Raw genomic sequence first — 72089 nt, 5'->3', positions numbered from 1 at the left:
CGCAATGCATCCTGGCCCAATAAGCAAAGCCTTCAGCAGCCAATCAACACCTTCCACTACGACTGGGAGCAATGCTTTTCTGTCCACTTCCTCTTTCCCTCTGAATAGTGAAATTATTTCTAGGTGTAGTTTGCCTTTGGCTCCAAAGCCTAGGTTTTCTGCAAAAAAAGCCACTTCTGGTGGAAAGCAGTGGAAACCGGTCGTAATGTTGCACTAAAAAAGGGTTTTACATTGAAAAAGCACCTACAGTGGGTTACTGAAACCGGCGAGGAACGGAGATTAGTTTGAGAGTATGAAAAGAGCTAGTTAGTTAGTTAGTTAGTTAGTTAGTTAGTTGGTTATATAATAGAATTACTTTGTGATTCTAGCTGTGGAATTTTCAGCTTTTGTGGTTGTCTAAATAACCTGCGATGGAATTGCTCTATATATTAACTGGATTGGTGATTTTTATTTGATCTGAAAGATAAGTGCTGGTGCAATATGTGAATACAATGAGAAAAAAGTTTTTTCTTTTCTAAATTATTTAAAGGAAGAAAATTCAGATTATGTACTCTTCAGATTTGTATTTATTTCATATTGATTAAGACAGAAAGAGATTTTTTTGTAATCTCAGGAGAACATTTATATATAGTTATATTATTGCCAGGTGATGAGAATTATATTATAGTACTTTATATTAGATTGTGTTGTTATTGTCTTTACCTCTTGGAGGATTGAACCAAGTGTGTCTAGCAAAGTCAGGAAAGGATGTAAAGGTGATACATGGCGGCCATTTCGCCCGGTTAAAAAAGGACTGGTGGCAAAATGTAAACGGAGCGTTTAGATTTGATAAGATTTAGAGTTTGATTTTGTGATAACAAACTAAAGGGGAAAAAAAGAATTACTGCAAACCAAAGCGAGAGCGCAAACTTCTGAAGTGTTGCTTCTTCAGTCAGTTAAACTGTTATGTTTTCTGTTTTTGTAGCTTTATAAGGTCTATGTTCGTTTTCTCTTCATTATGAACTCATTATGAGTGTCCCTGCTGAGCAGAATGTGATTTTTTTATATACACAAGCCAATTCATGAAGAACAGTTCTGTTTCTAATCTTGTGTAAAAGTGATAATAAGATCCTGGTTTACATCTTGTTCCATTTGGCCTGTTCTTCTTATATTTCTCTAAAATATTGCACTTCTTCTTGGACTTTTTCCTTACCTTATTAAAAATTTCTGCCAGCTCTGTCTGCCTTCCTTCTTTCAGCTCTGTGGCTTTTTCTCGTTTCTACGCCATTCTCTTGTCATCTTGGTGTTTACCAATTTAGCTAAGAAAGGTTCTATATTACTATTATACTGTTACTGTTATATTACTATTAATGTACTCATACATGTATGAAATTATTTTTAAAAACCCAGGCAAAGTCTTTCTGTCTCCAGCAACCCAATTAAATCCAGCTGGATCCTGAGCTCTGACTCTGAGATCATAGCAAAATTAATTCACTAATTTATTGTCATGAACAAGCAAATTGTCTTTAAAGTGAACTATTTCTCAATGTCGTACTTTCATACCACTCTCATGTGCTCCTTTCATAGTGTTAATTACATTTAACGACTAGCACTAATATTGATCACGTTATTATTATGATTATTATTATTATTATGATGATTATTGCCTCTCCTTATTGTGTTTTACATCCAGTCAATAAGAATACATTTTCCTGTCTTATCTCAGTGATAATAAAGAAATCCTGCTCGAGAACTCTTTAGCAGATGGCTTTTATAGACAGTTTGTTTTTATGGTCTCAGGCTTTTGGACACTTTTGTTATATATAATCTGAGCTGTATTCTAATATCTGCCTGCTTGTTGTTCGCTTTACACTGCAACAGAGTTCACTCCTTCCTAAATATAGCAGCACGCATGTCTATCTTTACCACACGCTCTCCTTATTAAACACTGCTTCTGCTCAGGAACTCGATAAGGCCCACACCTGCCAACACACCAAGTGCCTTTATAAAAGAGGTAAGTGATGAAAAGTTTCCCTGGTGAAAGAAATAACGAGTTATTATGACATCACTGGATTATTTTGGATGGTCAGAATTTGATGGCAGACTTGATTTATAATCTGAATGGACATCATAAATGCGGCGGCTGTAGATCTTGTGAGAGGAAGTTTGAGTGTGGAGCAGTGATCCAGGTTCTCCAGTGTTCCACAGTGTTCCCTGAACAAAACACACAAAAGATATTGCATTGTATTAGTAATAAAATATGTATTTTGTATTATTATATTATGTGAGTAATAACACCGTGTGTGTTACAGTAAAGTGCTGAGTGATGGGGTGGAGTAAATAAATAAATTTATTTATTTATTAAAGAACACACCATACTTTTTAAAAATGCACTACAAATGGATTAAAAAGTATGGTGTGCGAATCTGTGAAACAGGTTAGGTCTTGTTTTTATGTTTGTTATAGCATCTATAAACAGTTGGGGTACCGTTATTAAATACTGAATAAATTAAAAAAAAAAACAAAGTTTCCCAAAACACAGTAAAGTTAAAATCATCTTAGAGAGAGAGAGAGAGAGAGAGAGAGAGTTCATTATGATGCTTGTTTGACCATTTCTTTATGTTTTCAGGAAACTCTGCCGTAGCAGTAGTGTATTATCATCTCAACAGATTGTAGCCATGTCACATATCACATAGTCATATTCTATAGTTTACTGTTCTCTTTATCTGCAGTTTGCTATCTATCACTGTGTTCAGGGAAAATAAAAGAAGCAGCAGCCTTCCATACATAAAGAGTGTCATTTTCTCCAGCCATATTAAAGGCAGACACTAGGTGGCAGCAAAGACAACAACCACGAGACACTAAAAGCCAAAAGCATGTGGAAATCCTGACATACAAAACATCACTGAAGTCCATGTTTCTGATCCAATCTGTCCATTTTGTCTTCCACGTGTAGATCTACAGCCGGAGCCGCTCCATGTCTCTGCCCCGGAGACACTCCTCTGTGTCCACTCTGTCTCCGGTGTCCAGTCCAGGTTTCCATCCCAGCCGTGGACTTGTGGACAGGCAGATGTCCTGGGCTGAGCATCCTGCAGCTCCTCGGAGCCCCCTGTGCCAGGCCAGTGAAGTCTTCAGCCCGGACAATGTGCAGAATCCGATGAGAAGTGTTTTCCACTCTGGTGTTCACAGGAGGTCACTGTCGGAGGAGAAGCCGGTGGTTTACGGTCCACCGTTCAGACCAGCGCAGCCTCTTCCACTCGGCAACACACACACCATGACCTGTTCTCTTCCCAGGAATTTCTCCCCTCACTCCGAGTATTCCCAAACACACCAAGTCAGCTGGAGGATGTAGAGAAGTGTGATGCTGTGATCCTCCTCACGCTCTTCGCTTTCACAGAGCACATAGACAGAAACGTAGACGTGAATATACAGAGACAGGACATTAGAGATGCTGCTTGCAGGGTTGATGGATGAAGTGAGAGATGTAGAGTGTGATTACAGACGCTAGAGCTGGTGCTGTTTAAGAATTTTAACACAAAGCGGAAATGACGATGAAAGAATCGAAGGATGTTTGTAGGTTTTATTAACTTTGCATGTAAACTGAGCACAAGCTGAAAACACTCAAATCTACTAGGTTGTAATGTTTGGGTTTGAAATTAATCTTACAGTTGTGAGACATATTCAGTGTGAAGTTGGCTTCTGGAGCTACGAGGCTAATGTCGCTAACAATTACTGCAGTTACTCGCTATTTCACGCAAAATCGTTTATCTGTATCTCTGCATTAAACCACATCTGGGCTAGATATTTACACCCTTAAACCCCGCCCTCTACATTCTGCCCTCTAAACCCCGCCCACTGGGCCCTGACCTTTACATTCTGCCCTCTAAACCCCGCCCACTAGGCCCTGACCTTTACATTCCGCCCTCTAAACCCCGCCCACTAGGCCCTGACCTTTACATTCTGCCCTCGAAACCCCGCCCACTGGGCCCTGACCTTTACATTCCGCCCTCTAAACCCCGCCCACTAGGCCCTGACCTTTACATTCCGCCCTCTAAACCCCGCCCACTAGGCCCTGACCTTTACATTCTGCCCTCGAAACCCCGCCCACTGGGCCCTGACCTTTACATTCTGCCCTCTAAACCCCGCCCACTAGGCCCTGGCCTTTACATTCCGCCCTCTAAACCCCACCCACTAGGCCCTGGCCTTTACATTCCGCCCTCTAAACCCCACCCACTAGGCCCTGGCCTTTACATTCTGCCCTCGAAACCCCGCCCACTGGGCCCTGACCTTTACATTCTGCCCTCTAAACCCCGCCCACTAGGCCCCTCAACTTTAATTAATAAGGATGAATAATTGCTGTAACTTGAAAGAATGTTGAATGTAATGAATCTTAAATAGCTTTACAGGAAGTTAGAAATTTCTAGAATGCACATTTCATCGTGTGGAACTGATGTCACGTTTGATTTTCCGCTGGTTGTGGTTTTATTGTGTGATTCCTCATCGTCTCAGAATGAATTTTAATCTTTAGTGAAAAAAAGAAATACTGAAGTCACGTGACCTAAAGGTCTTCGCACATTTACTGATTTTTATTGATGTATAAAAGTTTTGCTTGATAAAGTGACGAAAAGTGGAAAAGTTCGTCACAGTGTGCAGATCGATTTCCTGTCACTGATGTGTGTTTAACAAATAATTACGTTACCATTAATTACAAATAAATAAATAAATAAATAAATAAATAAATAAATACTACCACTTCATCTTAACACTCCACTGTTTTCATTAAAGATAAATTATTTACAAGTTTTTCACACTCTTCAATGTTAATCATTAATAATAATAATAATAAGTGATAGTAGAATAAATGTGATTGAATGTGAATATAGCACACATTAATAATGTATAATAATAAAAAGTTATTTAGAATATTAAACTTATTATATTTTATGTTAAAATTGTAAAGTAGACATTATTCTGAAATAAAGATGGAAGATAAAGAAAGAAAGAAAGAAAGAACAATGAGAGACTTTTGACACACACACACACACACACACACTTCTGTCTGATGGCATTGTTGGGATGTTGAACCCTCGCTAAAATTAGTCTATTGATGCAAGCTGCCATTCCAACACACACACACACACACACACACACACACACACACACACCCCCAGCCCTGAGTGCTGAGTGTAGAAAGGAAGAGAAAGGAGTCTGTGTGTGAATCGGACTCTGAGGTGACCTCATAACGTCCAGGTGGAACTGCAGACACACACACAGGTAAGAAACAAGCCTTTATCACAAATCAACCTGTGTGTGTGTGTGTGTGTGTATGTGTGTTTTACACACATTTCAGTCGTAATGACCTCGTGACCTTCTGCTGGAATCATCTTAGCTTTCTGTCGAGATAAAAGTCCAGTTTATGTCGCTCACATCATTCTGAAATTCTCATGAGCCTTATTTATAAATTCCAAATCTCCCGTCAGTTATTTAGAGATTTTCTGAAAAAGGGACGAGCCGAGTGATGTGAAAAGATCAGAATGCTAAAGGTCAAGGTGTGATGTGTGGCTGTACTTTTCATTATGACTTTTACAACTCCACATTTAACATGGAACGAAAATAAATGTAGATTTCCTAAAGTTCTGAATGAAGCTGGTTTGACGCAGCGTCAGTGAAGAACCTGTGAAAGTTCTACACAGAAGCGTGATGTCCATCAGCAATAAACAATTCCGAACACTTCAACACTGTAAACACGTGACACTGCGATGCTCGAGTCCTCTAAGATCTCGGCTTATTTTAAGGTAACCTTTAACCTTTTAAACGTGCGCTAGTGAGAGACGTGACCATGAGAAAGCCTGAGTGAAAAATAAAGAAACTGAACCTGGAGGATTTTCAGAGCGAGTGAGTGTAGAAGGTTATTGGGTAAGAACTGGTGCAGCTTTAATCCTGACCTTCATTATATCATCTGAATCTTCTGACGCGTGAATGTCGATGTTTCAGAACATTGCTTAAACCTGCATTCAGCGTTTTCCTGAGTTTCAAACCACATTTCAAACATTAAGTTGTTTTTATCTGTCTAAAGTGAGAGACAGTGAAAAACACAGTGAGAACACAAACTCCACAATAATTATAAATAACTCCTCAGTAATTATTTTGGGTAAAAAAAGGTACATTTTACTAAATTACAATAAAATACAAAAGAACAAAGTGTACTAATTAAATAAGAAATATGATGCAGCTCTTAGAAACTAAAGTAAGTAATATTGACATAAATATCTTTGTATTTAATAACACACACACACACACACACACACACACACACACGTTATATTCTGTATTAATTGTGCATTAATGTAATCCTGTCAGATATTTCAGTGAAATTCAGTTATACGGCTTTAAGGAGAGACACTGCACATAGAAACTATTTCGTTGGATGTTTTTCAGATTTCTGGATAAATTACATTTATAATACATTTGTTTAAAAACTTTAGTAATAAAAATATTGATAATTGCTGGATTTGTGTTTTCTGAACTTTTACTAAAAATGGCTAAAACATTGATAAGAGCCCGTGGAGATTTCTTGGTTAAACAATACAAAAATATTTTTCAAACAAAAGAAAGAAAAGAAGGAAGAAATGAATGAATGAATGAATAAGGAAGGAAAGAAAGACAGACAGATTTTCACAGTGAAATAAACATTTTCATACAAACAGTTAAACAGTTATAACTAAGCCTCATTTGCATAAATAAAAGTACATTTTTGAAAAATTGCTGATGAATAGTTGTGCTAGCTGTTGTTTTAGGAAATTCCGCTGTCGTGATTTTAACACTTTCCCATCTGTTTAAAATCATCAAGCTGAGGAGTGAAGGGTTTCTCACTCTCTCCTGAAAGACACCTAAAGGAACCAGTTCTCTTTCATTCTCTTTAATCTTATTATTATTCATCTAAATCCTTCACCATGAAGCACGACCTCACTGCCTGGAGCTTTATAAACTGTGGGAACAGAAGAGACGTGTTATAAAGGTGTTATAAATGTTTCGTATCAGGCATTATGTCAATCATCAGTGAATGATGTCGTGTAGTTTTGTGTCTTTCTGCATCTCATGTGTTTTTTTCCATCCATCCAGTTCGTCTCGACTCACTGAACCTCATCATGTCACGATTCAGCACACTCTCAGCTCAGGAGAGAAAGAAACAAGCGGCGGCCATTTGCAGTGAAATCCACGGCACGACCAACGGTACAGATTCCACACCGACCATTCCACCATAACAATAACCATAACACTAACCATAACCACACAACTAACCATAACCTAACACTAACCATAACTATAACACTAACCATAACACTAACCATAACCATAACACTAACCATAACACTAACCATAACCATACAACTAACCATAACCACACAACTAACCATAACACTAACACTAACCATAACACTAACCATAACATACAACTAACCATAACCATAACACTAACCATAACCAGAACACTAACCATAACACTAACCATAACCACACAACTAACCATAACACTAACCATAACCATAACACTAACCATAACACTAACACTAACCATAACCATAACACTAACCATAACCATAACCATAACCATACAACTAACCATAACACTAACCATAACACTAACCATAACACTAACCATAACACTAACCATAATATTAACCATAACACTAACTATAACCGTAACACTAACAATAACCATAACCATAAAACTAACCATAACCATAATATTAACACTAACCATAACCATGAGCACTTGAGCCTGGGGTTCTCTGTTCTCTGATCCACTGTTGGATCTCCGGAGTCTGTCATTAAAAAAACTGAAACTTTATGAAGATGTGAAATTTCTTCACCTTCAAGTTTCAGCATTTTCCTGATGGTAAGTTAAAGGAAGAAAGAAAGAAAGAAAGAATTTTCTGGCAGCAGGCGAAGGTGAAAGGTAAATTTCTGACTTTAGGTTAGAAGGCCACAGTTCTCAGATCAGTCCTGAACAGCACTCTGCTCCACCTGGTCAGCGGCGTTCCCCGGGTTTGGAGCGTGCTTCATGGACACATTCTTCTCCACTAGCCAAAAATACGCTAGGCCAGTGTGCGAGCAGCAGATCCCTTTGTGGCCGGTGTTTGGAAAGGTTTATTTTAGAGCCGAGCGGTCATGTCCGGGGGAGGGGAGGGGGAGGGGGAGGGGGAGGGGAGGGGGGGGGAGGGGACAACTGCAGTGAGTTCAGTATGAAGATCATGGACAGCTGCAACGCTTTCCATCTCCACAGCCAAGCAGCCCACTGTTTAAATCCCTCCTGACCTCCTGCTGCACTCCACACTGTACACTGTACACCGCTCCACTACTACACCCACGATTATCCTCATAACATACACCCACCTCCATCTCCATCTCCACACTGTACACTGTACACCGCTCCACTACTACACCCACGATTATCCTCATAACATACACCCATCTCCATCTCCACACTGTACACTCCTCCACTACTACACCCACGATTATCCTCATAACATACACCCATCTCCATCTCCATCTCCACACTGTACACTCCTCCACTACTACACCCACGATTATCCTCATAACATACACCCATCTCCATCTCCACACTGTACACTCCTCCACTACTACACCCACGATTATCCTCATAACATACACCCATCTCCATCTCCATCTCCACACTGTACACTGTACACCGCTCCACTACTACACCCACGATTATCCTCATAACATACACCCATCTCCATCTCCACACTGTACACTCCTCCACTACTACACCCACGATTATCCTCATAACATACACCCATCTCCATCTCCATCTCCACACTGTACACTCCTCCACTACTACACCCACGATTATCCTCATAACATACACCCATCTCCACCTCCATCTCCACACTGTACACTGCTCCACTACTACACCCACGATTATCCTCATAACATACACCCACCTCCATCTCCATCTCCACACTGTACACTGCTCCACTACTACACCCACGATTATCCTCATAACATACACCCATCTCCATCTCCACACTGTACACTCCTCCACTACTACACCCACGATTATCCTCATAACATACACCCATCTCCATCTCCATCTCATGCTGTCTGAAGAGCAGTCTGATCTCCTCTGGTGTCCAGGTCTTACTCTACATTAAGTTACTCTTAGGGTTCTATTCCTTCTCAAGGAAATCCTCTATTATATGGATCTTTTTAACAGATTTCAAAGAGACAAAATAAAGAAAAGAGAAACAGTGACACAATTTAACCTCAGTGCTGTTGAGTTCTGCACTCTGATTGGTCAGAAGGTGTTGATAAGTTTTCTATAACAGCAGCTCTGACAGTAGTGCAGGTTTATATTAATGCGCTCCTTCTAATATGTTATCGTTTCTATAGCAACAGCTCATTCACAGGGACGTGTACAGCAAACACTCCACTGATAATAAACAGATTAAATAATCATTGATGTGGTGAAGTAAGGAGATGTTTATGTAACATGTAGGGAAGGAGTCTCCAGTGTCAGCGCTTTGTAACAGTCAGAGGTAAAGCTGGAACTTTAAGTTTTCCGACGTCTTCAGGACAGAGGAGTTTACGCTTCTTTGCAGTTTCTCAGTAACATGCGGAACAAGCTGCGATTTTTTTGTCTCGTTAACATCAAGAGAGAATAAAGAGAGGCTGGTGAGGGAACGAGTGTTTATAGCTGCTATAACGTAAGTGAGAACAGGAACTACCTCGTTTTGCAGACGTTCCGCAACATTAAATGTAACTATAAACAGATAGTAACTGCGCTGAAGTGTTTTATTCCTGACTGTTAAGTATTAAATCCTAACATGACTAAAGTGTCTTGCTGTAGCATCGCTAAATTAAGAAATACATTCAGCAAACTAGCATTGTTAGTTAGCATTACCCGTTGTATAGCTTATACACAGGATCGTATTGTGAGTGTTGTGATATTGTGTTGTTTTGATGGTCAGTAATATTATTCCTGTATGTTCAGGTGATACGATGGATCTGGGCAAGAAGCTCTCTGTTCCTAAAGACATCATGCTGGAGGAGCTCTCTCTCCTGTCCAACCGAGGATCACGCCTCTTCAAAATGCGGCAGCGTAGATCTGAGAAGTACACCTTTGAAAGTATTCAGAACGAAGCCAACACCATCTTAAATGTAAGTTCTGTAACACACACACACACACACACACACACACATAGGTCTGATGTTTTCAGTTTCGAGATGACCGCCTGCTGTTAGCAGAACTGCTTCATTATCAGTGCTGGTGTTAGCATTGCATATTGAGATGCTAACTGAGGTAGCGGATAAGGCTAGCAGTGACACGTGAGAGATACGCAGAACACACGGCCATCGCACACGTCCAGTGTTCCTCTGAGATATCACGAGAGCTCGCCGTCCACTTCACTTATCAGAGCCCGAGAATGTGTGTGAGATTAGCGAAAATATGTGTGTGTGTGTGTGTGTATGTGTGTGTGTGTGTGTGTGTGTATGTGTGTGTGTATTAGTGCTCATGTAGACCTGCTGTGTGTAAATTCATTTGGACGTCAATTACAATTTCAACGCAACACCATCTGCAAGTGTTTATTCATTACATCATCACATCATGTCATTAACACATAGCGTTAACACACACCATTAAAGCATGATATTAACACACATCATTAACACGCTTCATTAACACACACCATTAAAGCATGATATTAACACACATCATTAACACGCTTCATTAACACACATCATTAACACGCTTCATTAACACACATCATTAACACGCATCATTAACACACATCATTAAAGCATGATATTAACACACATCATTAACACGCTTCATTAACACACATCATTAACACGCTTCATTAACACACATCATTAACACGCTTCATTAACACACACCATTAAAGCATGATATTAACACACATCATTAACACGCTTCATTAACACACATCATTAACACGCTTCATTAACACACATCATTAACACGCTTCATTAACACGCTTCATTAACACACATCATTAACACACATCATTAAAGCATGATATTAACACACATCATTAACACGCTTCATTAACACACATCATTAACACGCTTCATTAACACACATCATTAACACGCTTCATTAACACACATCATTAACACGCTTCATTAACACGCTTCATTAACACACATCATTAACACACATCATTAAAGCATGATATTAACACACATCATTAACACGCTTCATTAACACACATCATTAACACGCTTCATTAACACACATCATTAACACACATCATTAACACACATCATTAACACACATCATTAAAGCATGATATTAACACACATCATTAACACGCTTCATTAACACACTTCATTAACATGCTTCATTAACTTGCTTCATTAACACGCTTCATTAACACACATCATTAACACGCTTCATTAACACGCTTCATTAACACACACCATTAAAGCATGATATTAACACACATCATTAACACGCATCATTAACACACATCATTAACACGCTTCATTAACATGCTTCATTAACACACGGCATTAACACACCAAATGAAATCGTTAAACTCATTAATCTAATCTAAAGTGTCTCAGTTTTAAGAGTTCTTCGTTTAAATAGTAAATTTCTCTTCCTCCCTGGTCACAGCTGTGTTCCTGCTGAATAAAGACGAGTGTGTCGTGTTTAGAGTTTCCTTTCCATCACAGAAATGAGCAAAGAGCTCGACGAGACGCACGATCACACTCTTTCAGGATAAACGATCAGTTCTGCATCTGATTCTTCTCCTTACACACTCCTCTCTGCTCTTTATTCTAGAGTGAAGATCAGACTGAAGCTGAAAACGCAGAAAACAAAACTCCAAACACTCCAGATGCCAGGAACCCGGCGAACCCTGAGGAGATCGCACCGGGTACACGCGAGCGCCTTCCCACAACACACACCGCTCTCACACACCAAACAGCAGCTGAAGTGGACTTTCAGCACTTAGAATAATAATAATAATAATAATAATAATAATAATACTAATAATAATAATCATAATAATAATAAAACATTATTTATAAAGTATTTTTCATACAAGTCGGAGCTCAAAGAGCTGCAGAATTAAATAACAAAAATGTTATTATAACTACAAATATATAATATATACTATAAATACACAGGATGAAGTAAAAAAAAAATGGAGTAAAAACATAAATACAAAAATCAGTGTAAGGAGATAAGAAGCACACGAATGTAGAAACAAACAAACAAACAAACAAACAAACACACAAACACACTATACAGAGCGAATGCTTTTTTAATTAAAAAAGATCTCCTCGGCTTTCTGGAGAAGTTCTGAAAGTGAAACCACACGTTGTAAAGTTCCTGGAAGGCTACATGCGTTATAACGTTTATACGGTACTCCACGTCTTCAGGAGCGTGAGATCAGCTGCTGTAGTCTCAGGTTCGTTAGTGTTCCTTCAGGTTCTGAAAAGATCTGTGATACAGAACCGCTCTGTTGTAGAACATTTAATGGTTCTGAAGAATCCTTAAGTTTTTAGATTGGAATTTTTCACTGTGGTCAGATTGTAGAACATACACACAAATATTCAGCAGAAGAAATCTGGAATAATGTTTTCTGTTGCTTGTGTGAAGAAAACTCGGTGTGTGTTGTGATGATCAGTGAGGATGAGAGCTGACAGTGAAATGAGGTTCATGAGGTTCTATTCGAGGTTGGTTCTGTGTTCCAGGTTACGGAGGTCCACTGAAGGACGTTCCGCCGGAGAGGTTCAACGCCACGGCTCTGCCCAAATCCTACCACTCGCCCTGGGAGGAGGCCATCATCAACGACCCGGCTCTGGCCGACACGCTGAAGCTCAACATGCCCGCTCCGGAACCCAGACCCGAGATGCCCGACTACAAGAGCTTTAACAGGTTCCACCTGCTGCTCTGGTTCTACGAGACAAACGCACAGTCTCACAAAGTACTGTTTAACACACAATACGATTCGAGCGAGTAAAAAGTCCCAGTCGATTCGGATCCAGAACATCTGAACGTCCTGCAGGTTCTAATCACGAGGTTTTAGCGCTAAAGGCTAAAGTTAGCAAACTGAATTCAAGATTACAGACGATTAAATTCACACAAACCCACACGTTCCTGTTTACTCTTTATATTAATTATTATTTTATACACGACTCCACTGTGATATAGAGCAGAAATTTAAATATAATTATAATAACTAAATGCATATAAAGAGCGTACGTTCTGTATCGAGTCAAAATAGAAAAAACCCCAAATATTTCTAAAAATAAAATAATTAGGTTATAAATATCTATTAAAACGTTTATTATTTTAAATTTTTTTGTAATTTGAAGTGACGAGTTTGAAAATTTAAAACTTTATAAGTCTATTATTATTATTATTATTATTATTATTATTATTATTCTCTAAATATCTCAATGAGATGTCAGAGAAATGAAATGATATACATACATATAATAAAATTTTAACACACACACACACACACACACACACACACACACTTGAAGTACAGTATGGATTGTTGTGTGGATTTGTGTGCACCAGCTCCCTCTCATGGACCGTCACTGTGTGTGTTTTATTCAGCACGAGTTCACGTCATAAATAAATAAATACATTTTAATTCAATTTATTTTCAATGAAATTAAAGTTAATTCAGATTAATATTAAATCATTTCATTTCTTCAAGTATTTCCACTAGATACTAAACAATATGCTACAAATTCAACATAAAGTCACTATAAAACTAAAAAATAATAAATACATAAATAAATAAAAATGTAAATGTATCTTCTAGACTAAAATATAAAAATGTGTCATCATTAATTTAATGAGAAATTTCTCAGTGAGAACTTTTCTGTTCTGTTCTCTGCATCTCTACACAATTCTACACAAATTCTACGATAAAATTTATTCCAAAATATCTTCATCTCCGCTCTTAACATTATAAACAATATTTATGGGAATGCAGTAAAGCGCTCGCTGTGAGGGAGTGAGGGGAAATTAAATGTCAGGAAAACAGAGAAATTAAAACTAAATCATGAAAGTGTTGAAGTTAAAGCTGAATGTTTTGTCGTCAGGGTGGCCACGCCGTATGGAGGTTTTGAAAAAGCTCCTCGAGGAATCACCTTCAAGGTTCCAGAGATAGACCTGAACCCGCCGAGGTACCCGGAGCTGCAGGACCCCGCGGCCAAGCGGCCCACCTTCAACCGCACGGCTCAGGGCTGGATCTCCGACGGAGTTCCCATCATCTTACCCACAATCCCCGTGGAGCCGCTGGAGATCCCCGAGTCCGACGACCTGTAAACGCTAAACACACCTCAGTGTGACGGAGAGAGTCAGCTGGAGTTCACGTCCACCAACACCGCTGAGGTGCAGCCGAGAGAATCAACACCTGGAGTTCAAATAAAATCTGATTAACTCAACATTTAAATTTGAAATTTCACCAAAATATTTTAGTGGATGATCTACGTGAAATCTGCAGCAGCTTTAACAAGGCAATAAAAAATAAATACGTATATTAAAAAAAGCTAAGATTTTAAAAAGTAGTATAAATAAAATTTAAAAAACAATTATTACAATAACAATTATAATAGATTTTAATATATTAAATAATTATAGAATTCATATTAATAATAACAACCTGGCAAGAATTTATAATGTAGTAAGTTATAACTCAGTAATAACACATTTATCAGGACGAGAAATTTGTAGATTTTGTTTTCTTCAAGTCTGAAATCCCAGATGTTTAATAAAAATAAATCATTCTCATTGCATCAGAACATTTCTGTGTTCAGTAGAAATCATTCACACTGAACTCTGAACGCTTTTATTTCTGATTAAATTACAGACCATTACATGTTTCAGAAACATCACACGACCTTCACATGACCTTCACATGACATTCACACGACATTCACATGACCTTCAGTTATGAGCTTTATTTTATTTTATGAAATACATTAATACATTGCACCTTTACACTGAGTCATATATTAAACATAAATCAGTAAAATAGAGAGAGAGAGAGAGAGAGAGAGAGAGAGAGAGACAGAGGGAAGGAGGAGTGTAAATACAATCTGCTGATTTTCTGAAGCTGGTTTTTATTGTAAAAAGTTCATGCTGTGAAATGTGTTGTGTTTTCTGACTGATTTGCTTTTGTTCATTATTTGGGAACCTGTTTGTGTGTGTGTTTGTGTGTGTGTTTGTGTGTGTGTGTGTGTTTGTGTGTGTGTTTGTGTGTGTGTTTGTGTGTGTGTGTGTGTTTGTGTGTGTGTTTGTGTGTGTGTGTGTGTGTGTGTGTTCTGGTTTGAATTTATTTTAATCCCGTGGTGTAAACTCCTAAATAAAGTGTATATTTACCCCAGTGACATCACAGCCATGTCATTTCCTGATGATTTTCTTTTTAAAAACAACTGCTTGCACATAAAAAAATACAAACTGCATTTTGTGAGCTCCTGATGATGAAATTCGCTCAGATCAGATGAGATCAGATGAGATCAGATCAGTATGAAATAGACATTCTTATTGAAATGGAATTTAATTTGCTAAAAACAAATCAATGCACTTCTTATATGAAACAAAAAATATAAAACAGTGAATTTATTTGGATGAAACTGTTGTTTAACCTGCAGATCTGAAGATAAATTACATTCTTTTAACATAAATCTATAAAAACAGAGGAACTCAGAAATCCGGACTCCACTCAGACTGTATATAAGGTGTATTTTTGTGCAGTTTTACAGACTGAAGTGTGTGAAGTGAATAATCGCTGGGAGTGAAGTGATGAGTGTGTCAGTGCTCTAGTAAAGGAACAGGAAGTGATGTCGTGTTACTGAGGATCAGTTTAGTGTTAATTCTGGTTTTGTATCAGCAGCTGGAGAGGTTTGTGTTTGAAGCTTAATAACTTACACATTAATGAGTGTAAAAATCTAATAATGATCCACACACACACACACACAGTGATGAGGACTCGGTGAGACTGACACACGCAGGATTGAATCATTTATTGATTTTATTCACTCAGTGATGACATGAAGAATAAAAATTCACCTCATCAGTGATTATTCTCTTACGGTACACAATAACAATAAACAAATTCATTTACAGTAAATTGCTGTTAGTGAAATCATTAACAATAATAATGTTTAATTTATAAAGTCATGATAATGTTCTCTGATTAGAAATGAAGATTTATAAATTTCACACTTTAATGTTTTTCTCTCTGATCAACTGATAAACTGAAATCTTCTGTATTTATATGTGAAAAAGAGAACCTGAAGAGCATTTCTGCATCACGAGACCCTGAAAATATCCTGAAAACATCCTGAAAATATCCTCAAAATATCCTGAAAACATCCTGATCATCGATCAAAATCCAACTGCAGTTCCAGTGGCACTGAACATTCACTAACACTTAACACCAGCCTGTAGGGGTGTAACGATACACTCCGGTCACGATTCGATTCAATTCTCAGAATATTTTGAACAAAATCTGAATGGAGAAAATTATGACGGAAAAGACTTTTTATGATGGATTTTTATTGCCATTCACACCGGAACGAAATGGTGCAACACAACAGTACACAAGACTACATAAAGCGCAAATACACAACAGTGTGTGACGAGTGCAGGACAGTAAATACACAGAACAGTGTATAGTGCAATAATAAATAAATGGCAGTGAAAAAGAGTCTCATAAAGAGAAAATGTCTAAACAATGTGCATTTTATGTCTGTATAAAATTAAATTAATCAAGAATTGCTATGAACAGAGGTTTAATATTTTAAACAAAATGTACCACAGGTTCACCATATCTTAAAATAAATGTATTTATAGATTTTCCTGAAAGTTTGAACAAACAAACAAAGTGTCTGATCAAAGGGAAAATGATCGACTGAAACATATTGAGCTCTGAACCAGAAATAGAGCTCCAAAGTCGGCTAAAATGGCTGGTATCCGGTGCCTCTGTTGTTTGAATGCTGCTGAAGAGCTCTTTTTAACCGTTGTAATGTGGTTGTGTGACAGTATAACATATTATGTGTGTTGGTCATTACATTCAGGAGCTATCAGTCTTCACGAGTGCAGATCTCACAGATTCTCCGTGAAAGAACATGATCATGTGACCAGCGTGTACTCGATATATTTCAACTCTGTGGGTTGTGCAGATTGAGACCTCTGGTGTTCAACAGTGCAACTGCATTACATGCATAACTAACAGAATGCTGATTTCATGTGAATCACTCATGTCCATGATGCACATCATCAAATCATTGCATCATGATGTATCGTTACACCTCTATAAGCCTGTCATGACATAAAGTAGCTGTCATAAAGACTGCTTTTGTTCATTTTTAGGTCAAATTGTTATAACACTTCCGTCAGGGGACACAGATGTTCAGTGATATAAGGCTGTGTTATAACACTTAAATGACAGCTTACTTCTGACACATCAGAGTGACACAATGGCACATAGAACCATTCTGGACTTCTGGAGTTCCCTGAACCTCACTTTAAGAACCATGGTTCTAGATCTTGATGCACCACGACGTTGAGTAAATTCCTCTCCAGTTCCAGATCCAGTTCCTGTTCCAGATCCAGTTCCAGTTCTTGCTCTTGTTCCAGTTAAAGTTCCTGTTGGATAACTGTGGGACGGTTAGAGGCCCAGACTGAAGGAGCAGGTTGCCAGATTGAACTGAAGCCTGAACACACCTAATCCACATTAACCCTTTAAAGACACAATGATCATGAGAATGCATGTTCTCTAAAGTACAGGAAATTTTATTCTTCTAAACTCAATATTATTTATTATTCTGGAGTCAGCAGCTTAATATCAACTTTAAAAAGAATAAAAATATTGATTTAATTTAACATTTTAAAGTCCTTCCTAAACTGTTTGTAATAATATTTGACATTTTTTTATTCTATTTATTTATTACACTCTGAGTTTACACTGATCTAAATCTGATCTAAAACACTTCTGCACTATTTTTTCTATTAATGTCTTTGTTTTATTCGTATTTATCATGTTTTATTTTATTCTACCTGATTGTAATGTTTGTCTTTTTACAGTTTAGGATCTTTTTATTTGATATCAAGCACTTTAAGCTGTTGTGTGTCTATAAATAACCTAAAGTTATAAAATCTATATCTCAGAAATAAAGGTACCAAACTGTACCTTTCCTTGTTGCTGATGTGGTACCATTGAGGGGACATGTTTTGTACCTTTATACCTTTAAAATTAATTTCAGGGATATAATTAGAGCTTATAAACCACTGATATATATATATATATATATTTAAAGCTTTAATCTGAAAGATGATTAAAGCTGCACTACACACACACCTTCTTAGGTAAGAGATACACACTAAAGGTACAAATCTCTTTACAGTACACACCAGTGTACAGTGAGAGTGTGTGTGTCTGTATGTGTACAGTGTAATAGTGCACTCTCAGCTGGAGGATTTTCCCCAATCTGGCATCCTGTTTGAAGAAGCGCGCGCCGGTGCCCAGTTTATTCTACAGGGACTGCAGTAAGCGGTCAGCTCGCGGTGGGCGGGGCTTACATGACGTCACACCGTTATCCGGTAGGGAGTCTCGTTCATCGCCGCTTCCGCAGAATCACAGCAACAGAACCGACAGAACAGAACCGGACCGAGCCGCGGACTCCATCAGTGTATCAGTCCATCAGTGTATCAGTCCATCAGTGTATCAGTCCATCAGTGTATCAGTCCATCAGCGCTGCTGTTGATGCTGCTGTTGTTGTTGTTGTTGTTGTTGTTTACTGCTGTGGTTTGGAGCGGAGGGATTTTGCGGGACTGATGCGGTGTGAGCGTGAGCCTGTCAGAGCTGCACTGTGATGAAGAATCGGGACTCCAGCTGTCCTTATTCACGCACGTGGGTGAGTAGATTATTATCCTTTATTAATCCTTTATTTCTGGTCATTTTCAGCGCATCAGTGTGCGATTAAAGAACCAGACTGAGGACTTAGAGAGGAAACAGCGTTTAAATAAACACCGCATGATTTATCACCTTAAAAACATGCGCAGCTTTAGCAGGCGGACAAAATCATCATTCAGGTGTTTATCCAGGGTTTTATTACATGTGTGTAAACACTGCTGTAACGCTCTACAGCCACACGTGCAGTGTGTAAGTGTTGAGCTGCAGTGTGTGAGTGTTGAGCTGCAGTGTGTAAGTGTTGAGCTGCAGTGTGTGAGTGTTGAGCTGCAGTGTAAGTGTTGAGCTGCAGTGTGTGAGTGTTGAGCTGCAGTGTGTAAGTGTTGAGCTGCAGTGTGTAAGTGTTGAGCTGCAGTGTAAGTGTTGAGCTGCAGTGTGTGAGTGTTGAGCTGCAGTGTGTAAGTGTTGAGCTGCAGTGTAAGTGTTGAGCAGCAGTGTGTAAGTGTTGAGCTGCAGTGTAAGTGTTGAGCTGCAGTGTGTAAGTGTTGAGCTGCAGTGTGTAAGTGTTGAGCTGCAGTGTAAGTGTTGAGCAGCAGTGTGTAAGTGTTGAGCTGCAGTGTGTAAGTGTTGAGCAGCAGTGTAAGTGTTGAGCTGCAGTGTGTAAGTGTTGAGCTGCAGTGTGTGAGTGTTGAGCTGCAGTGTGTAAGTGTTGAGCTGCAGTGTTGAGCTGCAGTGTGTAAGTGTTGAGCTGCAGTGTGTAAGTGTTGAGCTGCAGTGTTGAGCTGCAGTGTGTAAGTGTTGAGCTGCAGTGTGTAAGTGTTGAGCTGCAGTGTAAGTGTTGAGCTGCAGTGTGTGAGTGTTGAGCTGCAGTGTAATCGTTGAGCTGCAGTGTGTGAGTGTTGAGCTGCAGTGTTGAGCTGCAGTGTGTAAGTGTTGAGCTGCAGTGTTGAGCTGCAGTGTGTAAGTGTTGAGCTGCAGTGTGTGTGTGTTGAGCTGCAGTGTTGAGCTGCAGTGTGTTAGTGTTAAGCTGCAGTGTTGAGCTGCAGTGTGTAAGTGTTGAGCTGAATTGTGTAAGTGTTGAGCTGCAGTGTGTAAGTGTTGAGCTGCAGTGTGTGAGTGTTGAGCTGCAGTGTGTAAGTGTTGAGCTGCAGTGTGTAAGTGTTGAGCTGCAGTGTTGAGCTGCAGTGTGTAAGTGTTGAGCTGCAGTGTAAGTGTTGAGCTGCAGTGTGTAAGTGTTGAGCTGCAGTGTGTAAGTGTTGAGCTGCAGTGTGTGAGTGTTGAGCTGCAGTGTGTAAGTGTTGAGCTGCAGTGTTGAGCTGCAGTGTGTAAGTGTTGAGCTGCAGTGTGTAAGTGTTGAGCAGCAGTGTAAGTGTTGAGCTGCAGTGTTGAGCTGCAGTGTGTAAGTGTTGAGCTGCAGTGTTGAGCTGCAGTGTGTAAGTGTTGAGCTGCAGTGTTGAGCTGCAGTGTGTAAGTGTTGAGCTGCAGTGTGTGTGTGTTGAGCTGCAGTGTTGAGCTGCAGTGTGTTAGTGTTAAGCTGCAGTGTTGAGCTGCAGTGTGTAAGTGTTGAGCTGCAGTGTGTAAGTGTTGAGCTGCAGTGTGTAAGTGTTGAGCTGCAGTGTGTAAGTGTTGAGCAGCAGTATAAGTGTTGAGCTGCAGTGTGTAAGTGTTGAGCAGCAGTATAAGTGTTGAGCTGCAGTGTGTAAGTGTTGAGCAGCAGTATAAGTGTTGAGCTGCAGTGTGTTAGTGTTGAGCTGCAGTGTGTGAGTGTTGAGCTGCAGTGTTGAGCTGCAGTGTGTAAGTGTTGAGCTGCAGTGTGTTAGTGTTGAGCTGCAGTGTGTGAGTGTTGAGCTGCAGTGTTGAGCTGCAGTGTGTAAGTGTTGAGCTGCAGTGTGTGTGTTAAACTGCAGTGTTGAGCTGCAGTGTGTAAGTGTTGAGCTGCAGTGTGTAAGTGTTGAGCTGCAGTGTGTAAGTGTTGAGCTGCAGTGTGTGAGTGTTGAGCTGCAGTGTGTAAGTGTTGAGCTGCAGTGTTGAGCTGCAGTGTGTAAGTGTTGAGCTGCAGTGTGTAAGTGTTGAGCAGCAGTGTGTAAGTGTTGAGCTGCAGTGTTAAGCTGCAGTGTGTAAGTGTTGAGCAGCAGTGTGTAAGTGTTGAGCAGCAGTGTGTAAGTGTTGAGCTGCAGTGTAAGTGTTGAGCTGCAGTGTAAGTGTTGAGCTGCAGTGTGTAAGTGTTGAGCTGCAGTGTGTAAGTGTTGAGCAGCAGTGTGTAAGTGTTGAGCTGCAGTGTGTAAGTGTTGAGCAGCAGTGTGTAAGTGTTGAGCTGCAGTGTTAAGCTGCAGTGTGTAAGTGTTGAGCAGCAGTGTGTAAGTGTTGAGCTGCAGTGTGTAAGTGTTGAGCAGCAGTGTGTAAGTGTTGAGCTGCAGTGTTGAGCTGCAGTGTGTAAGTGTTGAGCAGCAGTGTGTAAGTGTTGAGCTGCAGTGTTGAGCTGCAGTGTGTAAGTGTTGAGCAGCAGTGTGTAAGTGTTGAGCTGCAGTGTGAGTGTTGAGCTGCAGTGTAAGTGTTGAGCTGCAGTGTGTGAGTGTTGAGCTGCAATGTGTGTGAGAGGATGTGCTGTAAACAGACCTGTCAGCACTGCTACCTCACTCTGGGTTGCCAGATTGGTTTATATAAAATCACCTCTACATTTGTAATCCACGTGCTGGCTCAGAGCTTCTAACAGAGCTTCCACAGAGCTTCCCTTCTTCCACAGAGCTTCCCTTCTTCCACAGATCTTCCACAGAGCTTCCCTTCTTCCACAGAGCTTCCACAGATCTTCCCTTCTTCCACAGATCTTCCACAGAGCTTCCCTTCTTCCACAGAGCTTCCCTTCTTCCACAGATCTTCCACAGAGCTTCCCTTCTTCCACAGATCTTCCACAGAGCTTCCCTTCTTCCACAGAGCTTCCCTTCTTCCACAGATCTTCTGCAGAGCTTCCCTTCTTCCACAGAGCTTCCCTTCTTCCACAGATCTTCCACAGAGCTTCCCTTCTTCCACAGATCTTCCACAGAGCTTCCCTTCTTCCACAGAGCTTCCACAGAGCTTCCACAGATCTTCCGCAGAGCTTCCACAGAGCTTCCCTTCTTTCACAGTTCTTTCACAGATCTTCCCTTCTTCCACAGAGCTTCCACAGAGCTTCCCTTCATCCACGTCCTCAGATCAAAATTACTCAGTAAATGTAAATATCTAGAGTTTAGAACCCGAGTGGAATATAAAATCCCCTTATGGGAAAAGGGGCTAATCGGATGAATCTGGCAACCCTGTACTCTGCAGTCTCTCTCTGCTTGGCCATGCGCAGAATCTGCACATGAGGCTGTTTGTGTGAAATCAACACTGCAAAATGTCAACTCTCCAAATACAAATCAAATTTTACAGCTTAAACAGCATATGTTTATCATTATTATTATTATTATTATTATTATTCTTATTAAGCACGTTTGTATTAATTGTTACGTTATTCTTTTGAATTAACTTTAATTCATATGAACACAGTAGGTGTTAATCATGATTAAGAATGTTAATTAACTTTATAGGATAAATATATAAATATTTCTTGTTGACCACAATTCGTAGATCCCGTGACAGCTGGAATCCACGTGTTGAGCACCTCTCTGAAACAGACATTTAGTCCAAGACACTTGGGAAAAAAAGGTTAAATCTAGAACCCTAGAACCCCTAACTATCCTCAGAACCCATGAGGAACCCATTTTTGAAGTGTGTATACTTGTCCAGTAGTCCTGTGCTGTAAGCGTTTCTTTAGGACAAACTGAAGAACTCTTTAGCTTTCCGTAGAAATGTACTGAAGCTTTTTTTTAATTTCTCATTCTTATTTTGTCAGATTTATTTTTGTGATTTTGTTTATTATCTGTAACATCTAAAACCGTAACATTTAAAAAATACAAAAATATTTTTTTTTGTTTACAAACTTCATAAGGTGTAGATAGTACAAGAAAAAGCCTGAATGTTTTATAAAATCTCCAAATTGTGCATGTTCGAGTTTTTATCTGAAATCGGTGTTCCTTACGTTAGACGTGAGATGTGATGAGCTCGTTGTGGTTCTGGACCAATCAGCTGTGATTACGATTCTAACCTGATTTTAACTCCTGCTTTCTGTGTAAAGAACTTCAGAATTAAGCCGTGTAGAGTTAATAGACTCCAGCAAGTCTTTACGGAAAGAACATTTTGAGATTAATTTGAAAGATTTGGGCTTCAAAGTGTGAATTCAGCGTCAGGTATTTGAGGGATAAAGGTTCCCCTATAGGGAAGAAACCTTTAGGGTGCTAGCTGGAACTTGTTTAAGAGTGTACCTGAGAGAGAAGAAGGTATGTGAGATTCTGTAATATCAGAAAAAAGATTCTCACTGGAAGGAATCTTGAAGGTTCTCTATTGAACCCTAACATCACTGGAAGAAAGCTACAGAAGATAGCTAGAACCATGAGGAACCGTTTCTTAAGTTGTTATGATAAACAGGAATTAAAAAGATCAGGAATCTCTTTTTTTACACTGAAAGTGAGCTGATAGTTGGAGGCGAGTCTGATGCAGGGGTTGGATCTGGCCCTGCCTCTCCACTAGCGCTGAAGCAGCAGAAATATCCAGCCACTCAGCAATTGTTTTATGGCGTATTGATCCCGAGAGCCTGAGAGCTGGAAAGGAAAAGTGCAGATAGCCTCTGGGATTCAGCACGAGTTCAGAAATGTGGAGTGTCCTGGAACTGTAGCTGGGTTTTGGTCACACCTCATTTTGCTGAACACTTGTTGTAGATTGAAGTGGTGCTCTGCTTAACAATCATTGATTTTCTTCTCATTTATTTCGCTATCTCTCTGTCATTCACAGCAGGTCATCCTTTGTTGGACGATGTTCTGGCCCAGTGCTTTGAGACCTTCGTGTTATGGATGGGGTACTGAGTGACCTGCTCTGATTGTCTCTGGAGTACCTTGGAGAGTAACTGATTTTGTCCCTTTGTCTGTATTTTCCTTTTGCATGCCAGTGCCATGGTTCTTTCACAAAAAGATCTTTCTGAGAACATCCATTGTCCAAGCTGCAGGATCTGCAAACACAACCTGTGGCTAGGCGAGATGTTTTTCCTCGCTTCAGCATGGGGCTAGAAGGTCTATAAACTGTGACACTTTCCCCATCCCAATGGTTTCGGCTCAAATTCTGGACCTAAACAAAAACTAGCTACTGATTCAGACCGTCTCCAGAGCACTGTGGGATTGCCTCGTCCACCAGGCAGCGTTAGCTACACGCGTTGCCTGAGATGGACACGGTGTCCTTGACATTTTTTATAAATAAGTGACTCGTTCTGAGCTCTGGAGCAAGGAGGACTCGTGTCCCATGGCATGGGTCAAGCTGTTCAGGAAGCCGGGGAGCGGAGGCTTTGGTGCTGGTACAGGAGGCGTCGCAGGTCCAGGCTTGGGGAAGTCGTATCAGCCAGGAAGCATGCTCTCACTGGCTCTCACCAAGGGTCTGCTCAACGAACCCGGCCAGAACAGCTGCTTCCTCAACAGCGCTGTGCAGGTGAGTGCTGAGAGAACGCTAAACATCACGGGTACACTCTCAGAAACTCTGGCTAACAATAAGAACAAACAATGACTGCTAACAATGCTGGTGAAAAATCACACTGTTTTTCTGTTCAGTGCTAACGATGACCACTGCCTGGTGATGTTTGTGTAGAAAGCTCGTTCTCCAGCTGACTCTCTTTGTTCCTGTAGGTTCTCTGGCAGCTGGACATCTTCAGGAGGAGTCTGAGACAACTCTCAGCTCATTTCTGCCTCGGCGACGCCTGCATCTTCTGCGCTTTAAAGGTCTATACACACAATCGACCTGCCACAGATCTGGATCGGGGTTTGAGTCTGTACACACATGCTGTATTTTGGTTTATTTGAACTAGTCTATGAAAAGACCTGGCTGTTATGGTTATTTAAAATAATATAAATGTTTCATTGCTCTTGATTTTCTTCTCGTCCCCGCAGAGCATCTTCAGTCAGTTCCAGCAGAGTCGGGAGCGAGTGTTGCCCTCAGACTCGCTGCGGCACGCGCTGGCCGAGACCTTTAAAGACGAGCAGCGTTTCCAGCTCGGCCTCATGGACGACGCTGCCGAATGTTTCGTACGTCACTTTTATCCCGCGCTAAATTCACTCCTTTCACTCACTGATCATATAAATCCACAAACAGTCAATATCTTTCTCCTCTTTTATTTTAAATCACATTTCTCTAACGTGGGTTTAATTCCAGATCTCCTGCACTAATATTCTGCCGCAGTTACAGACTAGTCCAAATAATCACAAACAATGAGTGTAAAGTTTGTTATAAAAGGATTTCCACGTTCCCGAGTGTAATGCTGTTTTTATTTCTATTGATAAGCCAGTATATGGTAAAGTTCAGGCAGTATACTTACTTCACACCCACTTTTTACTTTTTATAACTATACTGTAAATGATATAACTATACACCTTTATACAAAATTACAGGTCTTTGGCTGTCCGTTTCCACAGAGTGTTTCTCTAGCAGAAAGCTTTCCAAGTAGAATCATTTTTGGAAGCTAAGAACTCTTACTTATCCAAAAAAAACCTGCTTTATTTCTGATTATTGACGCAAGCACTCAGATTTTATCATGAACTCTTTCCACTCTGTGATTTTTCTCTAAGCGGAACATGGTTCTTTTCTTGACCCACTTATATAATGGTGTTGTCTTTTTTTTTTTCCTCTCCATGCTGTGTGAGACAGGAAAACATCCTGGAGAGGATTCATCTGCACCTGGTGTGTGATTCGGGTGAAACTTGTACCTCCAGGTCCTGCATCACGCACCAGAAGTTCGCCATGACTCTGTACGAACAGGTACAGCACTATACCTGTGCAGTGCACTAGCTGCAAACGCTGCACACAGGAACCTTTCCAGGAACATGTTCAGGAACTCAGGAACAGTTTCATGAACCTTTTTGGCTCCTGCTGCTGCTTCTGTACGTTTCTGCAGGCCAGGAACCGCAGGGGGCGGGGCTTCTTGTATTGAATGGAGCTGATTGGACAAACGTGAAGTTGACATAATAAGAAGAGTTGCACTTTTGTTTTTACTCAGTTGTGGTACAGTTCCTCATAAAGTTCAAAAACTGGATAAAATATATCAACCATTTTGGGTGTTAAAATCAGCCGTAGTCCCACATAAACAACTGAGCTGAAATTTAAACATATGAAAGATGCTATATAAAAATGAAAATAAAATTATTATTATTATTATTATTATTATTATTATTATTATTGTTGTTATTGTTGTTGCTGCAGTTGAACAGATTTTAGAGCAGACTTTAGAGACAGCTGAAGGGACGTGCAGTTGCACGAGCAGGACATTAGAGGATTGATGTTTCTTCAGTATAAATTAAAGCTAGCTGAGTGCTGACTGTAGCGTTCTCACTCTGCAGTTTGTGTGTCGGAGTTGTGGAGCGTCGTTGGATCCTCTGCCCTTCACCGAATTAGTGCACTACGTGTCCACTACGGCCCTCTGGTGAGCTCGTTATCCTCCGCAGCATCCTGCTCTCTGAGCTCCTGTACGCTTAATTTACAGCACAGAAACGTCACTACACCAGCACAGAGACCAGAGCCAGGCTTACTGTGGTGTAACTTACTGATTCCCATTTTAGCTGAGGATTGATAAAAATAACGTAACAGTTTACAGTTCTTTTTTTTCCACTGTGCGCAAAAAGCTTAGGAAGCTAAGAACCCTTAACCCTTAAAGAACCATTCTCCTAATATTGTAAGTTGAACAGGATGAAGGTTGAACTAGAAGGTTTGCTCTATTTTTACAAGTTTGCTCAGGAATTAAAAACTGAAAACTTTGTAGTTTGTGGAAGGGATTAAAACAATTAATGTTAAAAATTCTGTTAGGTTTTGGATAAGTAGTCTAAATAAGTCACTTGTTTTGTGTGTGTGTGTGTGTTAGTCAGCAGGTGGAGCGTGTGTTGGAGAGAACGGACAGATTGCGCTCTGATATGTTCAGTGAACTGCTGCAGGCAGCAAACACCATCGGAGATCTGCGCAACTGCCCTGTATGTCGAGTATTTCTTTAAAGTCAGTTACTACATGACATTTATACTTTGTTCGCATCGTTTGGCCTGAGTGAGGATGATCATTTTACAGTGCTAAAGTATCAAACTATTAAATTCTACAGTCTTCAAGAGATTTTAGGGCATGAGAAAAACACAAGTCCTAAACCTGAAGTCACAAATTCCCAGCATACGCTTCTTCACGTGACTAAAGACTTTCAGTCTAATCCAGCCTGTACACCAGCACTTCTTTTCCATGGAATAGTTTATGGTCAGCTTTGGAAGTTTGGAATAAATCTCAGGCCTGCACATGTCTAAAACTAACACTTCATCTCTTCTGGATTGGATAAGCTGCGATACGAAGCTCCGCCCCTTCAGAGGTCAATGCAGCAAAAGCAGCTGTGCTATTGCTAGAAGTTTATTACAGTAAACTCCGCTGCATTTAACAAACTGAACAGGGTTTAAAGATGAACGAGCTTTTCCTGTCACTGTCTTTACGCTTTTTTATAAAGACATCCCCCCATTTAAAGACTTATTCATTCTCCCAATTCTTTTATTGATTTATTTAATTGCTGTTTAGAATTACTCGATTTTATTGTACAGCACTTTGCTGAAGACGTGTTGTCTTTAAACGTGCTGTATAAACAAAGGTGACTTGACTTTAACGCGATTGTGCCAAATTTATCTTTTGTAAAGAGACAGAGATGTGAAAGTTCATGTACATGAGAGGATACCTCTATGAGCAGAAAGATAGTTTAGCCAGCATGTTTTTATTTTTGTAATACGTAATCTCTGCCCTGTAAACTAAAAATACATTAAATACTAAAGTGCATTTGCACTTGTCTCTTCCTGAGCGTTAATCCTGCTGTGTAACGTTAAGAATAGAAGGTAAATTAACAGTGCAGTAACACACTGTCATGTTCTTTAAGACTCAAACACACACACACACACACACACACACACACACACACAGTGTGTATCTGCTGATTCAGGCCTGAGCCTCGACTCTGCGCCAATGATGACATAACAGCGGGTCATGTGACAGTCTATATTTACTGTAGCTCTCCGGGGGACGACACGTGTTTCTGAGGATGTTTAAGCGTGTGTCTGTGTATTTCACTGCAGCTTCACCTCATACTACATTTTATATATAAATATATATATATATATATATATATATATATATATATATACACACACACACATATATAGTCATGAGTGTGTAGAGGCAGTGGATGCAAGTGCAGATTTTACTGTATCACCAAAACAGTGAAAACAAGAACAATAAACATAAACAACAGACACAAAACAAAAACAGGCCAAATATGAGCGAGGCTGTGACACACACAGCAACAAGCTTAACAATGAAACACACAGAAAGCAGAAGTTAAATAGGCTGCTTATTAGGGGTAACACAGAACAGGTGTGAGTGATCAGTGGGACATGTGACATGGTCATGTGATGTGCTAGGGCTGATGGGTAATGTAGTTCAGTGCCCCTTTGGCACTATCATGACACATATCCCTATACACACACAGTGAGGTGAATTAATGACTTTCTACAAATCACACTTCCTGTCAGGATTCAGATTTAATGTCATGAGACTTCTCCGAACAGAATAATGAATTATAATTAGGTATTTCCAGGGTCATAATTATAAGGTTAAATTTCTGTAAGTCACACTTTCATTTCTAATTTCTGTCCTAGACATGGAACAATCTGTAAAATTCACAATATAAGTGTAAAACCTATCATCAGGGGTTTTCTCTATAACTGATAATTAGTAGAAGATTTTATAATAATGAGTAATAATGAGAAGTAATGTTTCCACTGCTCGACCTATCGTTGTGTTAATTTTATTCAGCGTTCCTGCAGGGTGTAATCTCACCTTTCCTTCTGGTCCACAGAGTAACTGCGGGCAGAGCATCAAGATCCGCCGCGTGCTAATGAACTGTCCCGAGATCGTCACCATCGGCTTCGTGTGGGACGCCGAACAGTCGGATCTGACCGAGGACGTGATCCGCTCTCTCGGCCCTCACCTCAACCTGTCGGGGGTCAGGACACACACCACCCCGTCCACCAATCAGAATTCAGATTAATTTAGCCTCCTGGGTTCTGGTTCAATCCTGAACTCAGGGTACTCTCTGTATCACATGTTCTCCCCATGTCCATGTGGGTTTCCTCCGGGTTCTCCGGTTTCCTCCCATCTCCCACAAACATGCCAGTAGATGGACTGGCTACGCTAAATGACCTAGACCTCAGTTTATTGCCCCTGAAGTTCCAGACAAAACTTCTCTCTTACTACTAATCCATCATTCTGATAGTAAACTTTACTCAATCACACCTCCACATTTCTGCTCTGGTAAAAGCTACAGTTTGTTTTAGAGATATTATAATGTTGTGTCAGTCAGGTTTTCAGTGGACGTTTTCTGCAGTGTTTTTGTATAAAATGAGGATATTTTCAGGACATGATAAAGACCTGTGTGTAACTCATCACTCCGCTGATCGTATTCCTTCGCTCGTTCCAGCTTTTCTACAGAGTTACTGATGAAAATGCTAAGAAGCGAGAGCTTCACCTGGTGGGAATGATCTGCTACTCCAGCCGCCATTACCTCGCCTTCGCCTACCACAGCAAGTCTTCCAAATGGGTGTTCTTCGACGACGCCACAGTGAAAGAGGTCTTCTCATTTATTTATTCATGGTTAACTTTAGAAACTCCACTGCTGAGGTCTGGCTTTATTTACCAACACATTTTACTAAATTATTGTCAGATATTGTTTATTTGCTGTTAGAAGAATTCTCATATAAAATCTGAATTTTCTGTTTACATCCAATTTGCTAATTTTTTTCTTTTTCTAACTGTAAAGTTGAAACATATTCAACAATTCCAGCCTTTAGACTTTGTTGGTCATTTTGCAGTGTTTATTTGCTCAGATTTCAGAGAACATTGTGTTGTGTTCAGATTGGCTCTAAATGGAAGGACGTTGCGTCTAAGTGTATCCGAGGACATTTCCAGCCGCTTCTTCTGTTCTACGCTAACCCGGACGGCAGCGCCGTGTCCAATGAAGACGCCCCCCGACAGACCACCATGTGGTCCCAGTACAAATCTGCCCTCAATGGGGAGGGGCCAGGTAAGCAGCCAATCAGCCTTTAACCCAGAATTACGGCTTTACGATGATTTATCACTCGGGTAGTTTTGACTCGGGTTATCTCGTGCTAGTTAATGAATGAGAGCTTTGTTAAACTGTGTTCCATACAGCAGGTGTGTGTCCCGTCACCAGCGAGATAAACACGGGAGAGCTAAGGTTATTAGCCAGGGTTTCCAGATTTCAGCTAAAATTTCCAGCCTAACTACATCTCAATAACCACCAAAGACCTGAAACTAATGCAGAAAATTCAGCACAGGAAAAGAGGGACAAAGTTTCTTCTTTCTCTCAGCCTTTGAGTGAAACAAGGTCACGGTGGTGCACACGCATTTCTCACGTACGGCCATCATCCACTCCGTAATCCACTTCCCCTCTACACATCTGCATATCTTACAGTAGACATGGTTCTGTACACCACACACACACATACACACAGACAGACACACACACACACACACACACAGTCTGCAATTACACTTTGATTTAATTCTGATTATTTGCGATAAAACAATCTTGGTGGCTGTGGAGTATTTTAAACTAGCCCAATGTGGCACCTCTGTAATCAACTGCCCTGTCAGCTGCTCTTCCCCTGAGCATGGGGCAGCGTGGGGCATCGTGGGGCAGTGTGGGGCAGTGTGGAGCATCGTGGGGCAGGGCGGGGCATCGCGGGGCATCGTGGGGCAGTGTGGGGCAGGGCGGGGCAGGGCGGGGCAGTGCGGGGCATTGTGGGGCAGTGCGGGGCAGTGTGGGGCATCGTGGGGCAGTACACTTTTTAAAATCATTAGTGGGAATCAGTATTTTAATGGAATTTCAGATGTATTGAGTGAATGAGGATTTTATGAAGATAAATATTTGTTGAATGGCTGATATATAAATGCAGTGTTGAGTGTTTAGTATTGAGTGTTGAACACAGTGTTGAGTGTTGAATGTTGAATGTGGTGTTGAGTGTTTAGTGTTGAATGTGGTGTTGAGTGTTTGGTGTTGAACACGGTGTTGAGTGTTTGGTGTTGAGTGTTGAATGCAGTGTTGATTGCAGTGTTGAGTGTGTAGTGTTGAGTGCGATGTCGAGTGTTGAGTGTGGTGTTGAGTGTTTAGTGTTGAGTGTGGTGTTGAGTGTTTAGTGTCGAGTACTGAACGCAGTGTTGGAGTGCGACTGCACACAAAGATAAACACTAAACAATAAAACAGAGTTTATTGATTCAGCTGGAATTATTATTGATTCATCATGTGTTGAGTGTGGTGTTGAGTGTTTAGTGATGAGTACTGAACGCAGTGTTGTGTTGAGTTGCGACTGCACACACAGTTAAACACTTGCAGAGTTTATTGATTCAGCTGGAATTATTACTGATTGGAGGATGAGTGTGTTAACTGCTGTCCTTCTGCTCCACACTCCAGCGGTTCTGCGCTGTGTTCGGTCTCTAGTGTTTAACGTTAAGTTAAAGCGGTGTTCGGGCTCTAGTGTTTAACGTTAAGTTAAAGCGGCGTTCGGTCTCTAGTGTTTAACGTTAAAGTTAAAGCGGCGTTCGGTCTCTAGTGTTTAACGTTAAGTTAAAGCGGCGTTCGGTCTCTAGTGTTTAACGTTAAGTTAAAGCGGCGTTCGGTCTCTAGTGTTTAACGTTAAGTTAAAGCGGCGTTCGGTCTCTAGTGTTTAACGTTAAGTTAAAGCGGCGTTCGGTCTCTAGTGTTTAACGTTAAGTTAAAGCTGTGTTCGGTCTCTAGTGTTTAACGTTAAAGTTAAAGCGGCGTTCGGTCTCTAGTGTTTAACGTTAAGTTAAAGCGGCGTTCGGCCTCTAGTGTTTAACGTTAAGTTAAAGCGTTGTTCGGTCTCTAGTGTTTAACGTTAAAGTTAAAGCGGCGTTCGGTCTCTAGTGTTTAACGTTAAGTTAAAGCGGCGTTCGGTCTCTAGTGTTTAACGTTAAAGTTAAAGCGGCGTTCGGTCTCTAGTGTTTAACGTTAAGTTAAAGCGGCGTTCGGTCTCTAGTGTTTAACGTTAAAGTTAAAGCGGCGTTCGGTCTCTAGTGTTTAACGTTAAGTTAAAGCGGCGTTCGGTCTCTAGTGTTTAACGTTAAGTTAAAGCGGCGTTCGGTCTCTAGTGTTTAACGTTAAGTTAAAGCGGCGTTCGGTCTCTAGTGTTTAACGTTAAGTTAAAGCGGCGTTCGGTCTCTAGTGTTTAACGTTAAGTTAAAGCGGCGTTCGGTCTCTAGTGTTTAACGTTAAGTTAAAGCGGCGTTCGGTCTCTTGTGTTTAACGTTAAAGTTAAAGAGGCGTTCGGTCTCTAGTGTTTAACGTTAAGTTAAAGAGGCGTTCGGTCTCTAGTGTTTAACGTTAAGTTAAAGCGGCGTTCGGTCTCTAGTGTTTAACGTTAAGTTAAAGCGGCGTTCGGTCTCTAGTGTTTAACGTTAAAGTTAAAGCGGCGTTCGGTCTCTAGTGTTTAACGTTAAGTTAAAGCGGCGTTCGGTCTCTAGTGTTTAACGTTAAGTTAAAGCGGCGTTCGGTCTCTAGTGTTTAACGTTAAGTTAAAGCGGCGTTCGGTCTCTAGTGTTTAACGTTAAGTTAAAGCGGCGTTCGGTCTCTAGTGTTTAACGTTAAAGTTAAAGCGGCGTTCGGTCTCTAGTGTTTAACGTTAAAGTTAAAGCGGCGTTCGGTCTCTAGTGTTTAACGTTAAAGTTAAAGCTGTGTTCGGCCTCTAGTGTTTAACGTTAAGTTAAAGCGGCGTTCGGCCTCTAGTGTTTAACGTTAAGTTAAAGCGGCGTTCGGTCTCTAGTGTTTAACGTTAAGTTAAAGCGGCGTTCGGTCTCTAGTGTTTAACGTTAAGTTAAAGCGGCGTTCGGTCTCTAGTGTTTAACGTTAAGTTAAAGCGGCGTTCGGTCTCTAGTGTTTAACGTTAAGTTAAAGCGGCGTTCGGTCTCTAGTGTTTAACGTTAAGTTAAAGCGGCGTTCGGTCTCTAGTGTTTAACGTTAAGTTAAAGCTGTGTTCGGTCTCTAGTGTTTAACGTTAAGTTAAAGCTGTGTTCGGTCTCTAGTGTTTAACGTTAAAGTTAAAGCTGTGTTCGGTCTCTAGTGTTTAACGTTAAGTTAAAGCTGTGTTCGGTCTCTAGTGTTTAACGTTAAGTTAAAGCTGTGTTCGGTCTCTAGTGTTTAACGTTAAGTTAAAGCGGCGTTCGGGCTCTAGTGTTTAACGTTAAGTTAAAGCGGCGTTCGGGCTCTAGTGTTTAACGTTAAGTTAAAGCGGCGTTCGGTCTCTAGTGTTTAACGTTAAGTTAAAGCGGCGTTCGGTCTCTAGTGTTTAACGTTAAGTTAAAGCGGCGTTCGGTCTCTAGTGTTTAACGTTAAGTTAAAGCGGCGTTCGGTCTCTAGTGTTTAACGTTAAGTTAAAGCTGTGTTCGGCCTCTAGTGTTTAACGTTAAGTTAAAGCGGTGTTCGGTCTCTAGTGTTTAACGTTAAGTTAAAGCTGTGTTCGGCCTCTAGTGTTTAACGTTAAGTTAAAGCTGTGTTCGGTCTCTAGTGTTTAACGTTAAGTTAAAGCTGTGTTCGGTCTCTAGTGTTTAACGTTAAGTTAAAGCGGCGTTCGGTCTCTAGTGTTTAACGTTAAAGTTAAAGCTGTGTTCGGCCTCTAGTGTTTAACGTTAAGTTAAAGCGGTGTTCGGTCTCTAGTGTTTAACGTTAAGTTAAAGCTGTGTTCGGCCTCTAGTGTTTAACGTTAAGTTAAAGCTGTGTTCGGTCTCTAGTGTTTAACGTTAAGTTAAAGCTGTGTTCGGTCTCTAGTGTTTAACGTTAAAGTTAAAGCTGTGTTCGGTCTCTAGTGTTTAACGTTAAAGTTAAAGCTGTGTTCGGCCTCTAGTGTTTAACGTTAAGTTAAAGCTGTGTTCGGTCTCTAGTGTTTAACGTTAAGTTAAAGCGGCGTTCGGTCTCTAGTGTTTAACGTTAAGTTAAAGCTGTGTTCGGTCTCTAGTGTTTAACGTTAAGTTAAAGCGGCGTTCGGTCTCTAGTGTTTAACGTTAAGTTAAAGCGGCGTTCGGGCTCTAGTGTTTAACGTTAAGTTAAAGCGGCGTTCGGGCTCTAGTGTTTAACGTTAAGTTAAAGCGGCGTTCGGTCTCTAGTGTTTAACGTTAAGTTAAAGCGGCGTTCGGTCTCTAGTGTTTAACGTTAAGTTAAAGCGGCGTTCGGTCTCTAGTGTTTAACGTTAAGTTAAAGCGGCGTTCGGGCTCTAGTGTTTAACGTTAAGTTAAAGCGGCGTTCGGGCTCTAGTGTTTAACGTTAAGTTAAAGCGGCGTTCGGTCTCTAGTGTTTAACGTTAAGTTAAAGCGGCGTTCGGTCTCTAGTGTTTAACGTTAAGTTAAAGCGGCGTTCGGTCTCTAGTGTTTAACGTTAAGTTAAAGCGGTGTTCGGTCTCTAGTGTTTAACGTTAAGTTAAAGCTGTGTTCGGTCTCTAGTGTTTAACGTTAAGTTAAAGCTGTGTTCGGTCTCTAGTGTTTAACGTTAAGTTAAAGCTGTGTTCGGTCTCTAGTGTTTAACGTTAAAGTTAAAGCGGCGTTCGGTCTCTAGTGTTTAACGTTAAGTTAAAGCGTTGTTCGGTCTCTAGTGTTTAACGTTAAGTTAAAGCGGCGTTCGGTCTCTAGTGTTTAACGTTAAGTTAAAGCGGCGTTCGGTCTCTAGTGTTTAACGTTAAAGTTAAAGCGGCGTTCGGTCTCTAGTGTTTAACGTTAAGTTAAAGCGGCGTTCGGTCTCTAGTGTTTAACGTTAAGTTAAAGCGTTGTTCGGTCTCTAGTGTTTAACGTTAAGTTAAAGCGGTGTTCGGTCTCTAGTGTTTAACGTTAAGTTAAAGCGGTGTTCGGTCTCTAGTGTTTAACGTTAAGTTAAAGCGGTGTTCGGTCTCTAGTGTTTAACGTTAAGTTAAAGCGTTGTTCGGTCTCTAGTGTTTAACGTTAAGTTAAAGCGGCGTTCGGTCTCTAGTGTTTAACGTTAAGTTAAAGCGGTGTTCGGTCTCTAGTGTTTAACGTTAAGTTAAAGCGGCGTTCGGTCTCTAGTGTTTAACGTTAAGTTAAAGCGGCGTTCGGTCTCTAGTGTTTAACGTTAAGTTAAAGCGGCGTTCGGTCCCTAGTGTTTAACGTTAAGTTAAAGCGTTGTTCGGTCTCTAGTGTTTAACGTTAAGTTAAAGCGTTGTTCGGTCTCTAGTGTTTAACGTTAAGTTAAAGCGTTGTTCGGTCTCTAGTGTTTAACGTTAAGTTAAAGCGGTGTTCAGTCTGTGATGTTTTGAATCTTTCTGGTTTACTTCGTGATGAAATATTTACCTTCATTCCTTCGTCTCTTCCTTCCTCCTTTTCTTCACAGCCGAGTCTGTAACTCTGTAGTGTGATATGATGACACGCAGAACCGGGCTTTAGGGTTGTGTTATTGTGTTATTGTGTTATGTTTATTGTGTTATTGTGTTATGTGTTATGGTTATTGTGTTATGTGTTATTGTGTTATGTTTATTGTGTTATTGTGTTATGTGTTATGGTTATTGTGTTATGTGTTATTGTGTTATGTTTATTGTGTTATTGTGTTATGTTTATTGTGTTATTGTGTTATGTGTTATGTTTATTGTGTTATGTGTTATGTTTATTGTGTTATGTTTATTGTGTTATTGTGTTATGTGTTATGTGTTATGTTTATTGTGTTATGTGTCATCATTATTGTGTTACTGTATTCTGCACTCTCCTCACCAGAGCTTTATCTTCAGGCTGCTTTGGTTCTGGATGAGACGCTGAAAGTTCAGCACATCTGTTTGAATCTTTTCTACTCTACAGTAAAAGGTTGTCAGTTGTGTTGTGATGAGACTCGAGCTTTTCAGGTGGAAGTTTAACGGCGGTTCGTTACTGGACTTGTCGCTGCTGCACTTTCTGATCTCGCTGCAGTTTTTCTGCTGAGCTGAAAGCTGGCAGCCGGTTCTGATCCGTCTCCGTGTGCCAGTGCTTTGATCAACATTTTCAGTTGCTTCTGCTGCGGTGTCCTCGGATGCCCTCTGTGTTCCACGGTTTAACCCTCGCCTGCCTCGCCGGCTCCGAGCGCCTCTCTAACAGCAGCACAACATCGTTATCCTTTTATTATCAGACTACACACTCGAGCAGTAATTATTAGCAGAATATACAATGGGTATGAAAACACACACACACACACACACACCTTTTCACAAACCTGACATCATTTACACACACACAGTTTTAACACATTAAAAAAATCAACCACATGTAATCTAAAATAAAATAAAATAAAAACATAAAGCATATGAAATTAAATTGTTTAGAGCAGTTGAGACGAGCGTTTCGATTCCTAAACAAACCGACCAGAAGACAATGCGTGACTTAAATACCAGAGATCAGACAACGTGATTCAGGTGCTCGCGGTCATGTGACATGGTGCTCGTGGTCATGTGACATGGTGTGTGTGGTCATGTGACATGGTGCTTTCAATGGCTGATGGGTAATGTAGTCCATCGCTACCATGACAACCTGTTGTTAAGTGATTTTTATTTCTTGGTCCACATTTGGCCAGAATGTAAAAACACACTCATTTTGAGCTGAACCGAAGTCTGTGTGTGTGTGTGTGTGTGTGTGTGTGTGAGAGTGTGTGTGTGTGTGTGAGTGTGAGTGAATCATCTCTCCAGCTCAAACTGTGTTTTATTTTATTTTTATTTTTTTTTATTTTCCCACTTGTCCAGTTATTTCACATCAGACTGTCAGCACTTGCACACACACACACACACACACACACAGAGACACATTTAACAAAACACTGAGCCATGTGATTTATTATTATTATTATTAAATGTGTTGGATGTAAAATGGTAAAATGGTGTTTTTAATTGAATTCTCTGTGTGTGTTTGTAGGCGAGGTCACAATCTCAGGGCCAAAGAGACTTGACGGAGGAAGAGAAGCTGCAGCATCACTGCGCAATAATCACAAACACACACTGCAGTCAGCCAGCCGACGTAAGACACAACACACACACACAAACACACACACACACACAAACACACACACGATGAAATCACACACCAGAATAAATCACACACTGAAATCACACATCAGCTTCATTAACACGTGCTGCGTATGTTCTCTTTTTGTGCTTTAAACATTACAACATGGAATCTTCTTTAGGAAATCTAATCTAATCTACTCTATTCTACTCTACTCTACTCTACTCTAATCTAATCTAATATAATCTAATATATCTGGGTAGTGTGTTTCCTGATTGAGTGATAAAGGATTAAATGTGGAATGTTTCTGGAATCTTCTGCTTTCCAGTGAAAGTTTATCCCGACGCTCCGAGAGAGATGACACACGGAGCAGAGAGAGCGAGACGAGAGACTGAGCGAGTCCATCGCAGGGCAGATTCACTTCAACACAGAGGCGTGCACACACACACACACACACACACTCCAATACCGAGGTGCACAATTCCACAGTTCACAGGGATTTATTATTATTTATTTTATTCGCTCGTGTTGAGAGCTCTGTCCTCTGCAGAAGGTCGAGCTCAGAGGAAGTTACACTCAGGAACAGGTTCAGTGCTCTGGCTCACGGCCAACATCACAGAGCACCATCTGTGTCCTAAACAAGAGCCCAGCTCTCACACACACACACACACACACACACACTCACACACACTAACACACACTCATATGTTTATGAGTGTGTGTGTTTGACACATATGAGCGTGTGTGTGTGTGTGTGTGTATGAGTGTGTGTGTGTATGTTAGTGTGTGTGTGCGATGTCTTTATACTACAGTTCTATAGATAAGGAATTAATATGGAGTGTGTAGTAACGGTTCCAGTGTAATGAACTATTGCTGGAATTGGAATGTGACGTAGTGAAGGCAGACGAGTGGAGTGACGCACGCGGTGAGGAGCAGCATGCCGAGAGACTCGCAGTTTAAAGTACAGACAAATATCATGAAAATAACGCATTATTGTGAAAATCACTGTACATCACAGCACATCAGAGGCTGTAAAAGTCTGAGGTGAGATTGTCGCAGGAAAAACTGGGAAAGTTGCCGCTGTACTAACGATGACGGGATCTCAGTGGACAGACAGACTGCACATAACCTCTGCAGGGCTCGAGCGTTTGGCTAACATTTAAATATTAGCTATAGCTACCTTCTAAATCATTCTGTAATAAGTAGAACAATTTATGGAACGAGGAATGCTCTCTTTAATTTATCCATCGATGCAGCTGGTGTCACCGTGCTGACTCACGTCTCACGAGACAAGGACACAAAGTGACACCGCGTGACAGAATACTACATACACTACTACATTCGATTTTAGGTTTATGCTGGAATTAAAGTAGCATCAACCTTTAACAACTTTTTTTTATATTTAAATGATTAACTCCATGAAGGGACATTATTAAACATGGTGACTGGACAGAACTAAATGACTCTTACAACTGAAACACGTTTCCACGTTTCTGTTTAGACGTGACGTTTCCAGGATCATCGTCTCCTTCTGAGAACGGCCCTCGCTCCCACTCTGACCAGAGAACACCGAGAATGCCCCGCCCAGCTCGCTCAGATCACTCCGCCCCCCACACGAGCACGGTCGGAGGTTCAGGTGGAAAGCCCAAGCCGTCGTGGCGTCCTGTGCGTGAAGTCCTGAACGTGGACAGAGTTCTGAGTGAACTGGAGCACAGGAAGCAGCAGCAGCAAGTCCACGGAAGTCCACGCTGTAATCGCCGGCAGGAGAGGGCGCCGTCCGAGCACAGGCCCCGAGGACTCATGACCATCTACGAGGACGAGACGAGGCCGGAGACAGAGAGCCGCAGTTCTCAGGAGTCTCAGCATGACGCCGCGCTGAGGGGCGGAGCCACAGCAGTGCCCAGAGCAGACCACTGGACCATCCAGAGGACGGAGTCCGGTTACGAGAGCAGCGACAGGCTGAGCAGCGGTTCTGCCAACGCCGACTCTCCGGGAGTGGAGAACCTGCTGGGGAAGGAGATACGAGGAACCGAGGCTCAGCAGCTCAGGTAGTGAAAAAAGTCAAGTCAGTGACTCGTTAACCAATCAGCATCAAGATTCAACTCACGACAAACCCACGGTGGAGGTTCAGCGCTGCGCTCTGGTTTAATAATAGGGTTTATGGAAAGTGTTTCCCTGCTGTAGTGTAATAACTGATGTGATTTTCACCAAGTCACACATTTCTAACATAATTAACATTAAGCAACACTTTTAGTATAAATTTAAACCGGGTTAATGTTCCTAATATTTCAGGGCTCCAGCGCACACTCACAGCCGTGTGGAAGCTAAAACAGAGGCAGTGCGCTCACCGCTGATTCACAGTGAGTACACACACACACACACACACACACACACATATACACGTACACAGACACACACACACACATACACACAAATACATACACACACACACTCACACAAATACACACACACACACACACTTCAGTATATTTAAGAAACTCAGTATATCTGTTCTAACAGGGTTTATGGAAAGTGTTTCGCACTGAAAGACACATTTCTCTGCTCCTGTAGTTTAATAACTGATGTGATTTCTTGATCAGATTGTCTGAACAGCAAATGATAAATACACATATTCTTCCTGCTCGTGTTCTCTTACAGTGAATTCGCAAAGTCAGAATTAATTATTAGTCAGGAAGTATTTCAAAGAAAATAAAAATGCTGCTGCGTAAGTATTCGCCTTTCAGCAGGACGATGATCTACAGTTCTACAGTGACCAAGTCCCAGTCCAGATCTGAATCCCACTGACGGTCTGTAGCACTGTTTAAAACTGCAGCAAACAGACAACATCCATCCAACATGAAGAAGCTGGAGGAGCAAATCGGGCAGGAAGAACGAGTGAAAATCCCAAACAGTGCAGAGCTGGAAGGAACTTCACCGACCCCATCACACTTTTTTTCAATTAGTTTTTTTGAAGGTCTGCTGAAAAAAAATGATTTTTGACTTTAAATTTTTTACTTTAAGAGCAGATTTGTTTGCAGTAAAAATACTGAGTGGAATAATCTGTCGCTTGTAATCCCAGAGAATCTAAAGACTTAAGGGGGTTGAATACTTTTGCACAGACCTGTGACAGATGCTCCAACATGCTCAGTATAAACTTACCTCTAATTTCTTTATAAACTGCAGGAGAGAAAGTGTGTATTTACTGTTAGTTAGTTTAATTGGTTTGTGTTTACTGATGATATGGACACTCCTGCCCCCTCGTGTTCACACTGCAGTATTACAGCCTGGCGGTTCAGTCCATAAGGATTTCTAAATGAAACACTGCTCTCTGCTTTTCAGCTAAACATGTGCTGAAGCTTCAGGGACGGAACTCTGAGAACCTGCTGAAAGGAAGTCCGAATGCGAGGTATCAGAGGACACACACTTTTACTCACAGTTATATTATTCATTTAATATTAAAATGTATGGACAGAATAATTTTACGAACATTCACTGAAAACTTCCTTTCACACTTTTAGTGACATTTCATCAGTTTTATCGGGTTAATTTTGGTTTAAATTTACATTTTTACTAAAAGAGAACAAGACAAAAAGACAGATTTTGGAATTTTATTTAAAAGTCACATTACACTGATTAACTCCAGCATTTAACATCATTTTCCCTCAGAGTAACAAGCTGGAGTAAAAACAAATGCACATAAAATCTGAGTAAATATGAAACTAAAAGGTGATTTTAGTCATTGTTTATATTCCTAATGACAGATATGGAGATAATAACTAATAATTATTGTTAAAATAAAGCTGTACAGTTAATCAGATTGTAATCATGAATATGATGTTTTGTTTCCTCAGTTAACCCTTTAATAATAGCTGGGGTTTAAATCAGGAACTCTGTGGTTATGTCTGTTTAGTTACATGCTGTGATGATGAATATAAATTTAATTAATTATTTATCTAAAGTATAAGATTAAGTACACATTTTTTTATAACTATACTTTTTTTTTTTAACCGTTTTGTATAAATTATAAGATAAAAGTTTGTGTTCGTTCATTGGCTGAATAATCAGGATAAATAATAACTATGAGCATAAAATGAGCTGATTATTATAGTAGCTGTTATTACGTATATTAATTGTGTTACTTTACAGTCAGATGAACTGAAAGAAACGCGAGGTTTCTCTTCTTTCACAAGATAATGAAGAAATATCAACCTTTTTGGAGATATTAGTTCTGAACCCTGTTTTATATGTGACTGTGTGTTTGTTTAAAACTCTGTCTGTGTCCCAGACGGAAGCAGAGATACTCGTCCTCAGACTGTAACAGCTCAGATGAGACGAGTAACGCGGCGTCCGAGCAGGAGGACAGCGCTTACCGCTCCGGCACCAGCGAGACCGCGCCCGCGGAGTCGTCCCTGGCCCCGCCCACTCCGCCCTCACGCCCTAAACACACCCAGCGGGCAGCCGAGGCCCGGAGAGAGCCGCCTTTCCGCCCTCGACTCCTCCAGACACCAGCGTCTGATCTGAAGTGTGGAGCGGAGCCGGAGCGGAGAGACGAGGAGACGAGCGAGACGGAGCAGAGCCGGAGTAAAGCTGGAGTCGCACTCACCACCTATTTCTCCGTGGACAACTGCATGACAGACGCATACAGACTGAAGTATCATCACCAGAGACCGCTGGTGCTCAGCATGGCTCCGCCTCCCTCCGATCACGCCAAGACCCGAGTTGACACGGGTACAGAACATCTCATCTCTCTCATTCATCATTTCATTCTCCCCTGGACAGAACGCAGACACTCTTCACCCAAACCGATCACGAGAAATTAGCGATGGACGTTTTGAATAGTTTTCTACACTGTGCATTGCACAATATTTAAAATAAAGTCTGAATTGTATGATTTTTTTTTTACTTAATGACACCAATTTTATACCCTGATTTTTTGCTTTAAGGTTAAGTGGCTGCTGGACTGCTGACAGAATAAACTGTAGTATTTGTGTAGAAATGCGTAAAAACAGACACACTTTAACATTTAGCAGTTTAGGAAACTCATGTTTTAATAGATTTACACAACAAAAAGTAGAAACCTGACGGTTTTTACCTTTAAATATACAAATTAAGGCTGGCATTTTTGTCTTGATAGTTGATTAAAGATTTTTTTTGATTAGTTCATTAATTGGATTATTTTTAACGTCTACAGAATTCTCAGCGTGTGGAATGTAAATCATCACCACGCATCAGCTTCCTTTACGTGTGTCTGGTTTTTTACTTCTCCTCACTTCTCTCGTCACTCAGTGTCATTTTCTGTGCTTTTCTTCTGCAGGTTCAAGCAGCAATAAATCCATGGCGAAGTGGCACCCGGTGAGTCCGAAAGGCCTGGACGAGCGCGGGTATCTGTGAAGGTGTGTGGAAGAGAGAAACGTCCTGATCGATGCCAGTGCGTATAAACAGACCACAGAAAGCAGTGTATCTGAGCACGAAGTAACACACAGCCTTCATTTAGAATCGCTTGTTTTATATTAAATAACACTTTTTTTATTTTAAAGGGCCGTTGTTAAATATGCAGTTTAAAGCTGAAGGCCAAAGAGTCGTGGAAGAGAACAGATCATCGTGGATCGGTGAAGCCGCCATTTTCATGCTTTATTGATAAAATTCTGACCGGGTTAAAAAAAGGACATCAGGTTTATTCATGTCAAAAATCCAGAATTTCACACAGAACAGAGCTGGAAATGGTCCAAGGTCGTCTGTGGAGTGCCTTCTCTCTGTGTCGTCATGCGGAATACCGGCGTGACACTTCATACGAAACTACAGCGATTTCCTCTATATATTTTTCAATGATGTCTATGCATTCATTTTTAGTCTTTGTTTAATAAACTTGATTTAAAACACTCAAGTATGATTTTTGTGTTTTTTTATTTCTCTCAGACAGAAATTAGAAATCAGATTTATACACTGATGTATTTCAAAGTAGAAAAATGATGTGATGGATTTGGAACGAATCGATAAACCTGGGTTTAGTTTAAGAAAGAAAAGCTTTCAGAATCAGCAGGAGAGCTGAAGTACAGCGCGATCAGCGTGAGCGAGAAGCCTGAGACCCAGACGCTCACACTGAACATCCTGTACACACTCGTCTTCTACACCTCCACACACTCGTCTTCCTCTTCTACACCTCTACACACTCGTCTTCTACACCTCCACACACTCGTCTTCCTCTTCTACACCTCCACACACTCGTCTTCCTCTTCTACACCTCCACACACTCGTCTTCCTCTTCTACACCTCCACACACTCGTCTTCCTCTTCTACACCTCCACACACTCGTCTTCCTCTTCTACACCTCCACACACTCGTCTTCCTCTTCTACACCTCCACACACTCGTCTTCCTCTTCTACACCTCTACACACTCGTCTTTTACACCTCCACACACTCGTCTTTTACACCCTTACTCTGTAATGACTCATAACCGCACTATCTGGTGTCACTCAGGAGAAGAGCAGTTTCCTTCTGAGGCTGATTCAAGGTTTCTTCCTAGAGAAAATCTTTTGTTGTAAGATTCTCTCAAATGGTTAATGGGGAAAAAATCCTTCTACAGTTTTCCATCCATCATGATTTTTCTTTTTCTTTTTTTCTAAAAGCATACTCTGGAAACGTTTTCTGTCTGTATCATGTTACACTTACGTAATTTCTCATCAGAAAGCACACAGCCTGCCAACATTGTCATGAAGAAACACCTGTACACACCTGTACACACCTGTAGACACCTGCACACACCTGTACACATTTCTCAGGACATTGTGAATGACTTTCTGATTAATGAGTCTTAACAGGAGGAATTAGCATTGTGGAAAAACCCGAACTTTTCTCAAACACGTCACACGTCACCTCAGTTGTTTGTCTTTTACGCAATCAGAATAACTGGCTAATACACACATTCCTAATATACCTGTTCCTTTTCTTCTTATTATTTTTATTATTATTATTATAGTAGTGTACTTTATTAGTCTCATATTATGCAGAAAATACAGTATTATTGTCAGTTAATTCTATGTTACATAATATTATTATTATAATGCAATCTATTTATTAGGAAACTTGCTCAGTTTGCTAATTAAAAAGGTAATTTGCCCCCTTTTTTTTTTTTTTTTTTTTTACAAAGTATTTATAAATGTTGTTTTGGGTTTTTTGTGTGTGTGAGTAGAAAGTTGTGTTTTTTGCATTAAAATGAACCGTAACTGTAAAATGTAAAATCAAGCCGAGAGCTGAAACACATCTCAAAAGTGACTTTATTTCTTTAAATATCAAAATAAGAAGTGCAGATAAAGACCGAGGTGCTGAACGTGGATCAGCCAGGATGCAGGAGGATGGTGGAAGAAAGCTGCCCAGGTTCTGGTTGAGGCGACGAGGTGAAAGGTGAGATTTTCTCTCGCTGATTCAGACGCGCTGCATTTACTCCTTCTTGAAAATCCTCTTAGCTTCCACACCTTCATAACTGTAGCTCTGCACAAGACACAAAACATTTCACATGCAAAGACTCACACAGGCCTGATTTCTACAAATGTACGTTGTGAAAGTATTATTATTATTATTATTATTATTGTAGTAATGTTTAAATTAAGAACATGTAATAATACAATAATAATACATGTGGTAAGAAGCAGCAGCTTGTAGAGATCGCAGAACATCAGGACTCATTTACAAAACTAACAGCTACAAAAAACTGCAGAGAAACTGCAGAGAAGCGTAAACTCCTCTGTCCTGAAGATTACAGGAAAACTTACAGCTTCACCTCTGACTGATACAAAGCGCTGACACTGGAGACTCCTTCCATACATGTTACAGAAACACGTTTCTCCTTACAGAAAACTTCACCACATCAACGATTACACACAGTTTTTAATCCGTTTATTATCAGAGGAGCGTGCGCTGTACACGTCCCTGTGAATGAGCCGTTACTATAGAAACGATAATGTATTAGAACGAGCGCATTAATATAAACCTGCACTACTGTCAGAGCTGCTGTTATAGAAAACTAATCAACACCTTCTGACCAATCAGAGTGCAGAACTCAACAGCACTGTGGTGTGAAATAAACTGTATTTGTACATTGTTTTAAAGGTAAAGCTGCCACTGGGCCATTTTTGCACCATAATAATGCTGTAGTGTTATAGCACAATAATAATAATAATAATAATAATAATAATAATAATAATAATAATAATAATAATAATAAACACTGAGCTGTGAGGCCATGTGGAGAATTTAATTAATTCTCACCTGCACGAGTTCATCGCCTACAATGTGCCTGACGGTGGTCAGAGTTTTTCCGTTGTCTTTACGGACGAAGGATCCTTTCAGCACATCACCCTCCATCACCCAGGTGCCCTGTGGGGTCAAAAGTCAGAAGGTCAGAGGTCAAACTGGAGGATCAATATTGTTCAAAAATATACCCCTTCTTCCTGAGTTTTTACTTACAGAAGGTTTAAGTCTTCCTGAAACTGTTTTACTCGAACCCTCTCTGACAGAGAAAAGGGTTCTGTATAGAAGAACATCCTGAGAATGTATGGACTTATAGATTTACATACATACAGGGTTTAATCACCACGTCACACCTGTAATAACACCTGCCCTGCCTCCATCACACCTGCCCCATCACACCTGTTATAACACCTGCCCTGCCTCCATCACACCTGCCCCATCACACCTGTTATAACACCTGCCCCCATCACTCCTGCAGCTCCATCACTCCTGCAGCTCCATCACACCTGCCCCATCACACCTGCTCCTATAGCACCATGCTCGCGTTTGAAAGTCACTGCTATAATAAGTGTTTTCTGAGGAACTTACGGAGAGCTCGGTTCCATCGGCGAGCGAGTACTCGAACGTGACTCCCAGCGTGAAGTTGAGCTCCAGTGTGCGGAACGTGCTGACCTCCTTCACGTGGAACGTATCTCCATTCTGCTCCAGCGTGATCTTCAGGTTGTCATGTGCTGCGAGTTTTCTCTTCACCAGGTTAATGCCTGAACACACACACACACACACACATGCACACACACACACACACACTTATTACTCACTGTTTTATTTTAATAAACAATGTTCTATTTGCATACAGTGTAATACACACTACTGGGACACTAAGAGCTTCTCCTCTCTGTTGCAGGGTTTTGCACAGAACTTCAGGCAATGCTGAAGGCTTCTAGAGTTAACCTTTAAAGTCTAAAATGTACTGCATCAGTGCTGAATACACTTTATTTTTTCTTTTGCCACAAATAACCCACTTTGTTCTGTGATGATCTGTATTCTATCCACAGTGTATTCCCGCTGACTGTCCAGGAAATTTATGTGTTTAAGGAAAAAGCTGGAATATTTTTGAAACCTCAGGTTTTCTTTCACTTTAAAACATGTTGCTCGTTAGTGATGTGCTGTACATGTTTTATTTTACCATCATCAATGCACTCATTCCCACTTTTCTCATCATGTCTACGGTTATAATTAACATCCTGAAATATTAGATTAATTTAATTAGACACTGAACTTCACATATTAATAAAAGAGTGTGTGTTTCTCACCCATCTGCTCCATGAACTTGTCATAGTCCTCACTGCGGTCCACTTTCCATGTTCCATTAAATGCCATGATAACAGAATGTCCTCGACTGGAGTGTATGTGTGTGTGAGTGTGTGTGTGTGTGTGTGAGAGAGAGAGAGAGGGTGTGTACACTGGAGTGCTCCGGTCTTTTCCTCACACACCTCCTTATATACACACGGTGATGAGAACACACACCCTTTTCTGAGGCGTTATCTTCATGCTGATGTGGCCGAGTAAAGCTCACACACAGCGTTCAGGATGTGAGCAGACGCAGACGCACTTTTTCCCTCAGGAACTGTGGGTAAAAAAACAGACAAGTGCACGCTTGTTTTACGGTAAACTCACAGACCAGTGTATTTAACTAATGAAGGTGTTGCAGTACCTGTTTGATCGTTGAGGGTGTGGTGAGACGAGTGTGTTGTGTAAGTGCAGTGAGTGTGGGTTGTGCACAGTAACAAAGTACAATGCAATGAGGTCAGGAGTTAACCAAGCATAAATATTATTACACTCTATATGGCCAAAAGTATGTGCACCCCTGACCCTCACACCCATATGTACGTGTTGAACGTCTCCAGGGGAATAAATTCCAGATTTATTCCCGTGTGTTTGCTGTTATAATAAGCTCCACTCTTCTGCGAAGTCTTTCCACTAGATGTTGGAGCGAGGCTGTGGGGATTTGTGTTCATTCAGCTACAAGAGCATTAGTGAGGTCAGGCGCTGATGTTGGGATGTCGAGGAGGTCTGGGGTTCAGTCGGTGTTCCAGTTCATCCCAAAGGTGTTCAGTGGGGTTGAGGTCAGGGCTCTGTGCAGGACACTCGAGTTCTTCCACTCCAACCTTCACACACCATGTCTTCATGGAGCTCGCTTTGTGCACAGGGGCATTGTCATGCTGGAGCAGGTTTCAGCCTCTTAGTTCCAGTGAAGGGAAACTGTAAAGCTGCAGCACACAGAGACGTTCTGTACAACTGCGTGCTTCAGACTTTGTGGCAACAGTTTGGGGAAGAAACACGTACGAGTGTGATGGTCAGGGGTGCACATACTTTTGGCCATATAGCGTATATAGTATAAATGCGCAATTGGGTCTGAAAGTCACAACCAAGAGTCCACGACCAAAAACTGTCTTTATTTATTTTAATATATAATTAAAGAGCAAACGTGTTAACATTTCAGAGAAATAAAAACAAATTCAATAAAGAAGGGAATAATGCATTAGATATGGAGATTATTACAGAAATTACAAACTCTTTTCAAGAAATAAATTATATAGTTTTTGTTCAGGTTTTTTCAGTCATGGGTTTCAGGAACATAAACAACATGCAGAAGTGCTAATGATGTATAAATGAGCTGAACAGGAACGGGAACAGACGCACAGCAGCGTGTATGTGAACTACGCCGAGTACTGATGTGTGAACTGCGTCCGGTTTCAGCGAGTTTACTGCATCAGCAGTGTTAGTGCTCGTGCTCGGATACACACATCACCAGGTTCCTTAAGGGTTCTTTGTTTCTACGAGAAGCTCTCTCAGACTGTTGTAGGGTTCTGCTGTACTTAGAACCTTTATTGGTAGAACCCATTATGGTGCTGGATGAAACCTGCATTGTGTGTCATTACCCTGTTTTGTTTGCGTTCACACACTGACACTAATAATGAAGTCTTCATGCCTCATGTCCTCTGCTGTAACTACATTTCATAATTATAAAGAATGTACTCATTAGAGATTAGCAAATTGCTCAGCTGTTATCAAGACTTTCTTCCCATTTGGATTAGATTCAAAACATTTACTGTCATCATTTATTCTCTCACATGGAGGGTGTGTCTGTGTTTCATGGTAAGATATTGCGTAATGGAATCATTACCAGTTTGTTGAACAGTATAAATGTTCTGCTAACTTTACTAAATGAGCACAAACACAGAAACACAATTATGCCTTAACATGAGCTGCAGTCTTTTATTAACTATTCAAAAATTGCACTAAATATTAATTTTTTTTAATTTAATAATGTTCATTATGTGTATTAATCATTATATCCATCTGTCACTCTCAGTTTATCAGAGTTTGACTGTAAATTATTAACAAGCTAAAGGGATTATTTTGAAGGAATGTTATATACAGTACTCTCTACATTACAATATTAATACACATTGATACGCATTCCTGTCTGCAGTATCAGTACTTTAGGTCGATTAAGATTTAAGTGATTCTTAAAGAAAACTATGGAAATAATAAAGTTGTGTTTGTCACACCGCAACTCAGCCTTCTGAAAGCACCTGGGTCGGTTTCCCGATAGCGATTAATCTTAGTGACTTAAGAACAGCTTAAAGAAGGAGGCACGTTACGTACGGTTTCGCAAATGTTTCCCAAAAGACTTCGTTATCTCCAAAGTTCTGAACGAGTTTTTAGTAGTTAGTAGTTTAGACTCTGACAGTCAAGAACTGAACCACTGATCACAAGCATTTTCCCTTTATTATACCACACAAGTATTAAAGCCAAACTTTTAAACTTTTAATTATTTATAAAAACTTTCCTGCATGAATCCAGAAGCATGGCAAACCGGCAGCACAAAAGAAACTAAGAGATTATTAGCCAAGTAAAAATAGCGTGTAGATAGACTTAGATTTCTGTCTGAAGGATCTATAAACATTTTGTGGCCGTGTCATTAACTTTAGCATTTTCTTTCCAGCATCACACACAGTGTAAGAGACGCGTGGGCAAGACATTGTGTTTTCTTCTTCAATGTTTTTTTTTTTAGTTTACTTTGAAAAAATAACAAAGTTTGGTTCAAGTCAAACTATTACACCCCAAGAAATGGCACAAAAAAAAAAACAAGTTAAAATTTAAAATATATAACATGCATGCTCCACAGCTAACACCTTTAACGAAGGTTTTAAAAATCCTTTATGGCCTTGGATAACTCAGAATGTTGTCTGATACGCAACACAGAAATCACATACAAAACGCATTCGTAAATACATGTTAAAATCTGATCAGAATCCGATCCAGACACAAGACGCAGGTGGAAATGGGGTCATTGTCTGATTGACTGTCTGATTGACTGCCTTGTTCTCTTCCATCCTCATTAAACACTTTGCAGCTGTTTTTCCTCTCACTGCTACAGTGAAACATTTCCTTTGCTCTGGATTAAATTTAGCTGATATTTATAGTCGTCATCATGGAGATAGAAGTTGACCTCTCTCTTTCACTAAAGGTCAAAGTAAAGCAGGCAGATGAGGTGATAATCAGCTCTCAGGTCTAATCAGTCCCCATGCGTGCACCTTTATGGCCTTGGATTTAGTGACCATTCAGAGCTGATTATCTCTGAAATTGGTTTATTGACAACCGCAGTCACTTGCCAATAAAAAGAAAATAAACCTTTGTACCTCAAGAACATTATTTATCTCTCTAGGTTTGCTGTGTATGGACACAAGTAAAGATTCACTGATTAACTGCAGAGTCGAGTGTGTGATAAAGCCACAACTTATATCATGATATTTCAACATGCAGTGGAAACTGGCTTTGAAACTCAGAGTGCTGAGATGGAAAGATCTGGAATAAATATGCCTGTAGTCGGTCTTACACCCACACACACCACCAAACTTCTCCATCAGTGGCGTCTGAAAATATGAAGCAGAAAACCAGGGTTCTTGTCTGGGGCTGTGTGTTGGAAGGTCTTGAGAAGTGTTCTCTGTGGAAGGAGAGAGCTCAGCCCTGATACCGAAGCGCTTTACACTTCATTCTGAAATGCTGTATTGGGAATTGATTCATTCTGCCACAACAGTCACGTGACCAGTGACATCTGAAGCGTTGAAACGAACCCTGCTGTGCATACACACTCATTCAGGAAAGTAGCAGTTGGAGTAAATAAGTGATAGAGAAATTTTGTAGTTTTGGAACCAGCAAAGAAATTATGTTTATGTATAAGAAACTTGTAATAATCAACGTCACAGTTAAGCCTGCATGAGTGATGGGTGATGGACGAGGACTGAGTTAAATGCAATGAGAGAGTGTGTAAAACAGTTTGAATTATCTACTGCAGTATGAGTGCTGTAATCTGGGTTTTTTGTGTGCATTGTGTGTCCTGTAATTTGCTGCTGGACTGCTGCAGTAAACCTCCCCTCAGGGATCAGTTATGTAATGTGCTATCTGCACTTCCGATGTTTGGCCACCAGAGGCCGCCAGCGCGCACAGCAACACGGCTTGTGTAATGAGCTGAATTCCACACATTGGGGAAAAAGTTTCATTGCTTCAGAAGCTTCATTGTGCCACCGCGAGCTCTGAACTTACACCATGAGCACAGATGAGAGAACTTCACCCAGAAAAATGCCACTAAATATAAATATAAATCTGAATATGAGCCTAAAGAAGATAACAGATAAGGAGCTGTGAGTAAGAGATGGCGCGCGCGTGAGGCAGGAAGAAGGACCGCGTGTGGCTGCATTATATAGAGGCTGTAATTATCCGAGCACGAGCTGCAGGTGAGACGGAGCGCCGTGTGCGCGCGCTGCAGGTGAGACGGAGCGCCGTGTGCGCGCGCTGCAGGTGAGGGGGCGGGGCTATTGGCCAGTGATATGATCTCTGTGCTATAATCTGTTTATAGCGGTTTATAATCTCACAATCGCGTCCTCCATCAGCTGATCTAAAGGTCAGCACTGATATTACTGATGTTATTCAGAGCCTCGGTCAGATAGTAAAGATTATATCTGTGAACAATCATTAACACTTCTGATAAACAGATAAACAAGTTTTAAATATCTTTTAGGACATTTAGGAAATATTATCTAACACTTCTGTTTTAAATAAATATGTCTTCAGTTTGAATTCAAAACAAAATTTGAATTGTTTGTTGAGTATTACAGGTAAAGTGACCAAATGCTATTTTTTATTTGTACATCCATCCATGATTATTTTTCTGCTCACACACTGGATCCAGTGCATTAAAACTCACAAAATCCCAAGTGAAAACAGGAGAAAATATTTTATTCCGGGACAAACGGTGTGTATTTGCATTAATACACCCGGACAGGTGAGTGTAAAGCACAGCCACTGTTTATTAAAGAATAAATACAGACTGGTGACAAATTACAGAGAAACTCTGTCTGTATTAAGCTGTAGGGCGTGTTTATTTATGCACTCTCATGGTTTGTCTCCACTCGTTCTTCTCTCCTGCAGTGGACGAAGACGAGGATGAGGATGAGGAGTGACAGCAGATGAGCGGTGGCAGTAGAACAGCGAGCTGTGACTGTAATAATACAGATTATTAGTGACAGAAGTCCCGTGAAGGTCTTAAAGAACAGGAGAGAAATGAGCAGAATTCCTGAAATGTGTGAGCAGATGTACGGCTGAATACTGATACACTGATACACTGATACACCGATATACTGATATACTGATACACTGATATACCGATATACTGATATACTGATACACTGATATACCGATATACCGATATACCGATATACCGATACACTGATATACCGATATACCGATATACTGATACACTGATATACTGATATACTGATATACTGATACACCGATACACCGATATACCGATACACCGATATACTAATATACTGATACACTGATATACTGATACACTGATACACTGATACACCGATATACCGATATACTGATACACCGATATACCGATACACCGATATACCGATATACTGATACACTGATATACCGATATACCGATATACCGATATACCGATACACTGATATACCGATATACCGATATACTGATACACTGATATACTGATATACTGATATACTGATACACCGATACACCGATATACCGATACACCGATATACTAATATACTGATACACTGATATACTGATACACTGATATACCGATATACCGATATACTGATACACCGATATACCGATACACCGATACACCGATATACTGATACACTGATACACTGATATACTGATACACTGATATACGGATACACTGATACACTGATACACTGATACACTGATATACGGATACACTGATACACTGATATACTGATACACTGATATACTGATACACTGATACACTGATACACTGATATACGGATACACTGATACACTGATACACTGATATACGGATACACTGATACACTGATACACTGATATACTGATATACGGATACACTGATACACTGATACACTGATATACGGATACACTGATACACTGATACACTGATATACGGATACACTGATATACGGATACACTGATATACGGATACACTGATACACTGATACACTGATATACTGATATACTGATACACTGATATACTGATACACTGATATACGGATACACTGATATACGGATACACTGATACACTGATACACTGATATACTGATATACTGATATACGGATACACTGATACACTGATACACTGATATACTGATATACTGATACACTGATACACTGATACACTGATATACTGATATACTGATATACGGATACACTGATACACTGATACACTGATATACTGATACACTGATACACTGATATACTGATATACTGATATACGGATACACTGATATACTGATATACTGATATACTGATACACTGATACACTGATACACTGATACACTGATACACTGATATACTGATATACTGATACACTGATACACTGATATACTGATACACTGATATACTGATATACTGATATACTGATACACTGATACACTGATACACTGATATACTGATACACTGATACACTGATACACTGATATACTGATATACTGATACACTGATACACTGATACACTGATATACTGATATACGGATACACTGATACACTGATACACTGATATACTGATATACGGATACACTGATACACTGATACACTGATACACTGATATACGGATACACTGATACACTGATACACTGATATACTGATATACTGATATACGGATACACTGATACACTGATACACTGATATACTGATATACTGATATACTGATACACTGATATACTGATATACGGATACACTGATACACTGATATACTGATATACTGATATACTGATACACTGATATACTGATATACTGATACACTGATACACTGATATACTGATATACTGATATACTGATACACTGATACACTGATACACTGATATACTGATACACTGATATACTGATACACTGATATACTGATATACTGATACACTGATACACTGATATACTGATATACTGATATACTGATACACTGATACACTGATACACTGATATACTGATACACTGATACACTGATACACTGATATACTGATATACTGATACACTGATACACTGATACACTGATATACTGATATACGGATACACTGATACACTGATACACTGATATACTGATATACGGATACACTGATACACTGATACACTGATACACTGATATACGGATACACTGATACACTGATACACTGATACACTGATATACTGATATACGGATACACTGATACACTGATACACTGATACACTGATATACTGATATACGGATACACTGATACACTGATACACTGATATACTGATATACTGATACACTGATACACTGATACACTGATATACTGATATACGGATACACTGATACACTGATACACTGATATACTGATACACTGATATACTGATACACTGATACACTGATATACTGATACACTGATATACGGATACACTGATACACTGATACACTGATATACTGATACACTGATACACTGATATACTGATATACTGATACACTGATACACTGATACAATGATATACTGATATACGGATACACTGATACACTGATACACTGATATACTGATATACGGATACACTGATATAGGGATACACTGATATACGGATACACTGATACACTGATATACTGATACACTGATACATTGATACACTGATATACGGATACACTGATACACTGATACACTGATACACTGATACACTGATATACTGATACACTGATATACTGATATACTGATACACTGATACACTGATATACTGATACACTGATATACGGATACACTGATACACTGATACACTGATATACTGATATACTGATATACTGATACACTGATACACTGATACACTGATACACTGATATACTGATACACTGATACACTGATATACTGATACACTGATATACTGATACACTGATATACGGATACACTGATATACGGATACACTGATACACTGATATACTGATACACTGATACATTGATACACTGATATACGGATACACTGATACACTGATACACTGATACACTGATACACTGATATACTGATACACTGATACACTGATATACTGATACACTGATACACTGATATACTGATACACTGATATACGGATACACTGATACACTGATACACTGATATACTGATATACTGATATACTGATACACTGATACACTGATATACTGATACACTGATATACTGATACACTGATATACTGATACACTGATATACTGATACACTGATATACTGATACACTGATACACTGATATACTGATACACTGATACACTGATATACTGATACACTGATACACTGATATACTGATACACTGATATACTGATACACTGATACACTGATATACTGTAGATGATAACCTGTAGATGATAATATGATAATATTAGATAAACAACTACAACGCTTTAGTCCCCTTGAAGAGACTGAACTAATTTCACTAATTTCATCATCAAAATCATCAACCTGTATGCTAGATCCTTTACCTACTTGTTTCCTCAAACAGATAATTCCTGAAACAATCAAACCTCTTTTAAAGATAATCAATTCTTCCCTTAGCATTGGCTATGTACCTAAATCTTTTAAATTAGCAGTTATCAAGCCCCTGATTAAAAAACCTGACCTCAATCCCTGTCAACTGTCCAACTACAGGCCAATATCAAACCTCCCCTTTATTTCCAAGGTCCTTGAAAAGGTTGTAGCACAGCAGCTATGCTCATACTTACATAGGAATAACATTCATGAAATGTATCAGTCAGGATTTAGGCCTCATCATAGCACAGAGACAGCACTGGTAAAAGTTGTAAATGACTTACTACTGGCCTCTGATCAGGGTTGTGTCTCCTTGCTGGTGCTGCTTGACCTTAGTGCAGCTTTTGATACCATTGATCATGCTATTCTCCTCAATAGACTGGAAAATGTAGTAGGCATTAAGGGAACAGCCCTTTCCTGGCTCAGGTCTTATTTGACTGATCGTTATCAGTTTGTAAACGTAAATGGTGACTTCTCTTCTCATGCTAAGGTAAAGTTTGGTGTTCCGCAAGGCTCTGTTTTAGGCCCACTGCTCTTTTCTTTATATATGCTACCTCTGGGCAAAATTATTCGTAAGCATGGTATTAGCTTCCACTGTTACGCTGATGACACACAGTTGTATGTTTCAGCAAAGCCAGATGACAGACACCAGCTTAATAAAGTTGAGGAATGTGTAAAAGACATTAGAAACTGGATGCTTATTAACTTTCTCTTACTTAATTCTGACAAGACAGAAGTACTTGTACTAGGACCACATGCAGCTAGAAGTAAGCTTTCTGATTACATAATAACTCTGGATGACCTTTCTGTTTCATCATGTGCAGCAGTAAAAGACCTTGGTGTGATTATCGACTCTAGTCTTTCTTTTGAAGCTCATGTAGATAATATAACTAGGATTGCTTTCTTTCATCTCAGAAATATTGCTAAAATAAGAAATATATTGTCACTACACGATGCAGAAAAATTAGTTCATGCTTTTGTTACCTCTAGGTTGGATTATTGTAATGCCTTACTGTCTGGATGTTCCAGTAGATGCATAAACAAGCTCCAGTTAGTCCAGAATGCAGCAGCGAGAGTCCTTACTAGAACCAGAAGATATGACCACATCACCCCTATCTTATCCACACTGCATTGGCTCCCAATCACATTTCGTATTGATTATAAAATACTACTATTGACCTATAAAGCACTAAATGGTCTCGCGCCACAGTACCTGAGCGAACTTTTGGTCTTTTATGATCCGTCACGCCTACTCAGATCAAAAGATGCAGGCTATTTGTTGGTACCTCGAATAATGCGGGCTACAGCTGGGGGTAGAGCTTTCTCATACAAAGCCCCACAGTTATGGAACAGCCTTCCACTTAGTGTTCGGGGCTCAGACACAGTCTCAGTGTTTAAGTCTAGGCTGAAAACATATTTGTTTAGTCAAGCCTTTTGTGAATAGTTTTCTTAGGTACAGGGGCAGGTCTGGAGGGTTTCACAGGCATAGAGTGTTGTGGTGAAATGGGATGTTTGGATGCTGTCGCCCCCCCACTCTCACACGTTCACTCAGGTTTGTCGACGGTGGAGTGGCTGGCTGCCTTATGTCCCAGGGTGCCCTCATGTTTGTGTTAGCTTCTGGCTCTCCCTTTCAGTTATGCTGTCATAGCTAGTCTTGCCGGAGTCCCTGCTTGCACTCTGCATGCAAAGTACATCGTGCTTAACCATTAGAGGACAAAAGCTCACCTAACAATCTCTTCCTTTCTCTCCATCTCTCTCTCTCCCTCACTCTCTGTCGAGCTACACATGCTACTTCTGAGATGCCAGTGATGCCAGTGATCCTGACCCCTTCTGCTCCTCCTCGCTGCCTGACCCATCCTGATGCCCTACTTCTGGTTGGAGTTCTCATCGGTTGAGTTCGCTCGCTGCTGCTGGGGGTGGCCCCATATGGACTGCCTGAAGAACTGTTTGGATTGCTGGGGATGGTGCCACCTGGGGGCTGTGGAGATGGCTTGGGGATCACATATGGGGAGCTGTACTGTAATGGCTTGGGACTGCGATTGCTGTAGTGGCTTTGGGGCTGCAGTTGCCACGAGCAGCTTCGTACTCAGGACTCCATCAGTGGACAGTGGATAGATTTTAACCAGCCGGACCTCTTGCAAATACTGTGATGAATTTATTGGTTGCACAATTGCACTATTTGTCCATATAGTACACAATAGAAGGGATTTATTTATAATTGCACTATCCGTTGCACCCAGATGAGGATGGTTCCCTTTTGAGCCTGGTTCCTCTCAAGGTTTCTTCCTCATATCATCTCGGGGAGTTTTTCCTTGCCACCGTCGCCACTGGCTTGCTCATTAGGGATAAATTCACAGTGATAAATTTAAATATTTACAATATATTTTTGTGAATCCATTTATTTCTGTAAAGCTGCTTTGTGACAATGTCCATTGTTAAAAGTGCTATACAAATAAAATTGAATTGAATTGAATTGAATTGAATATACTGATACACTGATACACTGATATACTGATACACTGATACACTGATATACTGATATACTGATACACTGATACACTGATACACTGATATACGGATACACTGATACACTGATACACTGATACACCGATATACCGATACACCGATACACCGATACACCGATACACCGATATACCGATACACCGATATACCGATACACCGATACACCGATACACCGATATACCGATACACCGATATACCGATATACCGATATACTGATACACTGATATACTGATATACTGATGTACTGATACACCGATACACCGATATACCGATACACTGATATACTGATATACTGATACACCGATACACCGATACACCGATATACCGATATACCGATACACTGATATACTGATACACTGATATACTGATACACCGATATACCGATATACCGATATACCGATACACTGATATACTGATACACCGATATACCGATACACCGATATACCGATATACCGATACACTGATACACTGATACACTGATATACTGATACACTGATATACGGATACACTGATACACTGATACACTGATATACTGATACACTGATACACTGATATACGGATACACTGATACACTGATACACTGATATACTGATATACGGATACACTGATACACTGATACACTGATATACTGATATACTGATACACTGATACACTGATATACGGATACACTGATACACTGATACACTGATATACTGATACACTGATATACTGATACACTGATACACTGATATACTGATATACGGATACACTGATACACTGATACACTGATATACTGATACACTGATATACTGATACACTGATACACTGATATACTGATACACTGATATACTGATACACTGATACACTGATATACTGATATACTGATATACGGATACACTGATACACTGATACACTGATACACTGATATACTGATACACTGATACACTGATACACTGATATACGGATACACTGATACACTGATACACTGATATACTGATATACGGATACACTGATACACTGATATACTGATACACTGATACACTGATATACTGATATACGGATACACTGATACACTGATACACTGATATACTGATACACTGATACACTGATACACTGATATACTGATATACGGATACACTGATACACTGATACACTGATATACTGATATACTGATACACTGATACACTGATACACTGATATACTGATATACTGATACACTGATACACTGATACACTGATACACTGATATACTGATACACTGATATACGGATACACTGATATACTGATACACTGATACACTGATACACTGATATACCGATACACCGATACACCGATACACCGATATACCGATACACCGATACACCGATACACTGATATACTGATATACGGATACACTGATATACTGATACACTGATACACTGATATACTGATATACCGATACACCGATACACCGATACACCGATATACCGATACACTGATACACTGATATACCGATATACGGATACACTGATACACTGATACACTGATATACTGATACACTGATATACGGATACACTGATACACTGATACACTGATACACTGATATACTGATACACTGATATACTGATACACTGATATACGGATACACTGATACACTGATACACTGATACACTGATATACTGATACACTGATATACTGATACACTGATATACTGATACACTGATATACGGATACACTGATACACTGATACACTGATATACTGATACACTGATATACTGATACACTGATATACGGATACACTGATATACGGATACACTGATACACTGATACACTGATATACTGATACACTGATACACTGATACACTGATACACTGATATACTGATACACTGATATACTGATACACTGATATACTGATACACTGATATACGGATACACTGATACACTGATACACTGATATACTGATACACTGATATACTGATACACTGATATACGGATACACTGATATACGGATACACTGATACACTGATACACTGATATACGGATACACTGATATACTGATACACTGATATACGGATACACTGATACACTGATACACTGATATACTGATACACTGATATACTGATACACTGATATACGGATACACTGATATACGGATACACTGATACACCGATACACCGATACACCGATATACTGATATACGGATACACTGATACACTGATACACTGATATACTGATACACTGATATACGGATACACTGATACACTGATACACTGATATACTGATACACTGATATACTGATACACTGATACACTGATACACTGATACACTGATATACGGATACACTGATACACTGATACACTGATATACTGATACACTGATACACTGATACACTGATATACTGATACACTGATACACTGATACACTGATATACGGATACACTGATACACTGATACACTGATACACTGATATACGGATACACTGATACACTGATACACTGATACACTGATATACTGATACACTGATACACTGATATACTGATATACTGATACACTGATATACTGATATACGGATACACTGATACACTGATACACTGATACACTGATATACTGATACACTGATACACTGATACACTGATATACTGATACACTGATACACTGATACACTGATATACTGATACACTGATATACTGATACACTGATACACTGATACACTGATACACGGATACACTGATACACTGATACACTGATATACTGATACACTGATATACGGATACACTGATATACTGATACACTGATACACTGATATACTGATATACTGATACACTGATATACGGATACACCGATATACTGATACACTGATACACTGATACACTGATATACTGATATACGGATACACTGATACACTGATATACGGATACACTGATATACTGATACACTGATACACTGATATACTGATATACTGATACACTGATATACGGATACACCGATATACTGATACACTGATACACTGATACACTGATATACGGATACACTGATACACTGATACACTGATATACTGATACACTGATACACTGATACACTGATACACTGATATACTGATACACTGATACACTGATACACTGATATACTGATACACCGATATACTGATACACTGATATACTGATACACTGATACACTGATATACTGATACACTGATACACTGATACACTGATATACTGATACACCGATACACCGATATACCGATACACCGATACACCGATATACCGATACACCGATACACCGATATACCGATACACCGATACACCGATACACCGATATACTGATACACGGATACACTGATACACTGATACACTGATATACTGATACACTGATACACTGATACACTGATATACTGATACACTGATACACTGATATACTGATACACTGATATACGGATACACTGATATAGGGATACACTGATACACTGATACACTGAGATACTGATATACTGATACACTGATACACTGATACACTGATACACCGATACACCGATACACCGATACACAGATACACCGATACACCGATACACCGATACACCGATACACCGATATACCGATACACCGATACACCGATACACCGAGATACTGATATACTGATACACTGATACACTGATACACTGATACACTGATATACTGATACACTGATACACTGATACACTGATATACTGATATACTGATACACTGATACACTGATACACTGATACACCGATACACCGATACACCGATACACCGATATACCGATATACCGATACACCGATATACTGATACACTGATACACTGATACACTGATATACTGATACACTGATATACGGATACACTGATACACTGATACACTGATACACTGATATACGGATACACTGATACACTGATACACTGATATACGGATACACTGATACACTGATACACTGATACACTGATACACTGATACACGGATACACTGATACACTGATACACTGATATACGGATACACTGATACACTGATACACTGATACACTGATATACTGATACACTGATATACTGATACACTGATACACGGATACACTGATACACTGATACACTGATATACTGATACACTGATATACTGATACACTGATATACGGATACACTGATATACTAATATAATAATAATAATAATAATAAGTTTATTTTATATAGCGCCTTTCTGCAAACTCAAGGTCGCTTTACAATATGAAAATAGAGAACATGCCAGCAGACAAAGAACAAAGGAAATAAACAGGCAATCCATGGCATGAGTCAGATCATACAGTCAGAGATCAGTGGCGTGGAGTTAACAGTAGACCAGCGTCTGAAGAGCGTAATGTGCGAACTGGGGAGTGAGTATGAATGAGATCAGAAATGTATGGGGGGGCGAGACCATGAAGTGCTTTGAAGGTGATGAGGAGAATCATGTATTGAATACAGAAGCGAACAGGTAGCCAATGAAGTGTGTGTAGGACGGGAGTAATATGAGAGGATTTCTTAGAAAAAGTGAGAACCCTAGCTGCAGAGTTCTGGATATATTGGAGCTTATTTAATGTTGTGTTTGGTAGACCATAGAAAAGAGAATTACAGTAGTCTAGTCGAGAAGTGATGAAGGCATGAACCAGTGTTTCAGCGTCACTGATATTTAAGAAGGGACGTAAACGAGCAATATTACGGAGGTGAAAGAAAGCAGATTTGGTGAGTGAAGAAATGTGAGGCAGGAAGGAGAGAGAGGAGTCAAAGATTATACCCAGGTTTTTAACGGAGGTGGAAGGTCGAACCAAAATCCCAGCAATGTTAACATTATCAGCACAGAAAGGAGCAAAATTTTTTGGTGAGCCGACAAGTAGTAGATCAGTGTTGAGTTTGAGAAAGTTCCTGGTAATCCAAGCATTTATATCATTAATACACGCTGTTATGGAGTTGGTGGGAAAAGGAGAGTTGTGTTGAGAACTGATATAGAGCTGGGTGTCGTCTGCATAGCAATGGAAGTTAAAGCCGTGATGACGAATAATGTTACCTAAAGGGAGCATATAGATGATGAAGAGTAAAGGCCCAAGAACAGAACCCTGAGGAACACCGTGAGAGACAGGAGCAGTAGAGGACTTAGCCTGGCGGACAGAGATGTAATGCTGGCGGTCAGACAGGTAAGAAGTGAACCAAGATTGGGCAGTTCCAGAAATACCAAGAGCAGAGAGTGGTGAGATTAGAATACTGTGAGAGATAGTGTCAAAAGCAGAGGAAAGATCTAACAGAATTAAAATGCTAATGGAGCCAGAGTCAGTGGCCATAAGAAGGTCATGGACAACCTTAAGAAGAGCTGTCTCAGTGCTGTGAAGAGTGCAAAAACCGGCCTGGAAACATTCATAGAGGTTACGAGATGACAGATAAGACTGAAGTTGAGCAGCAACAACTTTTTCAAGTAACTTTGAGAGAAGCGGAAGATTTGAAACTAATATACTGATACACTGATACACTGATATATTGATATATTGATATATTGATATATTTGTTAAGGGATTTGAGAGGAAGGACCTGAAAAAGTTACTAACCACAATCAAGATGTGAGAAAAGCTGAACCCGTGTTTCTGTGGCAGAGGCAGAATACAGCGAGAACAGAAAAGGCAGATCTGAGTAGAACATGTCTACAAGACTGAAGAAAGGTTTTGAAGAGCAGTACGTTTTCACTGTAATGAACATGCAGGTCCTGGGACACTGTGCATGTGCTCAACAGCGACATAATTTCTGCGGTTTTAATTTCTCTTCTGGAGAAAAAAGGAGGTAAAAGTATGAGCACAGCTTTCACTGGAATGTCAGATGATCTTATTTTACAGAGTAACATTTACTCAAGTCTGATTATTTTATTTTCAGTATTTGAGCGGGTTGGGAGTTTAGACCCCATTACCCTGTCAGATTTACCCTCTGCTCCTGATACACGCCTAATGATTGTGCCTAAATGCCTAAAAATGGCTAAGGACAAACATTTTTAAAACGTTCAGAAACTTTCAGCCTACAGTTTCTGATTGCATGCTAACAACCTGAGGAGTCCTTTAACCTGTTCCTCATTTGCCTGAATGTAAACACTGGCCATTTCCATCTGCTTTAATGAGATGTATAAGCAGCGTCAGTCTGACTGCGCTCTCTGAAAGACACTGATAAAACTTTTAAAGGTAGTTGCTTGTGAAATGATACTTGCAGTTAGCTGTTGTAATGGAGTGTTAGTGTGAAATAAATAAGTCCATGTGACTCTACAGTACTAGCAATATTAGTAACTACTGGTCTGGATAGTTAATAGTTAATAGTTTATTAGCTGTATCTGACGCTGCTCAGTGTGAGTAGTGGTTTAAAATCAGAGTGTGAGAGGAGACAGACTGGCAGTCCAGCTGTGTGAAGTGGGTTATAGCATCAAGATCTAAGTCATTTTTACACCAAATTAACATTTTTACACAAAAAATAATATGATGTACATTAAAACTCTGCTCCACAGGAGTCCCGTCGTCCAGGCTGTCAGATTTGGTTTGAAAGTTTGTTCAGAGTTGTGAGTCATTTGGGTCTTTGGCTCACAGAAAATATTCATATTGTTCATGTAGTAAGTCGTTTACATGCAGCTGGCCTGTTTATAACACTATCCTCTGTGTAGCACTGTTTAACAGCATTTATGTAGAAATAGACTAGTTTAAAATTGTTCAGAACCATATATTACCGTTTATTATAACAATGTATTACAAATTTCTTAAGAAATATAGTTTGAAATGTTTCAACATAGCCATTATTAATAACATATAAAAATGAAAGAGAGAAAACAGTGGAATGCATTGAGTGCTCTGTTTCCACAAACATGTTGTATATTTTAATTTAATGCTTATTTGTGAAAGTCCAGAAGAAACATTACTTTTTTTCCTATTATTCCATCACAGCCAGAAACTGCAGTAGTTATTTTTAGCACAGAATACTACCACAAGATGGCAGATCTGACTCAGTCATTGACATGTTTTGTAAAACAAGGCTGAATAGGGAATGCAGCGTCTTGATATTTATATCTATGAAAGCTCAGAGCGCAATTCAGGAGCTTAGCTAGGCGGTTATACCGTCTTACATATCTTACGTTTAAAAAGCGAACTTAACCACCTCATGTGGATGAAATCAACTGAGTGAGACTGATGTAATCTACTCTGTGTGTGTGTGTGTGTGAGTCATGCTTCATAACAGGGATTTGATCAATATGAGATGAGAAATATCTGCTATTTCTGTTGTATATTTTTAGCCAATATTTCTGTTGTATATTGTTTAGCCACCTGTATAATAAATATATTTAAAATAAATATAGCTGCAAGCAGCGATCTGTGGGGCCAGGCACCATGTGCAGATCGCACCGCAGGTCCTCACCAAGTTGCACAGAACACAAAAGCAACCACAGGTGAACATACTATTAAAATTGCATGATGTTAGCACATTGCAACCATTCTAAGGGTGTATGCTGCAAGCTGATTGGCTGATGGCCATATTTTTGAAGTAACCTATTCAACAAATTAACAGATAACCAAAATCCACTCACAGATTAGCCAAATGATGAAATATTTCATCTTGAGAAACATTTATTTGAATTAAACCCTCCACCCTGAGGATGACCACGCCCCAATCTGGCATACGGCCTCAGCAGTTAGTCCTGAATGAGCCTTTCAACTTTATTCTAAAATGTAAAATACCAAGTCTTATGGGTGATTGAGAAAATTAAATTAAATTATTTTACTACGCTGCCTGTAGTTGCTATTAGTTGTAATCTAATCCTAAATCATGTGCATGCATGGAGCGACATTTAGCGTACCGGACCATAAAACACTGGACTCATGCACTCCATGTTCAGCTTTTTTATTCCACTGCTACTGTTTTTAACGATTTTTTCCCCTTCTCATTATAGTCATCCAAGTGTGATGATTTAATGGAGCATAAAAAGGAGAGTTTGTGATCACAGTAAAATTAATAAGCCGTTTAATTTCTTATTTCATATTTGCCTGAGATTTTGGTGTAATTATGCTCTGGTTGTTGAAAATAAAATCAGTAAAACAGACATATAATGCCTACCTCTAATGTTACTAATATTAATGGCCTCCTTTTTTAAGTCTTTTCAACATCCTCACTAACAGAAACATCGAACTTTCAATTCAGTTCAATATTTATTTATATAGCACTTTTAACAGTGGATGTTATCACAAAGCAGCTTTACACAAATCTGAATATAAAATTTAAATTAAAATATAAATTTATCCCTAATGAGCAAGCCAGAGGCAATGGTGGCAAGGAAAAACTCCCTGAGACAACCAGAGGAAGAAACCTTGACATACTAAAGCGTCAAGCAGTCCTAAATGTGTTAACAGGAACCTGAGTGTAAGCATCATGCGAGTTTTAAGTCTATCATATCAAACTGAAGTTATTAACTGTTCAATGAAGGAGATTTGTGCAAACGGTTTTAAGCAATTGTAGTCTGTAGGCTATCCTAAAGAACATCCACAGCCATTTATAGAGCCTTTTGATCTGAGTAGGCGTGGAGGATCATAAAAGACCAAAAGTTCGCTCAGGTACTGTGGCGCGAGACCATTTAGTGCTTTACAGGTCAATAGCAGTATTTTATAATCAATACGAAATTTAATTGGGAGTCAATGCAGTGTGGATAAGATAGGGGTGATGTGGTCATGTCTTCTGCTTCTAGTAAGGACTCTCACTGCTGCATTCTGGACTAACTGGAGTTTATGCATCTACTGGAACATCCACACAGTAAGGCACTTACTCACTGAAACCAGTAACTCATGTAGCTAAACTTCAGACCACGTCTGCAAAACTGCAAAACTGCACGTTATCTGCTTTCCATTCAGTTTGCAATTGTAAAACAAACATTTTGCAAAACACTAAATACAGTTATCTACATTAGACACATCATTCAAAACTACCAGCTCTTGTGTTTCGTTTGGAAAACGCTGCCATTCAAAATGCCACACTCATTTACAATCGGCCAAACCCAGTGCTCACATGTGAAAACACGTAGAGCTAATTACTTCACTTATAAATCAGAGCACTATAAATAAGCTTCAGGTTGGCTTTCTTCGTTTGGACAACAATGGAGGCCAAATTTGGAGAGAGAGTTAGAGGAAGAGGAGTGAGAGTAAGAGGGGGTGGAGGACGAGGAGTGGGACAAGGAAGAAGAGAAAGGAGAACAATCACAGATGAGATCTGGGACACCATGTGGTCAGCCATGGTTTGAGTTTCAGGGAGGCTGGGCAGAGGGTCCGCTACACTATAGCCAGTGTCATCTGGACATTTCGAAATGAGAACAGGTAAATAAACCTACCCTCTATACCCTCTACCCACCGTACTCCCATCACTGCAGCACTTACAGAACCTACCGTACCTACAGGAACATTTCAGTTCATACTGAAAGAAATCTTGCACTAGGAACTAGATGCTGCTGCAGAACATCGTGATTTTGTCTATGTTGATGAGGTAGGCTTTAACCTAACCAAAACAAGACACGGGAAGAATCGTCACCACGCCATCGTCAGCGTCCCTGGACAGTGTGGTGGCAACATCACAATGTGTGCAGCCATTAGTCAGAATGATGTCCTTCATCATCATCGTCATCATCATCATCATCATCATCGTTACAATACCGTAAAAAAACCTTACAATACCTCCCACATTATCACCTTAATACCCTGCATTACATCCTCATTCCCAATGACCAGAGGAATTCTCCAGAGCAGTCCAGGTTTGTTGTCATCTGGGACAATGTAAGTTTCCACCTCTGGTCCACAATTGGGTCACTGACCTTCCACAAATTTTGATGCTCATCCTGCCACCATATTCTCCATTTCTAAACCCAGCAGAAGCGTTCTTTTCAGCATGGCTTTGGAAAGTATATGATCTCCAACCTCACCAATGCATACCCCTTCTCCAGGCGATGGAGGAGGCATGTGGTGACACAGACGAGGGGGCATGTCACGGGATACGCCACTGCAGACGCCACTTCCCCATTGCGTGTGATGTTGATGACGTGTTGTGGCCAGATCCAAATAGGAGACAGGATGCACTCTAATAATGTTTTTTTCTTTTCAGTAACAAGCCTATTTGTTTACATTATCTCCAAATGTATTTGTTTTGTCATCTACTGTTCATCCTGAAGTCAAATACAATAAAAATACAATGTTTTGAAAAAGAAATAAATTCCCCCGCCTTACATTTCTGTTTATAGTGTAAATATATACTGAATATGCATACATACTCGTGATACAGTATTTGTGTACATGTGAGTGCTGTGAAAGCTGCCGTGCACTCGACTGCACACTGAACATGCCAAAGACACAAGATAGCAGTGTTTTATATTTGTCACATCCGTGTGTAGTTGGTGTGTATATGGCTAATCATTTGATGGTTTGTGTGTAAAGTTATGAAGCAAAAATACCACTTTGAGAAGAGTTAAAATAGATTTGAATGAAGTGCTACATAAGTGTGATGTTTTGCATGTTGTTTGTGTGTTTTGAGGTTTTGTGTGTAGAGCTTAAAGAAAAGGAGCCATAGTTTCAGAAATCGTGTGTAAGCAATTATCAAAAACTGTAATTAGTGTAAGTATAAAGAATTTCAAATTAGTTAAATTTATATCAAAATTCTTGTGTAACACCTGAAACATCGTTATGAAATACTGCGACGCCTCCTCTGCCGGTTAGTGGTGTTCAGGTTCTCTGAGGTCAGAAGGTGACCAGATCTCCTCCTTCTGTCTCTGGTCATGTGTGTGAAAGTGCCCAAGGTCTAATTCTCAAAAGTGAGCGGAAATGAATTGAACTCTATAATCACATACTAAATACAACCATCTGCCTGAATGTGAAGAGTGTAACCATTTCCTCCAGCTTTGAATAGGGAGAAGCTTTTTGGGAAAAGTAAGTGGATAAAGATATGGTTTGCATAAGCTTTCTGACAGAAGAATAAATAGCCAAGGCACAGAGGACACCAAGATACTGAGACGTCAAAAGATCGATTGCTTTCTCTCAATTTCAGGTACTTTCTAATTTTATACTACAATAGCTATTTCTTGCCTCTTAATAGAGTGAAATATTTTTATTTTTTTAACATAGAACATTGTTTTTGTTTTCTTATTGTGTTAATTTATTTGTTAACACTTTACAATACTGTTCAACAACTCGAGTAATTTTTTTGTAGGAAATAAGCAGAAATAAATGAATAGTTCTTCATTAACATTTATTTTATTTCTACTAACTACTAAGAACTACTAGTTAATTACTCAGTAAGTATGTTCATTGGAGTTCATTAGTAACTAGACAGCAATTACTGAGTCTTATATTTATCCTGGAGAACTACTAGATAACTCTGGCTTTCTCATAATAACTACTGATTAATTACTGATCACATCAACATTCATTTCCAATAGCTAAGCCTGACCTTCCTCCTGGAGCTCAGGAGGAATATATCTTATATATCTTTTGGATACTTAATATACCTACAGCCATAGTTATCTAGTAGTTCTGCAGGATAGACTCAGTAATTGAAGCTTAGTTAATAATGAACTCCTACTAACATACTTACTGAGTAATTAACTAGTAGTTCTTAGTAGTTAATAGGAAGAAGTGTTAAAGAAGAACTACTGATTCATTCCTGATTAGTAGCTCTGAGGTGTCGAACAGTATTGTAAAGTGTTCCGAGTAATTATAAAATGTTATGTCGAAGTGAAAATTTGTTATTTGTGAAGTGTTACTTGCAGTAACAAGCAGGACATGTGTATCGATTAGCACTTCTGAGGGACGTTCATCACTTTTCTTCAGGGAGTTCTTCAGTGACGCTTCAGTGATGAAACAGCATCTGTTCTTACTCCTGTTTTTTACAGGTGAGAAAGAAAATAAGTGTGTCTGAGTGTATAAGTGTGTTGGCCATGTTTTTTTTATATCTTGGTGGGGACCAAATGTCTCTGCAAGAAGAGGACTATTTGACTTTTTTATTTTGTGGGGTCATTTGGCTGGTGCCCACGTGGAGAATTACTAAAGCTAATGTTAGGGTTGGGTTTAGATTCAGCATAACGTTAATTAGCTACAGTAATATTTTTATTAATATTAATATTTTATACTAATATTTTATATTAGCTACAATTATTATGTCAATGGAAAGCATAGTAAGTCAAATGTGTGTTTGTGTGTGTAAGCAGTGTATTAATGTGAGTGGTAGTTTAAGGATAATGATGTAAAAAGAGGAACGTAGACTGGTAGTCCTAATGTCTGTTATGGGAGAAGCAGCATGACCGGAAGTTCAAAAAGATGCAGCTTCTTGGCTTTTCTCCTGTTAGCCTTCACCCTCAACACCTGGTAGCCGAAATATGAACAAAGTAGGGAGAAAGTAGGGAAACATTTTTAAAAAGCCACTAAAAAACAGACCTAATACTGCACAAAACTCTCACAACTCTCCTCCACAGGAGTCGTTCCCTTCGTCCTGTCTGTCCCTCGTAAGTATTATCTGATCCAACAGGGAAAAACATGGACTGATGCTCAGGCTTACTGCCGAGCCACGCATACCGACCTGGCCACCATTGAAACCACCAAAAACATGATTCGAATTCAGTTTGTAGCACAGAGTGCAAATTTCAGATCCAGCGCTTGGATTGGTCTTTACAACGATGTCAACAGCTGGCGCTGGTCGATGGGTAATGCGCCACTAGGAAGTTTGAGAATGTGGTCTTCCCCTAATCCTGACAACTGGCATTCAGAAGAATACTGTGCTGGGACAAGCCCATGGGGCTGGAATGACGCATCATGTACAATACTGTTTCCTTTTGTCTGCTTTGATGGTAAGGAACGACATATTAATTACTTTGCCATTTTATTAGAAAGGAAAGTTGTCTTCGAGAAGAAAATTGTGTTTTCAGTGTTCTCATTGACCTTAAGTCTGTTTTAAGGTGGTTTAATATTAAACAGTGAATGCAGAAGTGAGTCCTGATGACAGATTTACATACAGATCACGAGTGTGACTGTTTTACATCACTGATGTACAGATCTGTTTACTCGTCACTGCACTGGACTGAGTAGATTAGGTTATTTTCAGATGCTCACATTGCTGTCTGAGTGTATTGCAGGGTTTAGAGTACACTAGACCACAATCTTTACTGAAGATCCTCTTGAGAATTTTCCTGATATATAAGGGATAATATTCTTTTTCTTAGATTGTTCTTTCTCTTTGGTTGTTGCTTTGTTCTGATTTGCCCAAGTCAACTTCCTTACCACAGGTGTTGTAGTGTTTTTCTCGGATATTTCTCACTGTCTTTGTTATTCGTTGTTATTCTCCTTTCATCATTTAATTTTTGATTAATGATCTACAGGATCGTACAGCATTCTGAGCCACCACATTATTATTAAATACTGAGATGTGTCTGTTAATTCTTGGTAGACTTGCCTAAACTTCCTGCACTTATACAGGCCTTATATACAGTATATACAGTGTGTACAGTGTTTACAGTATATACAGTATATACAGTGTGTACAGTGTTTACAGTATATACGGTGTGTACAGTGTGTACAGTATGTACAGTGTGTACAGTGTGTACAGTGTGTACAGTATATACAGTGTGTACAGTATATACAGTGTGTACAGTATGTACAGTGTGTACAGTATATACAGTGTGTACAGTGTGTACAGTGTTTACAGTATGTACAGTATATACAGTGTGTACAGTATGTACAGTGTGTACAGTATATACAGTGTGTACAGTGTGTACAGTGTTTACAGTATGTACAGTATATACAGTGTGTACAGTGTGTACAGTATATACAGTGTGTACAGTGTGTACAGTATATACAGTGTGTACAGTATATACAGTGTGTACAGTGTGTACAGTATATACGGTGTGTACAGTGTGTACAGTATATACAGTGTGTACAGTATATACAGTGTGTACAGTATATACGGTGTGTACAGTGTGTACAGTATATACAGTGTGTACAGTGTTTACAGTGTGTACAGTATATACGGTGTGTACAGTGTGTACAGTATATACAGTGTGTACGGTATATACAGTGTGTACAGTGTTTACAGTGTGTACAGTGTGTACAGTATTCTACGCAGTCACAGAAGGCCAGTTTCTGAATCTGGATGTTCAATGAAATTTTCCACCTCCTGAGCTTTGA

General features: G+C 39.8%; 5 protein-coding genes across 6 annotated transcripts in view; 4 read left to right on the top strand and 1 right to left on the bottom strand.

The window, feature by feature from the left end:
- The window catches only part of synpo2b (synaptopodin 2b), an 8562-nt gene extending 3820 nt beyond the window's left edge, over positions 1-4742 (top strand). The window contains exon 3 of the mRNA XM_026910819.3: positions 2936-4742. Coding sequence (XP_026766620.3) covers positions 2936-3331 — 396 coding nt within the window. The 3' untranslated portion in view covers positions 3332-4742. The remainder of the gene's footprint in view (positions 1-2935) is intronic.
- A 352-nt stretch (positions 4743-5094) lies between these two features.
- Positions 5095-15390, top strand: myoz2b (myozenin 2b). The gene is made up of 6 exons (XM_034302202.2): positions 5095-5253; positions 7102-7212; positions 9998-10164; positions 11816-11909; positions 12733-12916; positions 14101-15390. The coding sequence occupies exons 2-6, from the start codon at positions 7128-7130 to the stop codon at positions 14324-14326; spliced, it is 756 nt and encodes a 251-aa protein (XP_034158093.1). The 5' UTR covers positions 5095-5253; positions 7102-7127; the 3' UTR covers positions 14327-15390.
- A 3213-nt stretch (positions 15391-18603) lies between these two features.
- Positions 18604-42972, top strand: usp53b (ubiquitin specific peptidase 53b). Of its 2 annotated transcripts, none has more exons than XM_026910836.3 (18): positions 18604-18921; positions 23784-24464; positions 24659-24751; positions 24920-25054; positions 25674-25784; positions 26363-26445; positions 26881-26986; positions 28891-29037; positions 29512-29661; positions 29946-30114; positions 36999-37100; positions 37417-37521; positions 38590-39136; positions 39381-39448; positions 40428-40494; positions 41374-41816; positions 42403-42516; positions 42626-42972. In XM_026910836.3, the coding sequence occupies exons 2-17, from the start codon at positions 24282-24284 to the stop codon at positions 42477-42479; spliced, it is 2586 nt and encodes an 861-aa protein (XP_026766637.3). In that variant the 5' UTR covers positions 18604-18921; positions 23784-24281; the 3' UTR covers positions 42480-42516; positions 42626-42972. The 2 variants fall into 2 exon arrangements, with proteins under 2 accessions (XP_026766637.3, XP_026766636.3); XM_026910835.3 differs by having other exon boundaries at positions 23781-24464.
- Positions 42973-44345: 1373 nt separating this feature from the next.
- fabp2 (fatty acid binding protein 2, intestinal) lies at positions 44346-46822 on the bottom strand. Its single transcript, XM_026910795.3, has 4 exons — positions 46650-46822; positions 45925-46097; positions 45355-45462; positions 44346-44577 (listed from the first exon to the last, which is right to left on the bottom strand). The coding sequence occupies exons 1-4, from the start codon at positions 46714-46716 to the stop codon at positions 44527-44529; spliced, it is 399 nt and encodes a 132-aa protein (XP_026766596.1). The 5' UTR covers positions 46717-46822; the 3' UTR covers positions 44346-44526.
- A 23348-nt stretch (positions 46823-70170) lies between these two features.
- LOC128317666 (putative C-type lectin domain family 20 member A) overlaps positions 70171-72089 on the top strand; it is a 6298-nt gene continuing 4379 nt past the window's right edge. The window contains exon 1 of the mRNA XM_053231080.1: positions 70171-70756. Within this exon, the coding sequence (XP_053087055.1) occupies positions 70516-70756 (241 nt within the window). The 5' untranslated portion in view covers positions 70171-70515. The remainder of the gene's footprint in view (positions 70757-72089) is intronic.

The sequence above is a fragment of the Pangasianodon hypophthalmus genome, chromosome 28 (assembly GCF_027358585.1).
Source record: "Pangasianodon hypophthalmus isolate fPanHyp1 chromosome 28, fPanHyp1.pri, whole genome shotgun sequence".
Classification (NCBI taxonomy): Eukaryota; Metazoa; Chordata; class Actinopteri; order Siluriformes; family Pangasiidae; genus Pangasianodon; species Pangasianodon hypophthalmus.
Note: the sequence above shows the minus strand (reverse complement) of the source record. Positions and strands in the feature narration are given on the sequence as shown.

Excerpts from the sequence above, each read along its gene's own strand:
- myoz2b (XM_034302202.2), top strand. The coding sequence starts at position 7,128 with ATGTCACGATTCAGCACACTCTCAGCTCAGGAGAGAAAGAAACAAGCG. Across the intron at positions 7,213-9,997 it reads AATCCACGGCACGACCAACG|GTGATACGATGGATCTGGGC; the intron begins GTACAGATTCCA and ends CTGTATGTTCAG. Across the intron at positions 11,910-12,732 it reads CCCTGAGGAGATCGCACCGG|GTTACGGAGGTCCACTGAAG; the intron begins GTACACGCGAGC and ends TCTGTGTTCCAG.
- fabp2 (XM_026910795.3), bottom strand. The coding sequence starts at position 46,716 with ATGGCATTTAATGGAACATGGAAAGTGGACCGCAGTGAGGACTATGAC. Across the intron at positions 46,098-46,649 it reads CAAGTTCATGGAGCAGATGG|GCATTAACCTGGTGAAGAGA; the intron begins GTGAGAAACACA and ends GTGTGTGTTCAG. Across the intron at positions 44,578-45,354 it reads TAGGCGATGAACTCGTGCAG|AGCTACAGTTATGAAGGTGT; the intron begins GTGAGAATTAAT and ends TGTCTTGTGCAG.
- usp53b (XM_026910836.3), top strand. The coding sequence starts at position 24,282 with ATGGCATGGGTCAAGCTGTTCAGGAAGCCGGGGAGCGGAGGCTTTGGT. Across the intron at positions 29,662-29,945 it reads ACGACGCCACAGTGAAAGAG|ATTGGCTCTAAATGGAAGGA; the intron begins GTCTTCTCATTT and ends TGTTGTGTTCAG. Across the intron at positions 40,495-41,373 it reads AAAGGAAGTCCGAATGCGAG|ACGGAAGCAGAGATACTCGT; the intron begins GTATCAGAGGAC and ends TCTGTGTCCCAG.